This window comes from Apium graveolens, chromosome 8 (genome assembly GCF_009905375.1).
Source record: "Apium graveolens cultivar Ventura chromosome 8, ASM990537v1, whole genome shotgun sequence".
Classification (NCBI taxonomy): Eukaryota; Viridiplantae; Streptophyta; class Magnoliopsida; order Apiales; family Apiaceae; genus Apium; species Apium graveolens.
The window spans coordinates 248,533,524-248,605,612 of NC_133654.1; the positions used below are offsets into that span (position 1 = coordinate 248,533,524).

At 35.7% G+C, this 72,089-nt stretch overlaps 2 protein-coding genes across 5 annotated transcripts; both read right to left on the minus strand.

Moving 5' to 3' along the window:
- Positions 1–2,069: 2,069 nt before the first annotated feature.
- Positions 2,070–3,910, minus strand: LOC141676807 (cytochrome P450 CYP71D312-like). The gene is made up of 2 exons (XM_074482519.1): positions 2,946–3,910; positions 2,070–2,821 (listed from the first exon to the last, which is right to left on the minus strand). The coding sequence occupies exons 1-2, from the start codon at positions 3,849–3,851 to the stop codon at positions 2,198–2,200; spliced, it is 1,530 nt and encodes a 509-aa protein (XP_074338620.1). The 5' UTR covers positions 3,852–3,910; the 3' UTR covers positions 2,070–2,197.
- A 25,227-nt stretch (positions 3,911–29,137) lies between these two features.
- On the minus strand, positions 29,138–51,368 carry LOC141677181 (THO complex subunit 2). 4 transcript variants are annotated; one of them, XM_074482952.1, is made up of 33 exons: positions 51,042–51,368; positions 50,820–50,945; positions 49,470–49,511; positions 48,383–48,442; positions 48,219–48,281; positions 47,792–47,872; positions 46,307–46,378; positions 46,175–46,222; positions 45,946–46,014; positions 45,699–45,832; positions 44,631–44,706; positions 43,971–44,164; positions 43,136–43,216; positions 42,815–43,025; positions 42,176–42,418; positions 42,012–42,092; positions 41,815–41,934; positions 41,641–41,700; positions 40,869–40,996; positions 38,025–38,121; positions 37,812–37,940; positions 37,009–37,112; positions 36,600–36,780; positions 35,777–35,946; positions 35,029–35,635; positions 34,809–34,913; positions 33,620–33,775; positions 33,011–33,091; positions 32,583–32,891; positions 30,830–31,996; positions 30,251–30,280; positions 29,811–30,109; positions 29,138–29,520 (listed from the first exon to the last, which is right to left on the minus strand). In XM_074482952.1, the coding sequence occupies exons 1-33, from the start codon at positions 51,174–51,176 to the stop codon at positions 29,451–29,453; spliced, it is 5,529 nt and encodes a 1,842-aa protein (XP_074339053.1). In that variant the 5' UTR covers positions 51,177–51,368; the 3' UTR covers positions 29,138–29,450. The 4 variants fall into 4 exon arrangements, with proteins under 4 accessions (XP_074339053.1, XP_074339051.1, XP_074339055.1 ...); XM_074482950.1 differs by having other exon boundaries at positions 29,811–30,112; XM_074482954.1 differs by lacking the exon at positions 30,251–30,280.
- Positions 51,369–72,089: the final 20,721 nt, after the last annotated feature.

The window sequence follows — 72,089 nt, forward strand, 5'->3', positions numbered from 1 at the left end:
ACACACTATAGGGATTTCACCCGTGGCGAAGCCGGCTCTTCCTCATCTGCTCCAAGATAAAATCGAGTAATCCCCGACCGTATCTTCCTCTCGATTGTTCGAAATGTGCTCATAGAGATCCGTGCCAATCCTCAACAATTTGCTCATCAGCTCTCGCATGAAGATATAACCAAATTTGCACGGACCGCTCTCGAGGCCTCTTATCCATCCGCTAACCCGACTTTAAGGGCTCAATGGATTAGTCTTATCAGCAGTGAGATTATGCACATTGTCGGGACCTTGATCGAGGATATCCTTCAAAAGTAGTAAGCTCGTGTTCAAATGGTAAAATAGTTAATCTTGGTTTATTATTTTTTTGGTTGATACTTAATCTTGATTTTAATTGGTTCACATATTTTCCTAGGAAACGTAACAAGGTTTGGAGGCATAAAAGGATTATACCAATGATGACGAGGATATGGATGCAAATATGGATGAAGAGCTTGGCGAAGGCGGTGGCGAACGATGTGGCGATGACATGAGCGAAGATAATGGTGGATCATCCTAAGTTTCTTTGTCGAATTAGTCAAGCTTGGTGATTTTCTTGAACTTTCTTAAATATTAAACATTTGCGGTTGTTGATTAATGTCTATTTTTATCGAACTCCATGTTTAGCTTTGGTGGTGGTAATTTTACTTTGTACTGTCGGTTAATCCAGTTGTCTTGGATATGGTATTTGCATTGCATTTGGTTATGGATTTGAATGTAGCATGCATTTTATATAATTGTGTTTGGATGGATTTGATTGTAAATTGCATTTTGGTTTTTATACTGCTTTGGTTATAGTATATGGTTGGATTGTGATATTGATATAGGAAAAATTCTATTGGTTGTGTTTTGGTATATGAATGCTCAGGATCTGCAATTTGTCCAAAAAAACTCAGAAAACCGACCGCTAGAATACAACCGACCATTTCTACCATTTATATCCATAAACCGACCATCTTTATAAATAACCGACCGTTTTATTGTTTTGACTTCTAGAAAAACAATCACCTTCTTCACAGTGTGGTCGGTTATGTCATGGTCGGTTATGTATTTTCATTTTCCTTCTGCTAAAAAACCGATCATTTGGTAACCGACTATCACATAACCAACCGTAAAAGAAGATTTGACTGCGGTCGATTTTATCTTTGATCAACAAATTAAATCATAATCGATCATGGGTAGGTGGTCGGTTATGCTATTTTCTGCTGACATAGAATGCCCACATGGAGACATGTGTCTTGAAATTGGCTCACATCTCTGTGAATTTAAAATACAATAATCGGCCGTATAAATGGTCGGTTATAAGAATTAAACACGACCAATTTCATAACCAACCAAGCTTAAACCGACGACGCTCGACAGTCGGTTTTAAGGTTTATAACCGACCGTATTGGTTCATAACTGATCATTTCGGGCGGTCGGTTATAACCTGTTTTCCTGTAATGGTGTTTATATTGAATTCAAACATAAGTTTGTATAGCGAATAACATTGAATTGCTCTTTATGACATGAATTGGCACCAAAAGTACTTGCGAGTTGTCCCGGTGCAATTTTGAGAATGTTAGAAGTTGTCCAACATCGTTTATGGGAGGGGCAAATTGCTAGAATATAAGTAGTCAGATAACTCCATTAGTATGAGATCTTTTGGGAATGACCCAAAAACAAATTTGTGCGGGCACGGCCCAAAGCGGACAATATCATACTAATGTGGAGTTAGGCATGCTCAGCAAGCCCAACAAGGGGTATCAGGGTTATGGTTATAGCGGTCCTAGAACAATCTCATATGGGCTCCTGGTTGGGCCTAGGAAGCGGCAAATGGGTTATCTCATGATGGACTTAAGGAAAAGGCAGGTGGGCCTTCTGATAACTCCATTAGTATGAGATCTTTTGGGAGTGACTCAAAAACAAATTTGTGTGGATTCGGCCCAAAGCGGATAATGTCATACTAATATGGAGTTAGAAATGCTCATCAAGCACAACAAAGAATGAACATAAGATTTGAGCACGAAGAAGTAAGAATTTTTTAGGATACATGCCATATATTTCACCCTGAACAAATTCAAGTATGTATTCATAAGCAATGAAATTACAATTTTACCATTAAAAAATTATCAAGTTTCTCTTTTTTATGTATTAAAAACAAAATACGAAAAAGATAACTTGATCAATTTTAATCTTCTAGGGTAGAAATGTAAGAAGTGGCATTCAGAAACAAGCTGTTCTTCCGTTTAGTAGTGGCCCCAAAAGTTTCGTCCATGTCCAAATCTTGAGGCTTCATCCCATCAGGAAGTGTCCAGTCAAAGTGATACAACATCTGGGCAAGAGGAAGCTCCACACTAGCTATTCCAAATGATATTCCAGCACACATTCTCCGTCCAGCGCCAAACGGAATAAATTCGTAGTTAGCTCCCATGTAATTAACTGAACTTTCCTCGAATCTCTCCGGGATAAAACTGTTGGCATCAACCCAACATTCGGGATCTCTTCCGATAGCCCATGCATTTACCATGACTTTGGTTCCAACAGGAATAGTGTATCCATCAATTTCACATTCTTTTCTACACTCTCTAGGGAGTAGTAGTGGAACCGGTGGGTGTAAGCGTAGGGTTTCTTTGATCACTAGCTTTAGATAACTCAAACCCTGAATATCAGTTTCTGTTACACTTTTCTTTCCTTTCAGGGCTGTTCTCAATTCTTCTTGTGCCTTCTTCATTGCGCTAGGCTTTTTCATCAACTCCGACATCGCCCATTCTAGCACCGCTGAAGATGTATCAGTTCCCGCAGTGAACATATCCTGATAAGAGATATCAATAATTTATTAATGAGACAAGAAATCAAGATTAATTAGCGGCTTGATCTTTGAAGATTTAGCTCTATAATTTTTTTTCTGTAACTTTGCATTGAAATATATTACTTACCAAAACAATGCCTTGGATGTCATTGGCAGTAACCGGAAATTCAAGTTGCAGAGTTTCATTAACTCTCAGAAGAATGTCGACAAGATCTTCCTCCTCTGCTTCGAGTTTAGTTCCTTTCTCTTTTCTACTAGCCAACTTTTCCTTATGTTCATTAATGATGTAATCGAATATATGATCAAGCTCCCTTCGGACCTTTTGTAATGCAGGCTTCATTCCACTAAGAACTGGAAAAACTAGCATAGATGGAAACAAATCAGCCATGAAAAAACCTGCACCCCAATAGGCTATATTCTCGGTAGCTTCTATGAGTTCATGTTGATACTTGCATCTCTTTCCAATCGTAGACCTACAAGTTATCGAGTTCGCCAAATTAGAAACCTTTTTACTGATATTGACTGGTGATCCTGATGTTGATTGAATGGATTCAATAAGATCCCTTGCCTCCTCCTCTCGAATAGATCGGAAAGACCTAACTTTGTTAGCACTCAAGAGTTCCAAGGTACATATTTTTCGGAATTGTCTCCAGTGATCACCGTAGCGAGCCAAGACAATGTCTCTGCAATTGGACAAGATGATATTGCCAAGTAGTAGTGTAGGACGGTCAGAAAAACAAAGATCATGAGTTTTGAGAACTTCTTTAGCAACTCTCGGGTTCGATATTACGACAGCAGAGACCTCACCAAGCTGTAGGTGCATGAGAGGTCCATGAATTTCGGACAAATTGTAGAGACTGCGGTGAGGAAGTGCACCAGTCACTTGTAACAAGTTTCCTAAAATGGGGAGTTTAAATGGCCCTGGGGGAAGTTTTTTTGGGAGTTTGGATTTTCGGATTAGTGTTTTGAGTAAATTAAGAAGCATGAAAACAAAGATCATGAACATAAGTAAGGGCACCAACTGGAGAGCCATTGTATTTAGTTGCCGTTTTTGTTTGTGAATTTTGATGGATGATGAGATTTTGAAGTTGTGAGAGTTCAATTTATAGGCATTAGCTTAAGCACGGCAGGGCCCCAAAAATGTATAGCTAAACCAATTCCAACTACACTTTTTGGAGCAACTATATTTAGAATTAGGAAAACGCATGGTAGGTGTGTATCTGCCATGCTAGTGACGAGATGGTCAATAAAAGTACTCGCATAATCACGTTCTACTTTCATTAATCTGAACCGAGAGCTGTAATTTGAGTCGGCCGGTTTGCGAACTCGCCCTACTCCAACTCGTTTAATTGAGTTCGACTCGTCTTATTTTGTTAAACGAGTGAGTTCGGGCCGACATTCCGGCTAGTTTAATTAAACTAAATGAGCCGACTTAACTCGTAAAAATAAATGGCCCAAGTTCGGATAAAGATTTTTGGCTCGATCAAGCGCAAAGATTAAACGAGCTGACTCGCCCGGTAAACTCATTAAAACCGGCTTGATTAGCCGAGTCGGCTCGTCTACACTTGTGAAACTAAACAAGTCGAGTTCGGGAAAAAATTTAGACTCGATTAGTTAAATAAGTCGGCTCAGCTCGACTCGAACCGAATATTAAATAATTGATAATCCCTATATGGCATATCAGGTCATGTTGTGCAAGATTTTGGCAGCAATAGACCAGCGAATTTTTACAGTTGAATAAGACAGAATACACGCGCAATACCTATTTTCCAATGGCTCATGCATGTATCTTAATTATTCTATACTCGTGTGATGTAGTGGATTCTTTGGTGGCTGGCACTTCATTTTCTATTTATTTATAAATGTTTTTAAGTAAATTGAAATGCAAACTGTACCTGGATCTGCTCCTATACCTCCAACTACCATTTCCTATTTTGATTTGGATTTTCTGTTTGTAAACGAACATTACTCCTCCGTGGATTGATTGAGAGAATTCATGATTTCAATAAAATAACCTCTCTAATGTTTTTTCCCCTTCTTGTATACATGTATAAGATTATTTAACCTGAATATAATTTATAATAATCTAATAAATTCTATAGAAATTGATAGTTGTGGAGATTAAATAAAGCGCATTCATAGAAATTTCAAATAACTGTTTAGGGTTAAGCAACTTTTCGAGTATCATGAATATTAAAGCTTTCAAGAAAGCCGCACTTTCTTATTTTGTACCGCCAAATAACTTTATCAGTATAAAATTTCTGTAATTTTAGGTCTATAAAATTTTCGAATTTTTTTGAAAAACAATCTTTTTCTTATATCTCTTAATAATTACTAAAGAACCCGTTTTGGGAATTTATCTGTCACCTGAATTACTTAACTCATTTAATCTACATCTTAGAAGAAAGTAATAAAGTAATGCTAAAAGTACAAAAAATTAAATTTACAAAATATTATTATAAAATAACGTGACATACCTGATTTATGGTAATATTAGATGATTTAATTTTTAGGTTCCCTTCCCCAACCATTTTAGAGCTAACCAATCATTCCCCAACGAATTATAACAATCTAATATGTTTTATAAAATTTAATAGTTGTGGAGATTTAATAAAGCACATTCATAGAAATTTCAAATAATTGTAAATAGGGTTAAGCAACTTTTCCGAGTATAATGAATATTAACGCTTTCCGAAAATTTTAAAAGACAATCTATTTCTCATATCTCTTAATTAATAAGGCTATCTCCAACTATTTTGATCCAAAAATTTAAATTTGGATCACCCACTGATTCAAATACTGATCTAAATTTCTGACCAATTTCAACAGGATGATCCAAATTACTTTTACATATAATAATATATGCATATCATATTAAGTAATTTTATCTTAAATTTATCGTTTAATCATTATTAACAATTTATATAATATTTCATAAATTAATTAAATCAAAAAAAATTAATACACATAAAAATATTAAATTGTGCACTTAATTTACGAAAAACACATTCATTGCAATAATTAACATACAAAATATCATTTCATACCAATGAAATTATGTTTTCTCATTATTTTAAGTTTTATTTTAAAAATAAATTTTGTTAACTATTAATTATATTCTGTTATTAATTATATAATTAAAAAATTATAAATCAGTTTAAAATCTCATAAATTACAAAAAATAAATTTATTATTTTATATTAAACCAAATTTGGATCTGTGGAATCCTATTCAGTGATCCAAATTTTGATCATCATTTGGATTATTATTGTAAGAAAATTTATGATAATCTACCTCAAATTTGGATTTTTGATCACTATCACTACGAGAAAATAGGACAAAACCGACCGTCAAAAACGGTCGGTTAAGAGGTAAAACGGTCGGTCCGGTCGATTTTACCTTATTTTCTTGTAGTGTATTGAAGATGCGCTAAAAAATCACCTGAATTACTCAAGAACTCATTTTGTCTATATTTTACGAGAGACTTATATGCTAAAAGTAAAAAAAAAAATACATTTATAAAATATTATTACTAAATGACGTGGCGTAGGTGCATAGTATATGGATATTAGATAATTTAATTATTATTATTATTTGTGTGAACGTGGGAATCCATTTTTATTTATCAAATAAAAAATATTTATAAGTATTTTATAACCAATCCTAGTATTTTCGTGGTCCACGTTTCACATAAATGTGAGGATTCGATCACCCTTTTCATTAGCTAATGATGCGTTCATGCACACAAATTTCCCTCCCCTTTGGTTCCGCAAGTAAATTCAAGCCCACTAGTTAAGTCAAGTCAAGTTGCCTGAATTCTATAGTCGTAGTTTGACTCGTAGAATTTATATTCCTGACCTAAAAGTCCGTTTTTAAGTGGAATCTTTAACCATACGTATTATTCACGTGCATCACTGTTTGTTTTTTTAGCTTTAGTTGCTGGACTCTCTCTCAACTTCACTGTCACCCCTATCCCCCCATCTTTTTCTCTTTTCTGAAGTTAATTCTTTGATGTAGTAGGTGTTCAATATTGGCTATTCCACTTATATTGACTTTGTACATAAAACTAATTAAAATAATTATCAATATACCACATAATATCATCTTTACCAGATTTGCAGTGGAGGGATATACAATCATTAAGCCTGTTGTAATTTCATTGCACAAGTTGCATGTCTTACAAGTAACAGCAAGTTGATATCCTTTTTGAAAGCATATGATATGAACATGAAAGTTTTCTACTTTCGACCAATAGCATCGCGTTCAACTTTCAATGAAGACGTCTTGAGCCCCAACTGCGAGAATATGGTTGTTTTGTCAGTTGAAGATAAGAATTATATTTTAATATGATAGTATTCTGCTTCGCTGCATGGTGAATATGAAATGGACTGTATTTTGGTTGTAATAATACATATTTTACCTCTTAAAACAGATGAATGCGTGCGTCCAGTTTAAACCTGTTAAGATTTCGTTTTTAAAAGAACATTTAATTTATTTAATATTTAATCGAATAAATCTTAATGTTTTAAAAAGCGGATAAAATTTTACCTTTAATCCAATAAAAATATGACTCGATTATCACATTTATGCATAAAGTAATATTACATCTTGAATATATTAATTAAAATTTCGCAAACACAGGATAAATGAAAACATCATATGATTTTCTTCTCAATATTAACAGCGTCTATTACATCTTGTATCGTGAACTATCTATATCTTGTTGAAATATACTTTTTTGTGAAGATAATTTTTTTCTGATAATTAGGCTAGCTTAATTATATGACTCAAAATTACAAATGAGCATTAGTTCCAAGGGATCACGAAATTAGTAAGAATAGAATTTAGAACGGGGTAGGGCAAGATAATTTAATTGCATGTATTGTGAAATATCATAGCTAGTATTAATAAATATAAAGGAATTTTAAGAAGTAATTCAGTGATATTTCTCAAAAAAAAAAAGTAATTCAGTGATATGTTGCAGTTGTGAGAAATAGTTTCTATTATAATATATTTGAAAATTTAATGAGATATTGTAAAATGTGAGAATTAAACATATAGTTCCATCAAATGTATTTGAAAATTTTAATTGTATGTTTGTAGACCTGAATAACATGAACCACGATAATATATTTAAAATTGCGATTTCATATAACCTCTATTTATAAAAAAAAAAAATCAAATCTACAGATATGAATATCAAAACAAACAAAAAAGAACGAATTCAAAATATAGTACTGGATTGAAAATAAAAATATTTTTTCAAAAAAAGTGTAAAATAGTGAATGAGAGGGGACTTACTTTTTGGGTGGTGATAATAAAAATGAACTAATAGAGTTTAGGGTTTTCGGCCGTCGAGAGAGCACGTTCACAAAACATGGTTTTCGTGTTAAACACAGAACACATTGCGCTCTGTGTTTTTAGAAAAAACCATATATTGAAGTGGAACAAATTAACCAATATATATTCAGAAGCTACGAATATAATAATCTAATATTTAGCCATCAATCTCGCAGCCCTGAACTTATTCCCCAGAACGCCAAAGTGCCGGAGATATTGACTAGGCATGCCTACATAACTTTAAACGTGGAAAATAAGTTACCAAGGGAGATTAAAAATTAGTAAATTTATTCCAAAATTATTTGAAAAACCCTTTTTGGACCAGAATAGTAGATTAGAAGTGCTTCGATGTCGCTTTGTACTTGCTTTGCAAAGGCAAGAAAACTTTCGAGGTCCCGAACTAATTTTATATAACTTTTTTTGTTTTTGTTTTTATAAGTCACAAGAAATTTAATACGATAAAAGTTACATTTGTTGCACGTGAGTTTACAAAAATTGTATTGCATGTGTTCATATAAGGTTACACATTGTTTTTGGAAAAAAAAAGTGTAACTTTGATATTTTTTAAAAAACCACTTGATATAAGGTTACTCATTGTTTTTGCAAAAAAAAAGTGTAACTTTGATATTTTTGAAAAAACCACTTGATATCAGGTTACTCATTGTTTTTGAAAAAAAAAAGTGTAACTTTGATATTTTTGAAAAAAAAAAACACTTGAATTAATATAAAAAGAAGAAACTAAATACAAAATCGGCCCACAACTCTACCTGACCATCAAAGTGTTCTCCCGTAAAGATGATGAATAACACAGCTCAACAATCCATAAAGCTTTCAATCTCCTTCCTCGTTGTGTACAAGAAACCTAACCACCAACTCTTATTTTACTGCAGCCCGCCAAAAGAGACCTAAACTCTACGCATGTGCAAATTGTATGTGTATTTCTTGGAAGGGAACTGTATTTTCTCTATAAACTTGCCAATTAATGTTCCCTGAGTTTTTAAATTTTCACTTGACACAGGACTCATTGTTCCCATAGGAAAAAGATAATCAATATGGGCCCAGAGGCCATTTCAGGGTATTAGGTGGGGTTACATGTGTCCGTCCCCCTATTATTCAAAAAAATCCATTTGTCCTGTCAAAAAAAATTCTCGTTTTTTATAATTCTAAATTTGTGATTATATATTGATAAATTAATAAGTTATTTAAATTATATAAAAAATTATAATAATTGTTATTTAATAAAACAATAAGTGATCATAATTTATAATAGTCATTTATTAAAATAATTATTATAATTTACAAATTATATGTAATCTATATAATCTAGTTATTATAATTGTTTTAACACATCATTTCTAGTCAATTAAAACCTCTGGGAAAATATAAGGAGTCAAAAAGAAAACCTCTAGGAAAAAATAAGTGTAATTTGATAATTTATTTTAATTTTACTTGTGCAATTTTTTTCCTCCACAATTTATAACCCCATTTCTGAATTTCTAAAATCGCAGCTGTATGGGATGCACCATCATCCTAGCCCGCTTTTAGTTTTTTTATCTCTCTACATGTATGAAATATGGTCTTTTCTGTAGAGATTGATCGACTTAAATTTTATTTGAGCCTTGATATCACGTGCTTAATAATATGATTAAACCAAACCAAATATACTCGGCTCAAAGCCGGGCATGAGAAGAGTAAGAACCCCTGATTTAGTGCGCAATAAAATAGAGAGATTGTTTTCGTAAAAACCCCTTATTTAATGCGCAATAAAAAAATTGTGTATGAAAAAATCGGTGTTTGATATTTTACGTACCCTGTGCAAAATCAAAAAATGTGCCTCAATTAGAAAATTTTTAAGTAAATAAATAATAAAAATATTTAAAAATTGTATTTTTTAACATTATTTTATAAAACTAAAAATTTAAAAAAAAAAGAATAATACACGTATATAAATAGTAAACTTATTTAAATTTATATATGAACATCAATTAATTAATTAAATTTTTGAATTAAATTTTTTCAATAAACATATAACATTAAATATATATAATTTAAATTAAATTAATCACCTAAAAAGAATTATTGAAAAAGGTTATAGTGTACAAATTTTCTAAATGAAAATTATTGTTCGCCGTTGTATTTTATTATTAAAATCAATAGTGTAAATTGCTTACCAAAAAATTAATATTTCATAAATAATATCTTATAATTTTGCTCAATGTAACAATTTATAATTTTTTACCTTTATTATTTTTCGACTTTAAATGTACATCACTTTTATTGAAAAAAAATGCTTATTTTTAATTTTTTTAGACAAGGTATAATATACACATACATCTACAAATTTGCCCTTTAAAATTTGAGGGAACTGTTTAGTTAAACCACTCACACACCCTCGTGCACGGCCGTGCGTGTGACAAATATCAACATGAATTGTACAATACATAAAGATAGACTTCAAAATACACCTAATGATAAAAATAATATTGAAACAAGTATAAAATTGATCACATATACCTGAACCCATGACACTATTAGCAGAGTCTTACCTAAACTTGTCTGTATGTTTGGGTCAAACCAGCTTCAATGTTCGAAGCATTTTTGCGTGACGAAATCCTTGAATCTAGAACTTGTTCGATTGCATTTTTGCGGTCAGTTTTGTGCAATCCCAAAATACGCAACAATTGTATAAAAGGACTTTGAAAATGATACAAAAATCAAGAATCTATTTGAATGCCAAGTCAATTCCCTTTTTCGTTTCAACCACAATATATGCCACGTTACTTTTGCCGCATATTAGAAATTGATGTTGAAGGAGACAGTAAAGTGGTACGTGTATTAGCAAGTTGATTAAGAGGAAATTATATGTGTATAACACATATAATATCCCGTAATTTTTTTGAATTTGATTAATAAAAGAATAATAGAATAAAAAGGATTAAAATTAGATAAGGACTAGGATTTAAAATTGAATTAGACTAATGGGCCTAAAATTTGGATCAGATTCTAATACGGATAACTTGTAGGTTAAGATATAGGGTTTTGTATCGTTATAAATAGATTATATTCGTTTTCCTCGTTTTTAATATAAAATTCGTAGGGCTCTTCTCACCATAAATCAGCAGTCTTGTAAAATTCATAGAAAATTCATCGTAAGTCGGAATTCAGTGATCCTGAACTTTTCGGAAAGGTCTTTTCGTTCTGTACAACTTTCATGTTTCGGGTTTTTGAAGATAACATTGTATAGAGGGTGAAAAAGGCAATATTCATATCTGGTCAAGCTTTGAGGTGAGTACTTTTTGACTTATTTTTATTTTCGGAAAATTTTTATACTCTGATTTTCGAATTTCCTATAAGATATAAGAATTATGTTTCGAACTATATAAGAATAAGATACGAGAATCTTTTGAAACCCAGTCTCTACGTTTTCGAACCCGTTCGTAATTTACGCTATAATTTCGGAACTAGTCTTAGATTTCCTTATTAGGCGCACAAGTGTGCAACTTTAGATACCTATTAAGGACGCGTAATTATTGAACTTTAGATGCCGACCACTGGCAAAGTGTGGTATAAAGAATAAGAATAAGAATTAGATGTCGGCTACTGGTAAAGTGTGGTCGTAGATCAAGACTGTGGTATTTATAAGAATTATCGTTTCGTTCTGTTTTATTCTGTTCAGATCTGTTATAAAATCTGCTCTGTTCTGTTTTAAATTCTGAATTTTAAAATATAAAACTTTGGGTTGGATCTATTTTTAGAAATTATTTTACAAAATATTATTGTTTTGAGCAAAATCAATTTATTAAACCACCCATTGTTTTCCGGTTAAATAGTTAGTCAATTTGTACTTGCTGGGCTTTGTAGCTCATTCTTTTAATATTTCAGGTTTCGTTTAAGAATTCGAGTTGGATAGCATTGGAGTTCGATGACTTAGTATTGGAGTAGATTGACTATTGGACCACTTCCGTTAGTTGCGCATTCGTTTAATCACTTTTGTAATAGAATTTTAGATTAATAATTGTATTTTATTTGAGTTTTGCTTTAGAACTAATAGTCCGAAAGTGCGGGCTGTTACAACACAATGATAAGTTTGTGAGATGTGATTAACCACAAACAAGATTATAGATTGCAATTATCTATTTTCTTCCGATTCGTGACAATTTATCTGAACATTAAAATGACATAACCCTTCTCTTTTTTTTGTCAAGAAAATTGATGTTACTGTTATTTCTAGAGAACTAACAATGAGATTTACAGAAGGGGGGTTGAATGTAAATCTCAAAACTTTTTCAAGTTTTGAGCAGTTTATAAAGACTGTGTGTTCAAGATGAACAAGTGTGTGAATTGCTTTAAGCTGATACAGACAGATATATATTCAAACACAAATGTAAAGAACACAATAAACCTTTAAAAAATTTTCTGGTGGATTTGTTGTTCCACCAGAGATGGTATTTCAGAAATTCTGTGATCTAAGAATTTGATCACAGCTGCATCCTAGTAAAACTAGATAATTTTTCTCTCAAGATTTTTCTAAACAGCTCTGGAAAAATTCTTTTCTAATTACTAGCTACTACTTGGTTTATATATTACCAAGTTTACAAGTGAAGACAAGGATATATAAAATAATAAAGTAAGATCTCCACTTGTTTCTTCTCCAGTTCACTCCAGTACTTTGTTGACTTAATGTCTCTTTATACTAGAGTAGAACGGCTGCTTTTTCTGATGTTCCTGAAATTAGGCTGCCACATTTCAGTTATCTCTGTTCACCCACGTGCCTCTGTTTGTAGGTACAACTACCACTTATCAACGGTTAATCAACAGAACATCCGTTGAAGCTTTCATCCGTTGATGCACTCATCCGTTGAAGGATGTTATCCGTTGAAGCTTTAGAGACATCCGTTGAAGCTTAGCTTCTCATCCGTTGAAGGTCTTTAAGTCATCCGTTGATACCACTTCATTTATACAAAATTACAAGGCATGAAATATTTACAATTGGTCTTCCTATTTGCATATCTTCTAGTAGTCAACATGACTCATAGTTTCTCTCAACTTCTAAGAATTACATCTTAAATACAGAGACTGAAATATGCTACAACACTAGACTTATTTCTAAGTAAAGCTACACCATCAACGGATAGCCAAAGTGGTCTTATCCGTTGAGGCTACAGACACTGAATTTCTACTTAAGTGTTTTGTTAAACATATCATCAAACTAATGCATATATATTCCTAACAATCTCCCCCTATTTATGTCTATAAGAATTGTAGGCATAAATTCAGGGTTAACTTGATGATAACAAAACACTTAACAGATATATGAATTGAAACTAAGTAGAAATTTGAAAATGCTGCAAAAATGTATGTACTAGGAGGAAATTGAAGATTTACAGTATTTCCAAGGATACTCCTTTAGCCTGAGCAAATCATCTTTTTCTTCTTTGTTCCCTGGTTTTCTTTCCTAGCCCTTTGTCATTTTCCTCAATTTGGAGTTGGAGTTGTCTGAAGAATTCAGCTTCATCTTCAACACTGATATCCAACTTAGATTGCATTTCCTTGAGAGTTTCATTGCTGGCAATCTTGAGTTGGTCTTCAAGTCTGAAAAATCTTCTGACTCCTTTATCATCTCTAAATTCCATCAACCAATGAGGTGATTTGTGAATTGTAATTCCCCTTTCTTGAATGAGTAAAGTCCTGGGTAAAGCATTGGGCTCCCTCCAAGTTTTCCTTATATTGGCAATCTTGTTGAGAATTTCAGTCTTGGCAGTTCTGGTAAAGCCAGAATCCTTTTGTATAGCTGAAAAGACTCTAATCAAGGTAGAGTAGCCTTCATTCAGAATCCTGTGGAGAGGCCATGTTCTTTCCCCAGCTCCTTTGTATCTGAACACTAATCTCTCTGGTAGCTGTCTGTAAGCAGCTATTCCTCTTACATCCTCCAGCTCATCCAGATAGAGTTCAATGTCTGAAATTTCTTTTATGTCACAGATGTGAACATAATCATCTTTAGAAATGGATGGCTTAGGCTTAGGCTTTTGTTTTTGAGTGAATTTCTTAGAGGTTATGGGAGGTGTAGATTTGGGTTTTCTTTTCTGTTTCTTTGGTAGTGGAAGAGTGGTTAGAAAGGTAGGCAATTTGATGGTGTCTCAATCAATAGGTTCCTCTTTTGGAATGATTGGTTCACCATGGATGTTTATAGTGGGATTAGCAACAAGAGGTTCAGGTATGGAAGGTAGTGGTTTAGATATAGATTTGGTTACTTCAATATTATCTTCACTCCTTCTATGTGCCTTGGCCTTTCTTCTGTTTCCCTTCTGCCATTCCTCTCTTTCTTCCATACTCTCACCAAATATACTCCCAAAAACCTCATCTAGGTTTGCAATCTTGTCTTCACACCTGACTTCAATTCCTTTCTCTTCTTCAACTTGACTTGACTTTAGCTGTTGTTCAAGCTTTGCTTGTGCTCTTTTGTCAGCCTTTAGTTGCTTGACTTCTTCCTTCTTGGCTATTGAGAATTTGGGATGTCCTTGCATCACACATATGCTTTTTCCCTCTCTAGAGATAATAGCCCTATTTCTCCTTACAGCCTCATCCATGGTCTCTTTGAGATAAGCAATACTCCTACCTAAAAGCTTGTTCTCATCAGCTTTTGGAGGAGGAAAGTCCACTTCTTTTAAAGGATTCTTTGTAGAGTCCTTATTGGATCTTTTATTGGGCTTGAGAATTATAGCTTGTAGTTCTTTGGAAGAAGCTTCTCCATCCTTATGTCTCCCTACTGGCTTGAGCTCCATGTTGATTGGTTCAATCTTTGTGCTATATTTCACAGATGTTGATTTATCTTGTGCAGATGTTGATTTATCTTGTGTAGAGCCAAACAACAGTTGCAACCTTTCATCAATTCTCCTCCTTTGCTCTTTCACTTGAATTTCAGCTGCTGCTAGCTGAATCAAATCAATTCCATCAGGCTTTCCTTTGATTTGAATGATTGGAGAAGTAGTGATGGCAGGAACTAGCACTTTAGATATTTTGATTTTTGTAGATGGCTCTCCTTCCCCTTCCCTTTTACTCTCCCCCTTTTTGTTATCATCAAGGAGAGGGGTCAAGCCTTATGCTTTTGCCAGCTGCATTAGGAGACTGGTTTGAGATTGTTGGTTGTGAAGAATGGTGGCCACAGAATCTTCAATAACTTGAACTCTGTCTTCCAACTTGGCCAGCCTTTTCTCAGTAACTGATTCCTTTTTCAATCTCAAAACCAAGTCCTGCAAAGTACCATAGGGCATGACTGAATCCAATTTTTCAGAACTGTAGGATTTCAAGTCAGCAATATCCTTCCTGAGATCATCCATACTCAGATTCTGCTTTACTTGCTGCAACTTCATGAGATGCAGTGAGTCCGGGTGAGCTTGAAGGATAGCCTTGATACTTGCATGTGAAGTGTTCTGAATGGCCTGTTGAATAGTGTTGATTTGTTTGACTAAGGAGACATTGAATTCCCCTGATCTATACTCCTTTGTCAAAGCCCATTCAGGTAGATTTGGAATTGAACTAGGGCCTTCATCTCCCCCTAAGTTCATGCTTCCATCAAAAGAAACAGAGTCATCATCATCAGAATTTACTCCAAATTCCTCAGATGGCTCACCAGCTGTAGAAGGCATCTTGTTAATAGCAGCTTTATCCCTTTGAAGAGATTCTGTTGTGTGTACTAGATGTAGTGTCTTTTCTGCCTCCTCATTGCCCTGAGCAGCCAACATTTGATAGGCTGACACAGGATGAGTAAAAGTGTCAGCATCCAAGGAAATGTTATCAATTACAGCTTTGTAATGTTGCTGAAATTGTCTTTCCTTTTCAGCATCATCCACAATCATTGACTCACTAGCAATGGCTGGTTCCACCCTTATATCTACTGTACCTGCCTTTCTCTCTTTTTCTCTATTTTCTTGCATCAGGGGCTCCCCCTGGCTCACACAACTCACTCCCTCACCTTCACCTACTAAGGTGGTACTCCTCTCACTTACTTTTGCCATGCTGGAAGAAATAGCATGCATTTTTGAGCTCTCAATCTCTCCTTTTGCCTGGGAGCAACCCAGCCTCTCACTCAAATTTTCACTCCCTTCCCTCAATCCTAAGAGTGATTGCACAGTATTCATGTCTTCTACACTTGGAATTGATTCAGTTATGTGTGGAAAGACTATCAACGGATGTGGAATATCCGTTGAAGGTGAAACTGATGTTATCAACGGATAACTGCTGTTAAGCTTATCCGTTGAAGAGCAACCACTTGTCAACGGATGAGTGATATCCGTTGAAGAAGGAAAAGAAGTTGAAATTGAAAGTGATATAACTGTTGAATCTGTGTAGATTGATTTGAGATGTGGTGACACAGATCCTTCAATTATATCTGAAAGAATTTGCGGGTGATCCAACAAATCATCTAAGAGATGATGATCACCTGTATTTGAGTGGGGCTCCTCCCTGAGTTGTAAAGAGGGAGAATCAGGAATTGATGGGAATAACATATCCACATCCAGAGATGGTGATGAAGTGTTTGGTGATGGATGTGTGATTATTGTGAGAGAATGGGGCTGTGACTCCACATTTATTGGAGCCACATCAAACTGAGTTTGAGAAGGCATAGATACAGATGGATGTATCTGTGCAGTGTGTGCACCCTGTGTAGAAGATTGGGTTCTAGCCTTCTTTCTTCTAATAAAAGCTTTTGTTGGTGAGTGTTTGGCTTCAGTGTCCCTCCCTCGTTTGTTCTGTGTTCCTGGTTGGGAACTATTTTCAATAGTAACATCCTTTTGGGAGGATGCAACTAGGGATGTGCTAGATACCTTTTCAACCACCACAGCTTTTTGAGAAACTGTGGCTTGGCTAGCTTGGGAAGCACTTAACTCTCCTTCCTTATCCTGGGGGTTTCTTTGATGTTCACCCCTCCCCTCACCACTCACACCCTGTTCACTCCCCTCAGGGTTAATGGTTGGTGTTACAACTGTTGTCTTTTGAGAAACAACAGAGGTGGTTTTCTTTGTCTTTGATTTTGAAAGTTTAGTTTTGGTGACCTTGGTAGAAATCTGTTGGGGCATTGTCACAGATTTCATGGCCACACTAGAAGATAAAGAAATAGAGGGGTTGGAAGAAGTAGGAGTTGTAGAAGCAATTACCTCACCTACCTTAGGTGCATTCATGATTGGTAAATATACCAATGGCACACTGCTGTTGAGATCCATTCTCAATAAATCTGCAAGAACTCTTTTCTCTTGTGCCCAGCACTTGAGTTTATTATTCTCATTGATTATGACCAAACCTTCAGCAACATGGTTAGCCAATAACATAAAGAATCTAGCATAATAGATGTTATTAGGTCTATTAGCTTTGTTACCTAATCTAGTACCCAATTCTAGCATCACATAGTTGCTAAAGTTAAAATAACTATCAGAAACAAGCATATAGAGCATATTAACAAGAGATGAAGTTATGGCATCAAAATTACTAATTTTCCCAGAGAAAACCTTTATAAAGGCATCCCCAAGAAAACTCCATTCTTTCCTAAGGCCTTTTCTTCTAATACTCCCTAAACTAGCAGAGTTAAGAGAATAACCTATGGAATCTAACATGCTGGATACATCATTATCAGTGTGTGGTGTCATGGCATTGTTCTCAGGTAATTTAAAACATGCTTGTAAATCATCACAGTTAATACAGTGATTTTTACCTTTGAGAGTGAAGGAGATAGTCATATCTATGGAGTTGAACTCAGCAGTTGTCCAAATCTCCTCAACTACTTCACAGTAAATCGTTGGGGCTTCCAGCATTGCATAGCTAAGTTTACAGTTTTTGATGAAGTCCATCATTTTGTGATAGTCTGAATGGGCTTCATTCTTTTCTACCAAAGCTATGAAATTGTTCTTCTCATAGATGAACCCAGATTGAGACATAATTTTCACGACTGGTGCCATTGTTGTGAGTAGAAATTGCAGAGAATAACTTGAAGGTTTTGCAGAGAGAAAATGGTAAATGCTTGAAATTTTAAGAAAGCGTAAAGTAAAAATGAAAAATCAGAAGGGCTTATATGCTTTAAAAAAAAATTAGTAAAAGATTAATCAATAAGTATATGTTAGTGAATTTCAGCCGTTTAAGAATAAACTGTAAGTATTCTAACAACTACCTTTAAAACCAATACATAAAGATGTATGTATGAGTATCAACGGTTAAGAAATTAGAATCAACGGCTGTGAAACACCTGAATCGACTGATGTGACATTTCAACGGATAAGGCAAATTGTCATCCGTTGAAAGGTACTTCAGTTTTATCCGTTGACGGATAAAAATTCCAGAAATGTATTTGTCTTTCAACGGATAATGAATATCCGTTGATAGAGCAATTTTGACTTTCAACGGATAGGAAACATCCGTTGATGGAATAAACTTTGTTAAAAGTCAAATTTGTTCTAGCAACTAATATATTTCAGGCTTCAATTCAAATTGCAATAAGGACATGAATTTTAAGAGTAATTAAGCATACCTAGCTCACTTACTAATCTTGTGAATGTTGATTCATCAAGTGGCTTGGTAAATATGTCTGTAATTTGTTGTTCACTTGGAACAAAATGTAGTTCCACTGTACCATTCATGACATGCTCCCTAATGAAGTGGTACTTGATATCAATGTGCTTGGTTCTTGAGTGCTGTACAGGATTCTCTGTTATGGCTATGGCACTTGTGTTGTCACAAAAGATAGGAATTCTATCAACATGAAGTCCATAGTCAAGGAGTTGATTTCTCATCCATAACACTTGAGAGCAGCAACTTCCAGCAGCAATGTATTCAGCCTCAGCTGTAGAAGTAGAGACTGAATTTTGCTTTTTGCTAAACCATGATACAAGCTTGTTTCCCAGGAATTGGCAGGAGCCTGTTGTACTTTTCCTGTCTATTTTGCAACCTGCATAGTCTGCATCTGAATAACCAATTAGATCAAAGCCAGATTCTCTAGGATACCAAATACCTAAATTTGGTGTACCCTTGAGATATCTGAAAATCCTTTTGATAGCTATTAAGTGAGACTCCCTAGGATCAGCTTGAAATCTAGCACACAGACATGTAGCAAACATTATATCTGGTCTGCTAGCAGTTAAATATAAAAGTGAACCAACCATGCCTCTATAACTTGTAATGTCCACAGACCTTTCAGTCTTATTTAATTCAAGTTTGGTGGCAGTGGTCATGGGAGTTTTTGCAGATGAACATTCCATTAAGTCAAACTTCTTTAAAAGATCATGAATATATTTAGTTTGACTAATGAAAATTCCATTACTAACTTGTTTAATTTGTAAACCAAGAAAATAGGTTAGTTCTCCCATAAGGCTCATTTCATAATTACTTTGCATTAGCTTAGCAAACTTTTTACAAAGTTTATCATCTTTAGAACCAAATATTATGTCATCTACATAAATTTGAACAAGTATACTAGAGCCATTAACATTTCTAAAGAAGAGAGTTTTATCAACAGTACCTCTAGTGAAGTGATTCTCCAAAAGAAATTTTGATAAGGTTTCATACCAGGCTCTAGGTGCTTGCTTCAGTCCATAGAGTGCTTTCAACAGATAATACACATAGTCTGGAAAATTTGGATCTTCAAATCCTGGAGGTTGACTTACATAGACTTCTTCCTCTAATTTCCCATTTAGAAATGCACTCTTGACATCCATTTGATAGACTTTGAAATTGGCATGAGCTGCATAGGCTAGAAAAATTCTGATGGCTTCAAGTCTTGCAACAGGAGCATATGTCTCATCAAAACCTATTCCCTCTTGCTGAGAATAGCCTTTAGCAACCAATCTGGCTTTATTCCTTATGATAATGCCATTTTCATCCATCTTGTTTCTGAATACCCATTTTGTGTCAATAGGACTCTTGTTCTTTGGTTTGGGTACCAGCTTCCAAACTTGGTTTCTCTCAAATTGGTTTAGCTCTTCCTGCATAGCTAATATCCAATCTGGATCCAATAAGGCTTCTTCCACTTTCTTAGGTTCCTCCTGAGATAGAAAACTACTATACAGACATTCATCTTGAGTAGCTCTTCTTGTTTGCACTTTAGATGATGCATCACCAATGATCAGTTCAAAGGGATGATTCTTGGTCCATTTCCTTTGAAGTGGAAGATGTGCTCTAGATGAGGTGGCCTCAGTATTGTCATGATGTGAGACAGAGTGTTGACTAGTTGAAACTCCCCCTGAGTTGTTGGTCCTTTGCAGGGAACTTGGAGTTCTATCAACTGATGATGTAAATCGATTATCCGTTGATAAACTATGATCAACGGATGCTTCATTTAGTACTTCAACGGATGATACACCATGTCTTTCAACGGATATTGCATTGTCTCTATCAACGGATGCAGAATTCTGACTTTCAACGGATGCAGTATTTTGTGCATTATCCAAGGGCATGTTTTGAATCCCTTTTGAAGTGTTATCTCCATCAGTCTCCTCTTCACTATCATCACAATATATCTCAATGTTGTCAAATTTGAGTCTCTCATATTGTCCCTCATCTGTTAGTCCATCAATCTTTTTATCATCAAACACAACATGCACAGATTCCATAACAATGTTGGTTCTTAGATTGTAGACCCTATAAGATTTTCCAGCTGAATAACCAACAAATATCCCTTCATCAGCCTTTGCATCAAACTTTCCTTTATGGTCAGATTGATTCCTTAGTATAAAGCATTTACATCCAAAGACATGAAGAAAGTTTAGAGTTGGTTTTCTTCTCTTGAACAACTGATAAGGAGTCATGCCTTTAGCTTGATTGATCAAAGAGATATTTTGAGTGAAGCAGGCACAATTAACAGCTTCAGCCCAGAAATATGTTGGTAACTTTGATTCTTCAAGCATTGTTCTGGCAGCCTCAATTAAAGATCTGTTCTTTCTTTCAACTACCCCATTTTGCTGAGGTGTTCTTGGAGCTGAGAACTCATGCATGATTCCATTTTCTTCACAGAACAGCCTCATTGATAAATTCTTGAACTCAGTTCCATTGTCACTCCTGATATTCCTAACCTTCAGGTCAGGATGATTATTGACTTGCCTGATGTGATTGATAATGATTTCACTTGCTTCATTCTTTGATCCAAGAAAATAGACCCATGAAAACTTTGAGAAATCATCTACAATCACTAAGCAATATCTTTTTCTTGCAATTGACAATACATTGACTGGTCCAAACAAATCCATATGTAGCAGCTGTAATGGTTCATCAATTGTTGTTTCAAGCTTCTTTTTGAATGATGCTTTCCTTTGTTTGCCTTTCTGACAAGCATCACACAAACCATCCCTTGAGAATTCAACAAGAGGAATTCCTCTTACTAGGTCCTTTTTGACTAGATCATTCATTGTTTTGAAATTCAAATGGGATAGCTTCTTGTGCCATAGCCAACTCTCAACTGAACTTGCTTTGCTGAAGAGACAAGTAATAGATTCTGCATTTGCAGAGTTGAAGTCAGCTAAGTACACATTTCCTTTTCTAACTCCAGTTAGAACCACTTTGTTGTCTTTCTTACTAGTGACAACACAGGCTTCAGAATTGAAGGAAACTGTATTCCCTTTATCACATAGTTGACTGATGCTCAGTAAGTTATGTTTGAGACCATCAACTAATGCAACTTCATCAATGATGACATTCCTTGTTGAAATCAAGCCATATCCTATAGTAAACCCTTTGCTGTCATCTCCAAAGGTTATGCTAGGGCCAGCTCTTTCCTTAAACTCTGTGAGCAGGGAGAAATCTCCTGTCATGTGTCTTGAACAGCCACTGTCCAAGTACCATAGATTTCTTCTATTTCCCTGCACACCATAAAATCAATCAATTTGATTTTGGTACCCAAGTTTCCTTGGGTCCATTCTTGTTAGCCTTTCTCCTAGACTTCATTCCTCCTGCATCTCTAGACTTAGGTAACTTTGAGTCAACCTTGGTCTTGGATGTAGTTGGTTGAGGTGTAGGGTTAGTCACAGAATCATTTAGCACATTTGGAATATGATAAGGCATGGATTGTGCATACATGTTATTCCACATAGGCATATTGTATGGCATTTGAGGCATACTAAATGCAGCAAGATAAGGATTCTTAAAATATGGCATGTTTGCAAAATGTGCATAAGGATTCTGTTGAGACATAGTAGGCATAGCATGTAGAGATGATGCAGACATATTAGGCATGGAAGAGACTACTACAATGCACACAGCTTTTTCTAGGAGCATACCTATCAGGTGTGTAATTGTTATGTTTGTTAACACCTACCTTCCCATTTCTGTTAGATTTTCTTTTAGTTTCCTTTTTATCCTCAACCATCTTGAGCCTATTATTTAACTGTTCTAAGGTCATGTGCCCTATATTCACCTTACTGACATCTTTGGATGTGCTTGCTTCTTCTTTAACAAAGTTCTTGGAAGTTGAACCAAACTTTTTGTTGAGTTTCTTTAGATTTTCACTATTAGAAACATCTGCCTGTTTTAATTGAGGAACCTTCAACGGATGCTCATTTTCTTCCTTCAACGGATAACCTTCATCATCCGTTGATTCCACATCCGTTGACAGCCCATCAATTAATTCTAGTTTCTTTTTGTTTTTATCCCAGGCAGTTTCACAGAATGATTCAATTCCTTGGACCTTGGCAATTTGAGCACTAACATCCCTAGATGTTTTCCAGACTTTAATCACCTCTTGCTCTCTCTTTAATTGATTAGAAAGTATTTCTACTTTCTTAATAGATTCAGCTAGTTCATTCTCAACAGATATACAATGCAGCTTGGTTTTCTCTAGGTCAATCAACTTATCTTCTAACATAGCATTTCTATTACTTAAAAATAGATTGTTCTCTTTAATCCTACTATTTTCTTTAGCAAGAGATTTAAGAGACACACGCAAATGATACAATTCAGTAGACATGTCATTAAAAGCATCATCGCACTCTTCTTTAGTAAGTTGTGTTACATCAGTAGTGATTACCTGAGTTGTTACCTGATTGCTTGATGAACTAACTTCATTTTCCTCAGAATCAGCCATGAGAGCTAAGTTGACATACTCCACATCTTCATTCTCTTCCTCTCCATCAGCTGCCCAATCTTTTTCTTGAGTAATGAAAGCCCTTTCCTTTTGCTTGAGCAGATCAAAATATTTCTTCTTGTAATCTACTTGGTCAAATTTCTTCTTTTCAGAAGTTGGCTTTCTGCACTCACTTGCAAAGTGTCCACTTATACCACAATTGAAACACTTGAACTTTGATTTGTCCACCATGTTCTTATGAGGTTTAGTGGCTCTAGTGTTTTTCTTAAACTTCATCTTTGCAAATCTTCTGGATAGAAATGCAAGATGCTCATCAACACTATCAGAGTCATCTTGACTGGAGTTGTCTTCATTCTCAGCAACTTGCTCTTTTCCTTTGCTTGATTCCTGATATCTTGTACCATCTTTGGAGTTTGATGTAGATCTCACAGTTTCTTGTCTGCATTCCCTCTCATTTTCAGCTACCAATGCAACTGAACTTCCTTTCTTTCTCCCCTTCTCCAATACCTCATCCTGTTCCAACTCTAGTTCATAAGTCTTCAAGATTCCATATAATCTTTCAAGAGTGAAGACCTTATAATCCTGAGAGTTTCTTAAGGAGACAGTCATGGGTTTCCATTCCTTTGGCAAGGATCTTAAGAATTTAAGATTTGAATCCTTCACCTGGTACACTCTACCATACAGCTTCAATCCATTCAACAGCTTTTGGAATCTGTTAAATGTGTCATTTAAAGATTCATTTTCTTCAAAATGAAAATACTCATACTGTTGAATGAGAAGTTGCATCTTGTTCTCTTTTACTTGTTCTGTACCTTCACACAGCAGCTGAACTGTGTCCCAAACCTCTTTGGCAGTTGAGCAATTTATCACATTATCAAACATATCCTTGTCAAGACCATTAAACAAAATGTTCATAGCCTTCTTATCCTTGTGGACTTCTTCTGTGTCTTCCATTGTCCATTCTGCTCTAGGTTTTGGAATGGATTGACCAACAGCAATTGTGGCCGTAGCAACTGTGGCTACTTTGTGGGGAATGTAAGGACCATTCTCAATACAGTTTACATAACCTTCATCTTGGGAGAGTAGATGAAGGTGCATTTTCACCTTCCAGTGGTGATAACTGTCTCTGTCAAGAACTGGGATTTTTACTCCAATATCCTTCTTACTCATCTTTGTTAGATTCCAAGATCTTTAAACTCTTTGTTTGTCAAGAGCCTGCTCTGATACCAATTGTTATTTCTAGAGAACTAACAATGAGATTTACAGAAGGGGGTTGAATGTAAATCTCAAAACTTTTTCAAGTTTTGAGCAGTTTATAAAGACTGTGTGTTCAAGATGAACAAGTGTGTGAATTGCTTTAAGCTGATACAGAAAGATATATATTCAAACACAAATGTAAAGAACACAATAAACCTTTAAAAACTTTTCTGGTGGATTTGTTGTTCCACCAGAGATGGTATTTCAGAAATTCTGTGATCTAAGAATTTGATCACAGCTGCATCCTAGTACAAACTAGATAATTTTTCTCTCAAGATTTTTCTAAACAGCTCTGGAAAAATTCTTTTCTAATTACTAGCTACTACTTGGTTTATATATTACCAAGTTTACAAGTGAAGACAAGGATATATAAAATAATAAAGTAAGATCTCCACTTGTTTCTTCTCCAGTTCACTCCAGTACTTTGTTGACTTAATGTCTCTTTATACTAGAGTAGAACGGCTGCTTTTTCTGATGTTCCTGAAATTAGGCTGCCACATTTCAGTTATCTCTGTTCACCCACGTGCCTCTGTTTGTAGGTACAACTACCACTTATCAACGGTTAATCAACAGAACATCCGTTGAAGCTTTCATCCGTTGATGCACTCATCCGTTGAAGGATGTTATCCGTTGAAGCTTTAGAGACATCCGTTGAAGCTTAGCTTCTCATCCGTTGAAGGTCTTTAAGTCATCCGTTGATACCACTTCATTTATACAAAATTACAAGGCATGAAATATTTACAATTGGCCTTCCTATTTGCATATCTTCTAGTAGTCAACATGACTCATAGTTTCTCTCAACTTCTAAGAATTACATCTTAAATACAGAGACTGAAATATGCTACAACACTAGACTTATTTCTAAGTAAAGCTACACCATCAACGGATAGCCAAAGTGGTCTTATCCGTTGAGGCTACAGACACTGAATTTCTACTTAAGTGTTTTGTTAAACATATCATCAAACTAATGCATATATATTCCTAACAGTTACCCTTCGAATACAAAGGTACTTTACTTTTTCTTGGATCAAGAATATAAGGTTCTTCAAATAGATGGAAGAGTTGGAAATACTGCATTCAGTGTCATGATTAAGATATTTCGAATACAATTCATTTTATGCAAGGACTTAAGGCAAGTTGTAACTCTAATTCTCTAGTTTAGGTGTAAGTCTCATAGGCATAAGCAACCGAGGAGAAATTATTTTCCCCATTAAGAAGCCACGTAGATCATCGAGTATGGAAATTAATTCAATAATAGATAGACTATCAAAGGTGGTTTCCAGAAGACCAAAGCTAGTTCTTACATAAAGGGGAAAAGGGAATTGATGTGGAAACCCTGAACTTACATTGAAAAAAAAATGCAAAGTGACTAACCACCTAAACTACAGGCACACAATTTGCATAAAGCGAGTAAAATGCAAAGTGTACCTAAAACTACAGGTACCCTAAAATGCAAAGTGAATAAAATGCCTGTTTTTTCTTTGCAACACCCTGAAACTACAGGTACACACTTTGCATAAAGTGAGTAAAATGCAAAGTGTGTACCTGTAGTTTCAAGGTTCTACAATGTGTGTACCTCAAACTTAAAGAATGCAAAAAGTGTACCTACTGTTTGCAAAATTGTGCAAAGTGTGTATTGCCGTTAGTGGAGTGTTAACTCCGTAAGGACCAAAATGAAAATTAAAGAAACCTATTTGTAATTTGTCATATTTGAATACATATACTCGGATTATATCATTCCCAGCCCGATTTTTATAAACCCTAACTTTTAGAGCTCAGTTTCTTTTTACTCCTTTTTCCAATTGATGGTTGAAAATGTGATTGTAGTGAAACAGGAGCTCAACGCACTGCTAGGACTGAAAAGAATGCAGGAACAAGATTCATTGGTTGTGTTTATGGGAGAAATGGGTGTAACTACTTTCGATGGATTGATCCGCCGTTGTGCAGTCGTAATGTAGTTGACATTGGTGGTTTGTTAAGGCGAATTGAAGCTAACGAAGATGAAATTGAAAATTTGTGTTTGGTTTAAGAAGAGCAGATGATGAAGTCGAAGAAGAACAAGAATTACTTTAAATTTAGCTTCATTGTAATTTTAATGTGCTTGGTGTTTGTATACTTATGTGCTAGTGATTTAAGAGAAGAAATGTAGTTACTTGATTTAGTTATGTTTATTGTGGTTCATTGTGGTTAATGTAGTATTTGCTGGAGTAATGAATGAATGAAACTTGTTGTTTTGTAAATTCTTGATCTTGCCATTTTGTTGATCATCCTAGCATTTTGTTGTTAAGCAAACTTAGATAAAGCAAATACATAGATAAAGCAGTGATGACAATATAATCATCACTGATGATAACATAAGCAACATGACAAATTGTAAAAACTTAAGCAACATGATTTGCAAAGAAACACATAGAAGAACACCAAAAGTAAGAACATAAGTATCCCTTCATCTCCTCTTCCACAATGGCCCTCACTGCACCTGGTGGTTGTTAAATCTCTATACCCCCTTCACCAGCCTGGCAGTAACTAACCAAGGATAGGGCTGCCTGATTTTCTCCTTCACTGATATCCTCCAACTGGACATCATCCCAGTCTTCTTGCATGAGGTTGTTGATGAGCTCAAGCAAATAAGCCATTGGGTAATTGGGATTATTCTCCAAAACTAAAGCAACAGCATCAGCAGAATCACACTCAAGAGTCACAGATGTGATGTTATGCTCCCACGCATGCTTAAGACCATAGTAAATTCCCCACAGTTATGCATGCAGAGGCACAACAAGGTCTATCATCCCCCCACAACCAGAGACTCATTCACCACTGTTATCCCTTAACACACAACCTACAGATACTTTCATTGCAGACCTGTTGAAAATGTCCTTGACATTGATCTTGCAGTACTCATCAATTGGTTTGCTCCAATTTGCCATAACTTCTGTGTAGTGTATTTGTGTATTCAGATTTAAAGTATTTAGCACAAGAAGATGGTGTAATTTATAGCCATTACACTGGTGTTAGATATAAATGCACCATTGTTGTAACCACCTATTTTTAAAGCAAAACAGGTTACTAGGCTTGATTTTTTGACCAAGACCAAATCCAACCAATGCATGTCAATGTTGTAAACACCAAAGATTCCCACTATCAATTTAGAAGCTATAAGAATTAAATGCAATCTGAGTATAGTTAAATGAAAAAAAATTCTAATACAATTGCAAAAGTAATGACTTCTCATATATAATCAAAAGTGAAGTACATAAGTTTTTCCTTGTATCGAAACTGCCCCAAAATAAAACATTAAAAATTGCTTGAATTTTGAATCCAAAAAACAGTGCCTAAATTAAGGAGAACTTAATAGTTTCATAGCTTCTACATAACAAAATAACCTGATAAAATACTTTATAACTTCCATAATGGTTGCTTCACAATTGATGCCTTGTTTACATTTCTACTGCTTCAATTTGCTTCAGTCCAGTCATCTGTTTGCCCTCAAATTTACCTTGGCATGGCTGAATTCCTAGTGGTGCATTATCTAGGAATGCATGTTGACTTATAGGTGTGAAAATGTCACCTTGACTGTGTCATGTACTGGCAGTTTGGAGTGTGTCTGCAGTTGGGATAAATGGGACTTCAGTTGCACTATCATGAACATTAATCACATCAACAACTACTTCAACTGATTTCTTCTTTTTCTTAGGCATTGATTTCTTCTTTGGCATTGCTTTCTTCTTAGTTTTATCCCCTGTGCATTGGTATGATCTTCACCTCCCTCGACTGTTTTATCATGTTTCTACAATTACAAAAGGCAATATCAAAATTAGTACATTAAATTGTAAATTGTGATGTAAATGAAATACTCATAATCAAACTGGTACATTTGTTGGACATATCCTAACATCATGTTTTGTCTCTCCACAATAGCTACAAACAATAGTTGTGTGTTGTCTTTTTAGCTTAGTTCGTTCTGGTACCATGTTCCCTGGAACCACATCATTTTTTTTGTCTCTTTTTTTCTTTGGCCTACCTAGTTGAATTTTGATCTGAGGATGTAGTGGGCCAAGAAATGGCATCTTCTCCCAATACTGATCACTATTTATTGGTTCTAGGTGAATGCATATGTTTTTAAAAACATATCCTTCTCGTATGTCTTATGAATAGGTTTTTCCGTAAAACAGTTAGGTCATACTTTTTGCAAGCACGAGTCTTATTATCCAAGTCTACTACAATCTCAGGATTTGCAACCATTGAAAAGACAAGAAAGTCCCTTAGCTCCGTTAACAGCAACCTAACAGATGTACACATCTTGCATTACTTCTCCAACTGCAGACATCTTGCATTACTTCTCCAACTGCAGGCACACGCATTGCATTCTTTGAACCTGAGATACACACATTGCACCACCCTAAAAATCCAGGTACACACTTTGCACTTGGCAGATATAAAAGGTTGCAAAAAGGCCAAAGATCGTTTAAACTGATGTGTTGGGAGTTTTTGGGGTTACGTTGGTGAAATTTTGATGTGGTGTGTAGTTTGTTCGAGTATTATGGAGGTCTATTGTCGAGCAATTTTACAAGGCATAAACTTTTATGCTGTGGCCTTGTGCGCAGTGTATGCAAGCTTTTTCTTTTTGTCCAAGGGGCATTTGGCAAAAAGCTTTACCCTTTTCTTCATCGCAGTCAACTATGATGATTTAATAAAACAGAAAAAGGTCTAGTACAACGGTATACAACAAAACTAATCCTCTAATCAATTTACATGAAATAAATGCCTGTTCAACTAGTCTCTATTTTTTTGCTCAAATCTATTAGGGCTTTTCTTCCTAGAAACAATCTGCATCTCCACCTAATTTTTCTGTAGATTCACATAATAGGTGCAAAAGATCGGTACATCATGTAAAACAGAACTCCAAATTTACAATTTGCATGTTCTACAGGTAACCAGTGAAAACACAGGCCCCATACCCCGTCTCCGTAAAAATACATATTACTTGCGGTGCCTCCTCTTTTGCTCAACTCTTTGTCTCTTCTCATCATCCAACTCCCTGTCATACATTCTAAAGCGGGCGTGTCAAGGATATGCAAAATGAGCACCAACATGTTGATCAAGATATGAACTTAAGACACTACAGCTGACGCCTAGGACAAAATACTCACATTTTTAGTCTGAATTTCAATCTAACCAAACTTTGGTTCTACCCCAGAAGATATTGGAGATTTATCTAATATAGTAAAGAAGTGTACTTCAAAGAGACCAAAACTTCAGAGGAAATATTGATGAAATAGATTTAATTATGACACACCCCATCAATTAAAAATTAAAAATATAACAGTAATTTAAGGATACTGTTCTGCATCTCGACGGGTCATCTTGTTGATTGTTTCCTTGCCATGAACTCTCAGTCCCGGTTCCTCGACATAACCCGGGCGCTGAGGCATGGCTGCTTTCCGTTCTCGTTCTCTACCATCATAAGGCTGTGATAAATTTATAGTAAGAGGTGGCGGCCCTGGTGGAAGATATTCACCAGCTTCAGCTTGTGGATGCTCCCTTTTGAGTTTCCGTTTCTTAGATGCAACACTGGCATCCAAGTCCTCCTTTAAAAGGTATGCTTTCTCCCTCTCTCTTTCCCTTTCTCTCTCCTCCATCTGCTGCATGTAGTGTCAAGCGCATTAAAAAATATGAAATCATATTTAAGGACATCCTGTTACCAGGAATTCGTCAAGAATGTACTTAATCACAGTCCAACAAGATATTAAAAATGTGTTTATGTAAAGAGAATTACATACCACAAATCCGACGAGATATTCATTGTCAGCCTATCATAAAAATATATAGGTTAAAAGTAGAGAGCAGTTCATTGACTCGAACTACAATTTTCTACAAACCAACTTGAAACTTTGGCAATTTCTTCCTTTCTCAAAGCAGCTAAGCCAAGAACAAGGGTTTTGAGATTAGCCCCTTTTGTATTAGAAAATTTTGTCTCTTAACATAAATAATTATCACAAAACCATCAGCTCAAACTCTAAAGTTTAAAAAAACTCTAAACTAAATCCATATTCATACTACGTAATAATTCACTTCAGCACCATCACCTCAGCAAATATGTAATGCAAGACAACATCATAGTTAAGCATTGAAAACCTTAGAAAAATCTAGCACAAGAAACTGATTACACGTTATTTTAGAATGAATATTACTAAAGGAAACACAACATGCAAGTTAATCTACATTTCTGCATTTTTCAATCAGACGGTGTAATTTTTATGTATTTGACCGATTCACGTCATGTATGCTTTTATCCTCCGAATCACAACAGATCGATGAAGATAGAAAGTGAAGTCATCATATTATGCTGAAAAACATACCTTTAGTGGAAAGGCATCTCTTTCTTCCCGCTTCCTATCACGAAACTCATCTTCTCTTCGGCGTTTTACATCATCTTGCAATATTAGAGAATTCTCCTCAGATCGCCTGCGTTCCCTCTCCTCATGCCGAGGGGAGAGTCTTTGAGTGTGCCTGGCAGCACCTAACCTTCTATCACCATCATCATCTCTTCTGCCCGAGCTAACTGACTGGGGAACCATGTGTGCAGGTAAAGGTGGTGGTGGTGGCAAGCTTTGCCCATGAAACCGGTCATCAGCGTGAGATTTTTCTTGAGACGTGTCATTATATCTCGACTTAATTCTGTCATCTTTGATTCTATCATCCTTCGATTTTTCAGTAAGCCTATCAGAACCCCTATCGATACCTCTCTCCTGCAATTTGTCAACAGAACGCTCTCTTCCATATCTTTCAATTGACCTATCTCTTGATTTTTCCGATATGTTATCATCGCCTCGAGATTTTTCAGGTCGCTCGACTCTGTCCCTGTGGTCACGATCATACCTCTCACCAACTTTTTCTTTTGATCTGTCAACAGCCCTAATGCTCAGTTGTTCATCTGAACCTGGTCTGTCTATATCAGCAGGATTAGGTTTATCAGCTAATCGTTGATCAACTGACCTTTCTCGGTCAGGGAATCGGATGTCAGCCTCCAATTCTCTTAAATCAATATCCGCTTTCCTGCGTTTACTCAGTCTATCTAGTTCGTCAGCTTGATTTATTCTCTTATGAGGTTTATCAACAGATTTTAGAGTAGCAAATTCATGCCTCGGAGAATGGACTTGCCGAGAGGACTGTCTTTGTGAATCAGAGACTTCATTGCCATCCTCTCTTACAGATGAATGCCTCAAATCAAAAGATTTTCCAGCCCCACCTTCTGACTTCAGTTCACTGCTGTGGATATCTGAAGACCTCGTAATAGAGGCTGATCCTTTAGCTGAAGCTAAACCATTGCTACTGTGTGCTGTAGTAAGAGAAGCCGCCTGTCGCCCTTCAGATGGATCATGTGTTGGAAGATCTTTGTCAACAGTGGATGAAGTACCTATGGTTCTACCAATTGCTTTGCCAGATTTACCATCATCCTTGGTAAAATCCTGTCTTTGCTTAGAAAGGGATCCAGCAGCAACTGACCTTTTCAATGCGGCTCTTCCCTAACAGAAAATATAAGTTAATGTTGCTCCCTTGGCACCAAAGAACTAGAATCAATGGTTCTCATTTCTACTTACAAAGGTGAATCTTATCTGGAAAGATATCAATATTTAACAAGTATAAATAATATAGTCATAGAACAAAAGTGAAGAGAATGCACATCATAATTTCCAAACAAGTCACTTTAGAGCAAACTATAACAACTTGCAAACTCTAGCCAAGTTGTATTCAAAATCTGACACATACAAGTATTCACATTATCTGGGGCATAATTTGCTAATGTATGGGCTTACATGAAGTTTCTATTATAGTTTAACACACCCCATGTGTAGATAGCACTATAATAAGACAACAATAACTGTTAAAGATTTCTACATGCTGGACTGAATGATATTAAATCTTCAAATGCACCATGAGAGAGAGAGATTGGAACCAGTACTTAAGTGTGATTTTATAAAATCTCTAGCCCTTCGTATGTTGCAACACAACTTTAATAAATTAATGAGAAACCCTTGCTGCTTTACTTCCATTTCACATTACCTACTGGCTATTAAAGTTTGTCATCTCTGTACATAATTCAAGTGATACCTCAGATTCTGCAGACGTCTTCACAAAACCTCTCATGGTATTCTCCACTACTGTTTTATTTCCAGATTCATCTCCCTGCTTTTGGTTCTCTACTGATTTAGCTGCTACAGGTAACACAGTTTCCGTTCGTTCTGATTTCGCATCACCAGGTTTTGTTCTTCCTCCAGCAGGTTCATTCACAGCAATATTTACGCTAGAACCAATATGTGAAGGAGCTACGTTACCAGTCAAAGACTTTGGTGCAACAGGAGGTACGGGCTTTAATTCAAGATAACCCATACCGAATTCTTCTTCTGTAACCCATGATGACTGAAATATGGAACAGGTCAATAGATCTTTAAAAAAACTTATCAGTTCAACATGTGAAGACTAAAAAAGAATATAAGAGCTATCAATTTAACATAAAAATTTTAATTCATAAATCTTACCTTTCTTGCAGCCAAAGCTGCAGCAACACCTGTAGCCAACACCTTCAGATCTTCTCTTTCATCACTTTTTATTTTGGCGACCTACACAATGCCAATAAAAAGAAAGGTCAACATGACCCGGTAAACCCAACTATAAGCACCTTTGTCGTATTATAACTTTTTTCACTCTAACAACTGTTATAAGACTTCGTTTAAAATGAGTTGCAGATGTTAGACATCCAAAATAGGTATCCATATTTAGTACTATCCATCCCGTTTGTATCGGCAACAAATCCTTTTTTGTTTTCCCATAATTTTGTCCACTTCCTTTAATTATAGTATATTAAACGGTAATTGTGGGTATACTTTTAAAAATCAATATACATTTTTAGACTTTAAATTCTTTTAATATGATTGAAATGAAGTAGGATTTTGATTGGTGGACAATATAGATGAGGGAGTACTATATACTTATTCTGGAGATTCTAAATGTAATGATAAATGAACAGTAAGAAAATTGAAAAACCAATATCTTGTTTCAGTTTAGTTCTTAACAACTGTAACAATCAAAAGAAATTTGTGGCAACATTTCAAGATGGTGGGAGCATGTAGTACTAATTTAATTCTTACGCGTTTTTCAAGATTGATCCCACTCTTCCGGGTGACTGGAAATACAGCAGATATTTTAGTTAACAGTATTAAAGCATTCCGAATCTCCATGTACTCTGGCGACTCCAAGCATTGTATAAGTAATCTGGTAATCCTCTGACTCCATTTCCAGTGTACCTATCAGAACTCAGGGAATGTTATTAACACAAAAGTATCCTTAAATAAGCACGAATTTAGAATAACAAAAAACATGCTGCAGTAAAAAAAGGTCTTTCTGAAAGTGTCTATCTTAACACAAGGTGCTTTGACATGGAAGCAGAATACTGCGTCATCATTAAGTCATATGATACCATTGTACTCGGTTCACTCTATCTAAACCACACAACAAGGTGTTCAGATATGGAAGGGGAACACACACTGTGACATATCACTAGTAGTAGACGAGAAACAAAGGAAAAAGAATCCAACAATCCTCCTCACAGGTTACCTATATTGCACACGTGTCCTTACCAGATTATTGTCAAAATTGTTAAGTAACAGTGATCAATAGTCCTCAGGTAAAAGATAAAATACCGTCGTAATTAAAGCTTATGACCTGTGTTGGATCAAGCAAACATCTTCCAAGACATAAAAAGAGACTTCCGTAATTAAAGCTTATGCTCTGCCCTTGTTTTTATGGGCTCTTACCAGAGGTATTAAACGTGTGACCAAGGATAGGAAGTACACACAGGACCATCACGTCAAACATGGCCATCTTTCTAACATACATTGAACACTGAAATTATAAAGTTGTTTAAACTAAAGTATAATTAGCTAAATGGAAATCATTATTTGGTTTATTTTTCAGGTTTGGTATATGCGAGCTTTGGACACTCTGTCCTAATGTAATATTCTGTTTATTTATGTGGATGGAATGATGATTACTATGATTCTGTTGAGTAAATTTACTACACCATCGCATAGGAACCTGGGGGGTTCTGCCAAGGCAGTTGATGAAATTGGATTTTCAACAGAACACAAGTTCACAAACCTCCAGTATGCCACAACTTTATACAAATTCAGATTAAGTTTTTTATTCTACGTTTAGTTAAAATTTGATTTCAATGTGTAAATTACAAACATACATTAAACATCCCCCCCCCCCACCCCACACATGTCCAGATATGAGAAAAATCAGACAAAAAATAATACGTGACCAGAAACAATGTACCTTAATAAATTGGCCATATGTAACACGCTGGCTGTTTGGGTATCTATAATATACAGCAAAACCTGGCATATTCCCGCACTCACGTTCATATATCGATTCATTTTTCTGAAAAACACGACAATGGATATGAAAAAAATACTCCCAAAATCATCAATTTACCCAAAATAATTTCTTTCAAGTATGTCGATGAACCAAAGGGCCAAAGAAGACCATTATGTACCTTCCAAAGATACGCAGTCCTCAGTGTATCAGACAAAAACCTTCCAAGTCGACCCACTTCGTACTCGGTACAGCAACATATCATAGGTTGTAAAGTTTTGCATATAAGAACGTCTATGTGGTTAACAGTGTTAAAAAAAGGTGTCCCAAGGGAATGAAGAGTATTCACAAACATGGCACAGTAAACGGCATCAGGCATACTGAATGTACATCGTGGAAAGATACACCTCTGAAGGAATTCCATATTTATCTTCAGGGTATCAGGACAACTACTTAACCACTTATCTTTTTCATGACTAAGTCGTCTACGAACAGATGCAACATTTGATTCATGCTTCTGCAGTTCACTAGTCAATCGGTCTAAAGATTCTTGAATCCTTTCCTTGTCTTTCTTTCTCTTTGTGATTGCTGAGTTCGAATTATCAGAGAGTTCTTCCAACGCTTTAAGAGCAGAATGCAGCTTGCTTATTTCAGACTCATAACGGTTTCTAGGAACATAAAGATCATATAATGTAAGACCCCAGAAGGTGGCATACAGATCAGGAGAGAGACTATTCCAAGCTTTTGGAGGTAACATTGTTCTAGCAGTGTCCAGGAGAGCTGACCACCTGCAAATTACAATGGAAAGAAATCGACTTCAATGTGTAATCAGAAGTAAACAATCCCAAAAAAATGAACCTTATTTATGGTATACATCTGTTGGATAACTATACTGCCAGTCTGTATTAATATGATAAAAAGAGCATTACGTAATAGGTTTCCTCCCGCTGCCAAGATCAAGAACAAGTTGGCTTGATGGATTCGTAGCTGAATCTTTTTCAGCGCTTGCAATTTCATCACAATGTAAAGGCCAGAAGACTTCAGAACTACTCTGAGATTTGAACAGCCTCATCACGGGTCGATATATTAAAAATGCCACCTAATAACAGAAATCACAATCAAAAGCAAGGTCATGGAGCATGAAAGGAAGTCTGAAAGTTAAGAAATAATAGCGTCTTGCTATAGGGAATGTGTGCTGGTGTTAGAAATAAAAAGGGTATGCATCTGATCCAATAAATGTTGTTTAATACTCTTTATTAATGGCCAAAACCCCTTTCCAATGGTACCTCAATGTCCCGAATTTGGTGAAATCAAATCAGAACATTTTTCAATTATATATCATTGTACCAAATTTGGTCACCTCGAGAATTCTATTTGTTTTTTATTTTGCAACTTTAAATTATTTTCATTAATTTTAACATGCTTATTAAAAGCCGGAACCCCTTTCTGATGGTATCCCATTGCCAAATTTCATTATACCTAGAATTTAATTTGTCTTATGGTTTCTACTATAAATCATTTTTTTAATGTTAATTAGATAGGATATGTATTTCAATCGTATATACATTTGAACCTTCATGTTTTTTTACGTTCAGATACTCATATATTAATTTATTCATTTATATTAATCTTCAATAATAAATAATCTATATGATCATTTTCAAGATTGTAATCATCCAATCTTGGCTCATTTCATATAAACAAGAATAAGAAATGGAAGAAATAAAATAATCGATATTCAGATGCAAAAACCTCAGGATCAAGGTGATAGAGGTGTATAAGATCATCAAGAGTGGGAATCAATTGAGCATAAGCTGATGCTGGAGTAACTGCACTCGCTAAGAATTCAACATACTGCAGAAGGGTTCCATGGCATCTATCAAACTGCTCGCTCACCATCTTAATGTGAGGTGCATCTGCACTAATAACAACCCTGCAGGAGAAAAGACAACAACAGTTAGACATATTAAAAACACTCCTAGGACATTATGACACCATTTAATAACCCTTTAATTTGGCCGTAAAGATCCCACATCGCATAATTTAATTTATAACCCAATACCTGAAGGTGGACTTTTCATACAAAAAGATAGAGAAAACATCTACACTGTAAAATAATTTCCAAGTTCCTCACAAAAGAACAAAGGAGCATACAACTTACACAGAACGATGCTGGGCAATCAATAGTAGAAGGGGAACTGCCAACTTTGGTTCTTCTTTTGGAAACAAGGAATCCCTTAGCCTGTTTGTCGATTTAATTAACGCCTGCCCAGGGGTGAATACTTGTTAGCATCTCCAGACCTCAAAACAGTACCAAACTTAAAGAAACATATTTATAATACACACATGCACATTGATTATACATATATAATATATGTCTATGTACACACATCAAATTCATGGAGGTCATTAAAATAAACACGTTGTCGTTGCTGTGTCCCAATATGAAACGACCTATAGCAACTTCAAAATTTATCATCAAACATTAAGCAAGCAAGCTACATCACTTCTTTTCAAAACCAATACATCTTGCCCCAAACAGATGCAACAATTTTAGTTATTTATCTGTGCCACAAACTTTTATTCAACTACCTGACAGTATTTCTCTCACCGTCTCTAAGCATCATGGTGATGAATCTCAACTATCTTGGTGTCCCTTAAAATTGTAAGTGTCAATATAGTTCGAAGGGGTAAGCTTCACATATTTGCAGGTATAAAAAGACTCACCTCATGCAATATACATACACACACACAAACATATATATACTCAAGATACAGCTGTGAATATCGATAGGTCAATTAATATATATCACCAAGAAGCAAGAATCTCATTTATAGCAACATTAGGGAAAATTTCTCGCCCAGATTTTGTGTTTAATAAATATAACTTTTTCATAAAAACAAAAGTAGGAACACTTGTACACATATCAACAACTTTATAAAGATACAGGATTCGAGAAACACCTTATTATTTCGGGGTACCCCAAAAGAAGTCGCTTGATACCGCAAAGTCTCACTCCCTGCCATTGCATCAAGTTGCTCCTCTGTCATGTTCTCAGTGTACTGGACATTAGCCATTTGCTGGATGAGTTCCTAAAATGGCAATAAACATTAAATAAGTTATACACCAAGGTTATAAAGATGTCAGACGAACAGCATGCCCTTAACCTAAGATACCTGCAAGAGTACAAGTTCAATCCCATTTCCTTTTTTTAACTGATTCACGAGATACTGGAAAAGGCCACGCAATTCCATTGAAGGATATTTTTTACACCTACAAAAGGTTGGTAGCAGTCAGTTTGAAATTCTCCAGAGGGGCCTCTAATGAGTAAGTAAAAAACTTCACTTTTCTTTAGCAATGTAACAATTAACACAAAAGTCACAGAATCAAATAGACTAGGTAGAGCTGTCACTACATGGCAGTAATTGTTTACTAAAATATGATCAAAATTGTTCTGCATGGGATAGTAGATGAGCCGTATGCCTGTATCAATATAACAGGATTAAAAAAGAACATACACAAGTGTATGATATGTAGATGTTGGCACAATTTGACAAAATGAAGTTGTACGAATTTCCTTCAGATAAGACTAGGCAAGTAAAACTTAATATTCGTGGAAAAGAAACAACAAAAGGAACTCATAAGAAAATTTGTTAGGAACTATTAAGAAAATTTGTTAGCAGCATTTTCTTAAGGGCCCAACTTGCCTCTACAGCTCTACCTAGAAATTGAACAGGTGCCAGGAGTACAGCAAGAAACAGAATACATAAATTAGTAGCAGGGATGCATACAATTACTGTTAAGGACACTAGAAAGAGAGTGCATGAAAAATTGGGAATATTGTAGAATGGAAAACAAAATCATGAATTCAATGCGTTTTTCGGATCACGTAAAGCAAAGTGCAAATATTATGACACTGAGCTTTGTGAGCAACAACTCGTCATCACAAGGAACATCAAATTGTGAAAAATTGTGAAGGACTTCAAATTTAAGAAGAACGATAGAGGACCAAAGTTACATTCAGATTTGCTAATTAAATCACTCTTAATTTCTTTGGATATGTTTAGTCTTATACAAGACACATTATATCATACTAAACTAGTTTTGCTTAAGCAATATATATACATAACCTTTTATCGGGTCCAACAACAACAAAAAAGGTAAAGAATTCTGTAATGGTTTCATAGATTATATTACATGCAACAAGAGACAGCCACAACAATTACTTCATAGTTTCACAGACGAGAGTTTTTTCTATATTTCATACACGGAAGATTGAATGAAACATATAATTAGTTATGTAAATTCTTCAAAATACATAAAGTACAAGGTTCATTCAGATATTTATAAGACTTCACCAATTTATTGAATGATAGAGCCATCAGAGCACCAATGACAACTTCAGTGGATGACAGTCCAAAGAACGCCATTTGATTTTAACTTGAATCGCCACTTTTAAGAAAATTGAAATTTCATTTGAAATCAAGAACCATATGCCAGTAACACAAAGGCTGGTGTCGTAGAAGTACACACTGCTTGCCTTTATAACTGTCAGGTGCGGATATATTATCACAACATATGGACGTATTAAGAAACCATGGCCGGACAATAGGACTAATAATTTTAACACATCTTTGATCTCCCCTTGTCATGGATAAGAACTCTCCTATCATATCACGGTCTTTGGGGCTATTTGAGGGTAGTGTTATAAACAGCTGCCTCGGAGATGGTATGGGTCTAGGAAAATGTCCCAGTATAATCCATAAGAAGTAATATAAGAAGAAATGGCAATATCAGTGAATCCTCAGAAGAAAACCAACTCTCACAGGAACATGATAACAACCAAGCACCCCAACCACCGGCTTTCCAACAAATACTAACCTTCAAGAATGATCAATAAATTTAGCATCTTGTCACATGCACAACGATTAGAAGGGACAAAGCATACATAATGTGCACAAGCTCAATCTAATGGAGGCTGAAGATAATTCCTACTATTCCTAGAAACACACCTTGATATCCATCTTATCCACCTCAGAGTTTAAGCTTTGCTTCACTAAATAACATTGAAAAAAAAACTAATTTCTTCCCTCCATATAAAACCTCACACACCAGAAGCCGCCAGAATTCAATTGTTTCCCACATCTAATTTGCTCTATACTCTTTATTGTTTCCTAACTGCTTTTCACATAAACAGCATATTATGTTTACGGGAAAAAAATCCTCCATAGGACAGGAAACATGTCTACGGCTGCACTGTTTAGTATATTTTTCCTTCAATCCAAAAGGTTCCTTTAAAAGCCTTTTAATAAAGTACGAACATCAAGCTTCACCAGGGTCAGGGGATATCAATGGGAAGACACCTTTAGTCGAAGGTCTCCATGAAGGTTTCTTTCCCCCCCATTCCACAACACTCAATTTCATCACCGTTACAATAACATCAGTAGAGTATCACAGTATCACATAGATGACAGATAAGCAACCATCCAACAGGCTGGCAGCATAGATTTGATTTTGAAGTCATACACAAACAATAAACATAGCACTTCAAGGTCCACAAAATTCCCACCTCTGGTCACTCTGCAACCAAGAGTAATCTGCAGCCCAGACATCGTGTAAAGCATCCCCCGGTTCTAAATATTACAAGTAGCTATTTTAGACTTCTATACTAAGATGTCAAATGAGCTCTAGGAAATTATGTGCCAAATATGTTTTTTCATAGATAAAATGTATCAAACTTAGGAAGAACTCGAGAAAAGACGAAGAAATATATAAAAAAAACAGGCATATGGAAGGACCAACAAGATACCCTAAAAATGCAAACTTATGCAGAACTTCTTTAACAATTAAATTTGGACTCGAGTCTTAAATAAATACTGATAACCATGATTGAAGCAAAATACTGCAAACAATATTTTGGTAAGAACAATATTGAAAACAGGTAAACAGATTATATTGAAAAGTTACACATCCATAGAATAATCGGCAACATTTTTTCCAAAAAAAAAAGTAGCACTTACAAATGACCCCAAAATGAAGCCAATGATTGAAGCCAATCAGATAAATTAAGACCATCATCTTTTAGTTTCTCTCGTCCAACTAGTGCCAAGCGCTCAATCACAACATATTCAAGAATATCATACTCCAGCTGTGTCAAGAACACATATAGCATGTGAAATTAAAGCAACTATAACTGAAATCAGTGCAAAATGAAATTAATGGAAAAATGTACAAATATTGAGAAAAATAAAATCCATAAACAAAAATTACGGCAATTGCAGGTACCATACCCACTGACAATTTTCCATATGGTTCAATGAATTACATATTAAGTGCAATTAATTCACTAGAAATCCCCAAATTAGTCTTCACTTTCAAACAACTTACAATTGCACGTTACATTTGGTTCGCTCAGGCTTCTTAGATTACACAAAACATAAGTATATTCAGGTTGGTTTAAGTTGGTCCTACCATTTCGGTAAATAAGATGCTCCTTTAATCCCAGGGAACCCCTTTCTGTGATCAATCAAACATTTTTAACTGATTTATAGAAGATTTAAGTGATAACAGGACATCTCAAATTGTTAAGGACTAATGTAAAACTAGTTAGACATCTTGCAGATTAGTCATCCGGTCCACCAAGGGGGGTACAAGGTAATGTCCGTCATAGGGATGGTTATACAGGAAATAATATTTGGAATTAATACAGTCCAATAAAGAGAAACAATATTTATTTCAGACTCAGGCGCATTGTTAAGATACATTGTTATCTTAGCAAACCAATTAAACTACCTGCGTCAAGTATTTGAATGCATCTACAACTGGAGTAATCATGTCCCTGTAAGCTTCGATCTGTCACATTTATAAATCACCGTTATCAATGTCCATCCTATTATAAAAGTTAACCTATAACAACAGTATTTAAGAAAAATATAAATTTACATTATGGACCCTATTTCAAAGCACCTGATGAACGATGGTTCTTAAAACTGTCATTGGATTGGCATGAGCTAGTTTTGCAACCATTCGGCCTAGCTGCTTAAGATTTTCCTTTGCAAGCCGTTTCAAAATCCTTCTAGTATCCAACTGTGGAATACAATGGCCTGTGAATCGATCCTTGGCTAACAGCAACAACAATCTCACACTTGGAATTTATAATATACCTTTGCCGTCTGCTTTGCGGACAAAACCATTGGAGTACCCTCATCATCCTTTTCCCATTCACCATATAAGCGGTATCGTGCCTGAGTAATCAGTTTATCAAGGCTTGTATAAACTTATTTTACACATAATCAAAAAATAATAAACGACTTCTTGTAATGACAACCTCATACGGAAGAAGATTCAGCACTTCCCATATTTCTTGCCCTACGGCTGGATTTGCAGGTATCATCTGTAAAGAAGGAAGTAGACAACTTCCTAGAGCTTCCTCAATCCTTAACCTGGCGTCTCTTAAGTGCATGCGAGGAGCTTTATTCAATAAAGGAGCATTGTCCGATTTAAAGGCACCATCACCAGACTTGGAAAGCTCAAGAGCAGAGAGGTAATAACCCCTTAATACTCTACACACCTGTTTATCAATGAACCAGATAAACACCCAAGTACAGTTTATTTTTGAGCATGCAAGTAATATATTGATAATAATCAAAGTTGGTACGGAGCCTAATAAATTGGTTCCTCGCACTATAATATCTCGTACCACACTATTTCATGTAGTGTTTTACAGGTCAAAATGGCAACAATCAAGAAATTCAGCATTTGTTACTTAAATAATAATGTTCGGGAATCATGCACAACATTACAGATAGTGCGATCATCATTTATTTATCAATGAACCAGGTGCAATATTCTTGAGATATTTGAATCCTTAAATATGAGGATTCTTACGAAAAATAGATTCCCTATGAGAAATAAAACCTGAATCCTTACTTTTAGATACTGACACATGAAACCACCAAATAAGTACCTTTTGCAACAACAACGTATCACGATAAAGATAAGGTCCTGCTGAGGACAGCATCTCAAAAAGCTCCTTAGGGAGATCAATGAAATTTCGATGGACATTTGGAGCTGTTGTCTCCCCAAAATCAGCATCAGCTCTTGGTTGTAAACCAGCATGCTGATGTTGCACTTGATGGACAAGCTTATACGCCGAGGATATTGAATTATTAATAAGCCTGGATACATAAACTGAAGACATTAATATATAATAGTAGCAGATATATATTTCAATATCAGAAAGTAGGCAACTAGAAGAACATTATTTGCTTCAAGTCTTTACATTTACCTAAACAATCTGTTGCAAATTTGAATATGCTCCACTGGATTTAAAGGGGAGAGACGGTCAAATAGCATATGGGCATGACACCTGAAAAGTCAGAAAAGTATCACACACATAACAACCAACAAACAATAGGGAAAAAAACTTAAAATAATCTCATAATCTAGCTTAATGCGCCAATACTTCAGAATCCAATCATATATGACATGGCCTCAACTAGAATTTAGAATGTATAACGCACACGGTAACTAATAAGAATCAGTTCGCAAATTGACAGCTTTTCTTACAACTGATGCACACAATATATAATTGATTCATCCAACAAAATGTTATAGAAAGAGATGTAGTTGAAAATGTGAAGAATACAAAAAAAAAAATCAATACCATTTAAAACATGCAAGTATGAATGTCAAGTATGTGAGAATATAACAATAAAATCAATTGGCATCTTCAAGGTAGTACGACAACACAAAGACCACTAAGAATAAAACTTTGATGCCTTTAACAATGATGAAAAAAGGACCCCTTGAAAGTAAGGGTGCATCACTCGTCGATCACTCGTCGCCACTATGGCCAGCTGGCTAACGCACACTAATTGTAGGGAATAAAAGGAGGTAAAAGTCCTAATTCTGAAGACTGGACAGAACCGAACTGCTGGAACAGAAGAGTAAGTTGTAAAAGTTCACTAGAAGAGCTGTAAGCCATATCAAGATAACGTACTTAAATTAAAAAGCAATCATATTATTTGCAACCTAGAAGCTAAATTGTTCCTCTAGCAAGCGAATGTGCAGCCCAAAAGCCACACTGAAGGCAAACATCTATATTTTTATATCAGACTCACCAGTCATTCACCGAAAGAAATCCAGCAAGCAATCCCAACGTTTGACTATTCTCCAACTCTGAAGATCGTTCATCAACTGCCTCAGTTTCCATGTCTAAAGCAGCAAAAAGATCAACATTCACATCCCCTTGTTTCTCATCATCCATAAGATCCTTTCCTGTCGCAGCAAGATTTATTTTTCCAATTTTGTTGGCCTGCAGTGACAATGAGATGGCGCTTAAGCAAATGAAGACAAAGGAGAAAACATAAGTCGGGTAGGCCGCCATTACAATTATCAAAACCCATCAAGGAAAATATGCAACTTCTACGAATAAGCTAATTACCGTTCAGATGTAGACATTTTCCTAGCACAAAGTGCCAGATAGAAAATGCAACACATCCTACTTTGGATTAGGAGAAAAATACATTTTCTCAACACCACAAATGAAAGGTTATTTTAGCTATACCGAGACAATAATAGTGACATAACTAAAATGGCATATTAGTTTACAAATAAAAAAAACACAGAAGATAAAAGGTAGCAGAGAGCAAAAGAGCTTAAATGCTTTAACAGCAATAAAGACATAAATATATACTGAGGAAGTAAGATAAAAGTTGGAGAAAAAGAAATTATTAATATTCTTACAGGGGATTTCATCTAAGCAGCAAATAATTAAGTACCTCTTCTAATCGCTTAGCAATGAAAGCATTATAATGCTCGAATGCATCTTCATTCTTTGGAAGTAAATGTGCGTATCTGAAAGAAGACGAGGGATGTAGCATGTTTTGTCAAATACACAACTCAAACAATTAATAACTTGTTCTTACAGTAAGAATATTATGTGTTATTCATAAAAAATGGCTCAGCTTAAAGGTAAAGCTACCAATAGTATATTAGCAGCTAAAGATTATAAAGAGAGATTATGGGTCTGTTTGGTATTGTTGTTGCAGACAGCTACAACAGCTTTTTGCAGAAAACTGTCATATAGGTGTTTGGTAAATTCTAAAAACTGCTGTCTGAAAAAACGTTTTTGATCTAAAAGCTACTGTTAGCAAAAGCATGTCTTCCCATGCTTTTGAAAAAAGTTGTTTTCAGTTTTGCAGAAAGTAGCTATCAGTTTCACCATCAAACCTTCTCAAAAATATTATTTTTATATATTATATCTCAAAATATGCATAAATTAAAAAAATTACCAAACAGTCATCTAATTTTCCTGACAGCACTTTTTCTCACAACACAGCAGTTTTCAACAGCACTCCCAAACGGAGCCTATATTTCAACTTCAACTAATCTAACAAATGATCACTTGGAACTTTAAAAGTAAATTGTAGTTGAAAAATGAAGTGCTGATTTACAAATCTATTGAGAATAGTCACCTTTTCAGGGTATCTTAAATTTACATAATCATTGATTATAGGCCCTTCGATCCTAAATGTCATGATAACAAAATCTGGTGCCAATATTCAATAAATAAGTTATAATGATGACTTCAAGTATCCTAAATATATAACTTATAAATTTAGCAAAAAAAAAAATATATATATATATATATATAACTTATTCAACAAAACACCGCCATGCCAGTATTTCAGTTCTAATTAAAAACTTCAAAATTCACAAGACCTTAAATAGGTGCATCTTGTCAAGCACTCGAGTATCAAAAGTTAACGATCAATGGAAATGCGCCAACTAAAAGGAAACAGCAGAAAGTCGTCACTTAATCACACCATTGTACATCAAATACTCACATGCTATCGAGATCAATAAAGTCTTCTTTAACCAGAAGTGCTGTAAGCTGATAAAGTCCAAACGGTACAGTACTACTAACTTCCATCCGCTGATAATACTGAAACTTACACCCAAGTATCTGCGATGCATGGGACTGCAAAGACAGTTTCCAGAATCAGTAACAGAAATGTACCAATACAGCATTGTAACCATCCCTGCCAACTTAGGTAATAATCATGTTTCTAGATGCAAGTTGCGTATCACAACCTTGGGGAAAATTGGAATGAGGTCCAGGAACACCATATTATCAGGCTGTAGTTCGAAGCACTCCAAAACCTACAAAATCAAAACACCAGGTAAAATGAAGAAGGTGTTGTTCCAATACATCCCTTTAAGTCTTTTCAGAAAAATAACAATAGAAAAACTTTTTTAAAAATATGCCAAGCCTTGAAAATAGCAAATAAAATTAGAACAATAGTAAAGCGCACTAACTTACAATGTCAAAAACACGATTAGGATCCAGATCAAAATGTCCGATCAATGACTGTAAAACAAAAAAATTGTTATAATGGATACAGAATTAAGCAAAAAAAAAAGTATTGCATTGAAATAGCAACTTAAAAGAAACCTTGATTATTCCGACTGTTGCTGCAGATCCATTCTGAGATGAAGCCTCTGGTCTCCCACAAAGAAGGGTAATCTACGTTTTAAGTTAACATGATAAAATTTTTGAATCTCAGCCAGAGGAGAGAAAGTAAAAAACAATTTAGCCAGACATTGAGCAATTATAAAGAAGATCCTCAAGACAAGAACAAGTAAACGGAAGAATGAATACAGAGGTGCTTGCGAACATCCAGCCTTTTCAGTAACCCTAGATCTATATGATGCCTCTATCTTTAGTCCTCCTTCCTCAATCGCTTCTCCGCTTCAATATTCGTAAGTCATAGCATTGTCTCCACTAAGCCCCTTAAATTTTAAGTTCCAATTCCCGCTGATTTCTCTCTTGACTTTATTGATGTCTACTTTGCCATATTCGTACTTACAATATCGAAGTATAAGATCTTGTTACCGTTTGTTATGGGACATGGTCAGGTAAAGTGTCAAATGGATAAGTTTTTGTATGTTGTTGTGAATGGTTGTAAGTTCAGAATTCAAGCTATCGCAATGTATTTCAGAAATTTGTAGAAATTTAAAGGAGGAATTATTTATATTCAATTTACTAATTTTGGAATGTCAACTGAAGAAAACTTCAACGATTATAAAATTCCAAGAGAGTGAGAGTTATGTTGTGTGAACTCATGTGATGTAATTTAGGTCTGTTGTGTGTTATATTTCATGTTAACAACATAAATGTGTCTGTGTGTGCGTGCCTGGTGTGTCTATTTATCTCAACATCTCTGTTTCTAATCTTTTCCCGCTTTGTTCCATTCATAACGTGACTTTCAAGTATGGAATGTGGGTAAAACTTTGGTTTATTTCTAAACCGGACCAAACGAAACTCTTTAGTTCGGAACGGTTCGGTTTGGTTCAGTTTGGTTCGAAATATTAGAAGGTTCGGGTTTTGGTCTTTGGTTTGCTCACCCTGTCACCCATATCCCCAGTAGTCGTGCTTGGCTGCTCAGAAGCAAGTATATTGCCACTGCCACCCTCAGCATCCTAGTTAGTAACTACCTACTCCATATTACTGCCTATTCAGGTCAGAAAAGTAAATTACATTATCACTTGCAATCAAACTGGCTCAAAGCTTAGTTGCAAAGCATGCCAAGTTGTACTGAACCCACAAAAACTTGGGGAAACAACCTCTCTAACATATAACTTACAACTCGCAATTAGTGCTTAAATATATAATAACGTACACAATTTGTTTGAGATGACAATATAGATTATCATAAGGTCTCTCGCTTTCAAGGATGATCATTTTACTTCTAACAATGTGAGAAATCCCAAAAGCAGGCAAATAATCTTTCTAGAGAGCAAAAGCATGATGCTTATTGGTCAACTACACATAAAACCTTCGAGAAACTATGAGGTTTGATAGAGTGCACTAACGACAAACTGAATAAGTAGTGGAATGAACAATATTCATGTAGAATAAAGAGAAAAATGACCATACCAGCTTAGCATAACCTTCACTCTCTTCTCGTAGAAGGTTGAATTTGGTTTGTTGATACAGAAGTCGAGTGTTTACTCTCACCTAAAATTGAGAGCACAATAACAGAAGTTTTATTAGCCATGTAATTTATTTAATAATTTGAACATACAGCATTCCTCATATTGCAGGGGTCATTAAAGATAAAGAAAAAACATAGGCTTCCCATCATTCTATCAAAATTTGTATTGGCCAAAAAAACATCCAACATCACAAACCAGTTAGCACAACTCACACGTAGAGGCTTATCCTAAATCGTAAAATACTACTGAGAAGTGATGGAACATCTTGCGAACTTTTTTCACATAATGTAAGAGGAAGAAAATAACTAAAAGTAATAACTTGAATTAACAAAAACAATGTTAACTGTACAGTATTATGTAATCCTTACCTCTTTTGATTTTAAATCTGCAGCCTTTATCTTGATCATTTCGCATTCCCACAGAAATTCTTCCTATAAGATTTCAAGGAAAAACACAATGTCATTGTCTTCACATTATCAATTTTTTGTTATCTCATATAGTGAGGCAAAGTCAAAGTTCTAAATGTAACAACCTCACATCGCTCCTGAAAGAGCCTCAGAGGTACCAATGAACTTTCCACAAGCCACTTAGCCTAAACAGAAAACAAAATCAGATATGACAATAAGAGGATGTGTAAAAATGAACAGCAGGCAAAACACCAAAGCATCTGCTATAATATCGAGGGTGTGGGAAAAGATCCATAATCATTGTTCATTAGTTTTTGTGATATTGTAAGTTCATGAACTCCCTTTTCAAATCAGTACTCATAGACAAAAACTTCATTATAAGGAAAAATATACAATCGGGATAAAAAAACTACCAAAGCAGCAAATTTTTCATTTACATTCAGGCACAGAACAGCAGTAGCTTGCATGGCAAAGATGTCAGCATATTATATACCTGTGTGTGGGGGGGTGTGGGTGCACATGCACTGCTACATCAGAATAAGATCATTACAAAAACATAATAAAACTACAGTGTTCATTATATAATATCGGAGGCAAAGTATTATCCAAAAACTTAAACTTGATAAATATGCGTGGAAGAGCAAGGTCAAACTCCAGAACAAAGTTCTTTTCTAAAAGTAATATTTGTTTCATAAGAAAAAGGTTTCTGCATGAAACAATTTTGCAGCTGTCATCTTATGATGATATGTATATCAGTTTTTGTCCAAGTAAAAGTTCCAGGTAGTACTATCGATCCTAGCCTTTGAATCATTTTTTATCAGACCTTTGCAATTAACACAGAAATTTAGATTCTAAGGTGGTCTTTGTATTATTAAAAGGTGCATAAAACTATGATTTGTGAATGTAGATCACGGCCTTTAGTTACAATGAAAATTCAGTAATCTAATTTATTTTTTCTTTAAAATCAGGAATAGAGACTACCGACCCTCAGCAGTCAGCACCAAGTGGATATGTTCCTGATCAACAATAGATGTCCCAAAATAATACAATGGATAAAGTGTAGCATTTATAGACCTAACAACCATGTCTAGCACAAACACTGAGCAAAAATTAATGCATAATGGTTCACATAATTTATATACACGCTCACAATGACATGGAAATGTACAGATCTGGCTCAAAAAGAAAAAATATGTTCAACAAGGTACTTACAAGTTTAATAAGTCGGCTGCGATATTCTCCAGGCAATGTAAGCTGCAAAACATCAAATCCTCGCTATAAAATATACATAATGCCTAACCAAGACTTTTTCAAGTCTAAAACATCAAGTTGATATATCATTATATACTATATAATATAATACATAAAAAACAATATTAGCCTACTTATCTGTTGTATCACTTTTGTTGGTACAACTAAAGACCATTTACCAAATAACCTTAATGAAAAAAGAAATCGAAGTTCCCTCAAAGTTCATTTATTGTATTTTTATTCTTTTTGACCGGAATGCCTTATAAACAATATCTGATCTCAAAACAGTAGAATAGCCGTTTTTAAAATTAATTTTCATAAAAATATGTAAATCCAAATACGGGAAAAGCTGTGCTTCATTTTTATTAAGAGAGACAAATCCACACTATTATCAGGGTGATTTAAACCAGCCTAAATTATTGAAACCAATATCGCACACAACTACACAAGTGATGTAGAGCCAAGGAAAATCAAATTACTTGTAACTTGTAAACAATTCCATGTTTTAATTTAGGTACATGAGCATTTGTGTAATCTAGTTTTAAATATTCTAGAATTAAGATAATTTGTATTAGTTATCTACAAGTTCCAATAGATTGTAATAGTTATCTTCTCGGTATCTGGCCAATTGTTCTAAGAATATCTGTTCAAAATACTAGTCTTCTTCACTTTTTAATGAAGCCAATTTTCATTAATAGGTGAATTTTTTAAAATACATCTTCTTATTATGAGTGTTTGTAACGATTTTGTGCGCCTGTGCGTGACAGGCGAATATCCCTTCTTTCCATCCCATTTTCCCACCTTTTTTATTTTCCTACATGGGCAAAATGTTTGGATTTCATCATACCCTGCTAAAAATCCTCTACACAAACGAAGAATATTACACAATGCTACAACAGCAACAAAAAACATCGACAATTATGACCCCTAGCGGTCAGAAGAAACTGTACTATTTAGGTAAGCGCTTGTAGTTGCTCGTGATACAAATTGTTGGTTTATTCATTTATTTCGGCATGTGCAACTCACCACCATATTCTACAGGTACAATCCAGACAAAAATTCTTAATCCGGTTTCTAACTATTTAACACTATCCTACATAAATGGCATCACCAACAGTATCATAGCCAATCAACTAAATAAATCCATACTATATTCCCACACTACCACTCCCTCCTACTCAAGTTCGGCTTCACTAAACTTTGCTCAATTCCAATAACTACAACATTTCTCGAAACAAACAAATTATGTAAACCAACACTTTACTCCTAATTGCAACATAGTATAACATAGCCACAACAAAAACGACTCACATCCTGAGCCATTTGAGTAACAATATCCGCAAAATCCGACGCAACACCTTCATCATCCTCCCTATCGGAAAACTCAACCGAATCAATCGCCAATTTGCACCTCTGAAACGGCAAGTCACCGCGAACCTACACAAACACAAAACATCAAATCACGCCATAAATTCAACAAATTCATCGAATTCAACAAAAACAAGCACTCGAAACATCGAAACAATCGCATACCATAGACCAGCAAAGCTCGTAGAGAAATCTGACAATCGGAACCGATTGAGTCAACTTAAAGCTAGGGTTTCCAGTTTTCCATTCCTTTAAACAGTCTTCAGTTACATACACACACTCTACAGGAGGTAGAGACATGTTTGTGAGTGTTGTGTGTATAGGTTCTGAGTTGTGTGTATAGGTTAGGGTTTGAGTGATCTAATTTAGGGGTTTGGGCATGATTTTTACACACACAAACACGCACTTTTTTTTGGTTTTGTCGGTCTTTGTAGATGGTGGATAAATAGCTTTGTTGTAAAGCTGGTTCTACTTTGATGCTTGGGCCTTGTTTCGGGTTTTTCCCCTATGGGCTTTTAAAAGAAGTAATCATTTGGTAAATTGAAAAGGACTTGATATACCCACATTATACAAATTATTTTCAAATATAAGATCTTTTCAAAATTAAATTACAAATATAACATTTCTTAAGTTTTGTTTTCATATATATGATATGCAACTTTGCAAACTAGAATATAGTTTTGAACTAATTTTTGAAAAGGTCGAATTTAAAGTTAATTTAGTTGCTTATGTTATTTTAAAGTTGATTTTAATTGAAGCTGCAACATTATTAATCAATTGAATGCAATTATTTCAGTATTCAAAGAAACTTCATTGAAAACCAATCAAAAGATTATTTAAGTTGCAACCTATGATCGGCAGCTTTGCAACCTACGATACAACTTTTATCTCATTTTTTTTGTAAAGTTACTTTCAAATATGATCTACTTCTCCCATACATTTTATCAAATAGTTGCAACGCACAACTGTATTCAATTTTGTTTTCAACATATATAGTCATAATTCTAATTTCATACTTATAGAAAATCATGAATTATATAACTTCATCATATTTCAATCAATCATCAATCAATCTCTAATATAAACACCCACAAACAATCACGCACTTATAATTCATCATCTACTAATACTTATTGACGAAAGAATTTGGTAACAACAAAACTTGAGGTACGTCGTCGGATTCTAGATATATGACGGTGGTTATTCGCAGGAAAATTGAGTAAAGTGTAGTGTTTGTGTGTTTATTGGTGTCTAAGATTGATTAGGGTTGGTGGTGACTCATTTGCTCTCTTAACTTCCGACATTTGCCTATGTATCCTTATTTATAGGGAATCACGCCAACGTAGTTCTTTGCGAACAAGAAACCTAATGGGTTTAGATTTTTCATCCTGAACTCCAGTTAAAAACCTTCAAAGCATCCAAAAAAAATGTCCGAGGAAATTCTCTAAAGTCTATCTCCTTCCAAGTAAAATAATAGGGCACGCCCTGACTTCTCCATAAGTCAGGGTGCCCCTTATCTCAAGTTATGGAAGGCGCGCCCTTTTATTCTTAAAAAAGGGGTAGGCTCTGATTTGACTTGATTTTGGTAATTTACCCTAATCTATTATATATATAATAGAGCAAATATGGGGGTTAGGTGAGACAATTTATTCCAATTTACCAATTTACCCTCAATAATAAATACAAATAATTGTCAAATTTAATACCATATATTAATTACACTTAGGTCATTATTACTCCTTATTAATAAATATAAATAATTTCCATATTTAATAACATATATTAATTACACCTAACTCATTACTATTATTAATTTTATATATGTTACAATTTATAATTGAATATTAACAACCTATAATTAGATATCTAAAATTTTATAATATTTGCATGTATATATAGTAAATTCTTATTTCTTTGAAAACTTTATATAAAATAAATTTATTTTCAGTAAATAAATTTAATATGTTAGCTAATCTGAAAATGACAATATTAGTGTATCAAGTATTAAACCCAAGAAATATAATAGATATTCTCTTTGTATATGAATAAAATAGTGGGTTATGAGAGGGTGTATAATAAAGTTGAGATTCTTATTATATGGCCAAATCGAATATAAAATAAGTCCGGTTTGAAGATTTTGAATATATATAATAAAATATTAAAATATCAAGTTCATTACGGTTACATTAATATTTTACAATAGTAAGGTGAATCATTTTTCGTACATTAACCAATTTAAAGTTTTTCCAGAGATATAAGTAAAAGAGTTATAAGATTACTGCAGTGTTATAGAAATCGACAATTTTACCGATAAATTGCTTGGAGGGCAACCAAACAATATTATAAAGCAAAATCGGAGCATACAACATTTTTTGCCATTTTCGATCCAAATCGGCAATTTTCCGGTCAAAATTTGACGAATCAAACACATGATTTGAGGCTATGAAGAGAAGAAAAGGAAGAAGAAATATACTCAACATCGAGTTGGTGAAGAATGACGATTTTAAATGAAGAAATCAGACGGTTGCCGAATAGATACTGAAAAGATAAGGGAAGAAGAAGAGAGATGCGTAAAGATGATTAAGACTCTTATTATTTTAATAAATAATGCACACAAAATAATGTTATAACTTAGTATGGATGTACAAATGCAATTTTACACATATCAAATATAATTATTTTACTTATATATTTTAAAAAGAATATAAAAATATGTTCGACATTATTTCAATTTAGCATTTCGATAAATACTCGATTTTTTACGGTAGTTCAACCGATGTAGTCCATTTTTCAATTTCCATAACCATTGATTACTGACCTATCTATTAATATATTTATCATAAAAAATGGTGTATATTGAAAAATGTATTTATATTATCAATTGTACAATATTATATTTAATATGTCGGCTTTCATATCCAATCATTACATTTTCTAATATGGAAAGTAAGAATTAGCCCATATTCATTGTATTTTGTATCACTAATTGTACCATGTAAACAAATATAGTAACTCTTTAATTAACTTCCCAATATTTCATTCATTGTAATTATTTTCATGAGATATGTGTGTTGTCATTTGTATAATATTTTAATCGTATATTTCGATTTTATTGCCGCATATTCAATTCATTTTGAGAAAAAACACGTTAAGTACGACATCGATCTCAATTCCATAAAGAGAGATATTTAGTTAATCGATCCATCATGAAACAACATGAATATATCGTCGATAATTACAATCAAAATAACATCAATTCACGCATTAGAGAACATGCTCGTGCATTGCACGGGCTATAGAGCTAGTTTCATCTAATTGGCCACACTTTAATAACTCGAATATATCTTATACCGAATTTTGGCTGTAACAATACTCATAAAATATAGATTAGTTATGTGTGTGTGTGTGTTATTTTAAGTATAATATTAGAAATATGACTATATACAAATTTTGCCTATAGCAATACTCATAAAATATAGATTAGTTATGGGTATGTGTTATTTTAAGACCATATAAGTGAAAATGGATTTGTAAGAACTATAAATTGTAAATAGTATTAAAAACACGTAAAGAAGGGAATTTCCCTATAAAATTATATGAAAGTGAGGGTGCTATAAAGACGTCAGATAACATGTAAATAAATACTTTTTATATGTTTTATTTTGGTAATTTTACTATTTTGCATATTTGATAGGGCAAATGATAGGGATAAATAAATCATGATTACGTAGTTAATGTTGCATTAATTACATATGAATTGGGCTGCAAAACCCAATAAGAAGATGTATGATATTCAGACCAAAAAGGTTAACACGTCGATCAGGCCTGATGGAACAAAGAAGGCCCAAAACCTGATTATTAATTAATTTCGTAATTAATTAATAAGGGAGAAAAACATCTATTAAGATAAGTCCTAGTGGGGATATAAATCCTTGTAGATTGACCTCCAAGGAACCTCATAGGATAAGGAATCAGTTTCCTACTTCCTAGGACTTCCAAGTCCATTCTAATTCAAAGACTTGACCACCAAGTCTCCTATACCAAGTCCAATTCAAGGACTTCTAACATCTATATAAGGGGCCTCACTCCACAGATCAGAACTACGTTTTTTGACTTGATCCTTGGCAATCAGCAAGGTACGTAGGCATCTTGTTAAGGCAGATTGAGTCACGAAACACAAGAGCAGTCAAATCGAGACTCGAAGCTCACGTTCGTTAGTAATAAATACAACAATTATACATCTTAGTTTTTGATCCATAACATTTGGCGCCGTCTGTGGGAAAGCACAACAACAACCATGGCAAGAACACGGAGAACAATTAGAGCTCTGGAGGAAGGAACACCATCGGGGACAACTCATGTGATTTCATCAACCGTGGAGATACCTCCTCATTCAACTTATGAACCTACCCAAGGGGAAGCCCGGACAGGGGCAATTCAACCTCAGCCACAAGGGACGATTCCCCCGGCTATTCAAGGTACGAATCCCCAAGTTCAACAACTACATGCACCTGTGAACTCTCGACCCATTGGGTACGAGTATTCAACTGTTGTGACAACTAACCCCCCTTATGGGATGCCCCTTCACCCTGAGGTGGGAGGAAGTGGACATGTTGGACGGAGTGAAGCACGAGGGCGATCGTCCCCTTATATATGAGACCCTGAGGATCAGGAGTTTTCTGGTCCTTACACTGAGAGAGACTCTGAATCTTCGGATGATGAAGTAGCCCCAAGAAGAAGACGTGCTGGCAAAGAACCGATGGCTGATGGAAGCCAACGTCCTCAAAGCACCCAAGGGATAAACCCCCAAGAAGTGCAGGAAAGGATCCGGGCTCATGAGGCTGAGACGTGACTTGGAGGCGCACCAGACTACCAGACCCCCACTACCTCCCAGGAGAAATCCTCCTCCTGTCATAGACCTGGATGGTCCAGTACGGAGAAGGGCTGTTGTCCCAAGGGCTGATCCAAGCAATCTTCTTCCCCTTGGAGATCCTGATGATCCTACTCCGCCCTTCAATGAAGAAATAATGGATGCCCATATCTCAAAGAAGTTCAAGATGCCAACTATCAAAGCTTATGATGGCACAGGAGATCCCGCTAATCATGTTAGGACATTCTCTAATGCACTGCTGCTGCAGCCCGTGAATGAGGCTATTAAGTGTCAGGCCTTCCCTCAAACCCTGTCGGGTATGGCTCAAAGGTGGTATAGTCGCTTGCCCCCAAACTCTATTGGGTCGTTTAGAGAATTAAGTCAGGCTTTTATTAAGCAATTCATCAGCGGGAGAGTTCACGAGAAAAGTTCAGCATCTCTTATGAGCATTGTGCAGGGAACAAAGGAATTCTTGAGAGACTACCTGAATCATTTCACAAAGGAGGCTTTAAAAGTCCCAGACCTTGATGATAAGGTAGCCATGATAGCACTGCAGCAAGGAACTAGAGATGAGTTTTTTAAGATGTCCTTGGTCAAACGTCCCCCTGAAAGCATGTTGCAGCTCCAGGATAGGGCAGGGAAGTATATCAAGGTCGAAAAAGCATGAGGAAGACCGTAGTGAGTAATGAGCCCACTGGAGGCAAGAAGCGGAAAACTGATCTGGAGTATATCGCTAAGGACAAGTATCCTAGAACCGAGCAAAACCCTGATTCAAACCCCAAGAAGGGAGGACCTGGGCAAAAGTTTACTGAATACGCTAAGCTGAATGCTCCTAGAAGCCAGATCCTGATGGAAATCGAAAAAGATCGAGATATTCGTTGGCTTAAGCCCTTGAAGGCTGATCCTGCCAAACTAGATAAGAGCAAGTATTGCAGATTTCACAAAGATGTTGGTCATGACATCGATGAGTGTAGACAGCTGAAAGATGAAATAGAGTTCCTCATTCGAAAAGGAAGATTGAACAAATACACTGGAGAAGGAGGGGATAGGAATAACAATGGAAGGAAGAACTTTGAAGATCGTAGGAGGGACCAAGAAGATCAGGGGCAGAATCCCCAGCCTAGAGGACCGGTTATAAACACAATTTATGGAGGGCCACGACCTCGAGGGCCTGTGATAAACACAATCTTTGGAGGACCAGCCGCTGCTGGATTATCCAGAAACTCCAGAAAAGCATATACTAGAGAGGTTATGCATATTGTTGGAGAAGCCCCGAAGAGGGCCAGGACAGAAGTAACAATGGCTTTTGTTGATTCTGACCTAGAGGGTGTGAAATTTCCTCATGACGACCCGCTGGTCATAACACCGATAATAGGAAATAGCCTGGTCAAGAGGGTCCTTGTGGATAATGGTGCTTCAGTGGATATCTTGCTCCATGACGCCTTTCTAAGGATGGGATATAACGACTCCCAATTGACTCCAACCGATATGCCGATATATGGATTTGCGGGAGTAGAATGTCCTGTGGAAGGGATAATCAAGTTGCCTACCACCATAGGTCAGGAACCAAGGCAAGCAACGCAGATGTTGGACTTTGTGGTGGTAAAGGCTAGTTCAACTTATAATGCTATCATGGGAATAACAGGGATACATGCCTTCAAGGCAGTCCCTTCTTCCTACCATTCAGTTATGAAGTTTCCCACCCGGAATGGGATTGGAGAAGAGAGAGGAGATCAAAAAATGGCTAGAAGCTGTTATGTAGCCTCCTTGAGGGCAGATGGAGTTGGGGGGCAGGTTCTTCCTATTGAAGATATGAATATCCGAGAGAATGATAAGAAAAGGGGAAAGCCAGCAGAAGACTTGGTTTCGATTTCTTTAGCCCCCGAGAATCCTGAGAGGATGACTTTTATTGGAGCCACACTTGAGGAGCCCCTTAGAGGGAAGTTGGTGAGATTTTTGCAAGAAAATAGTGATGTGTTCGTATGGTCAGCAGCTGATATGCCAGGCATAGACCCGGAGCTTATTACTCACAAGTTAAACGTGGACCCAAACCGGAAGACAGTGAAATAAAAGAAAAGAAACTTTGCCCCGGAAAGACAAAAAGCTATAAAACAGGAAGTAAAAAGCTCTTAGAGGCTGGTTTCATTGAGGAGGTTCAATTTCCAGAATGGTTAGCAAACCCTGTAATGGTGAAGAAGACCAATGGAAAGTGGAGGATGTGTATAGACTTCACTGATCTGAATGATGCATGCCCTAAAGACTGTTTTCTGTTGCCATGAATTGATACTTTGATTGATGCCACTGCTGGGCATGAGATGCTGAGCTTTATGGATGGATTTAGCGGATACAATCAAATTAAGATGCACAAGGATGACATTCCAAAGGTATCATTCATCACTGACTTTGGTGTTTATTGTTATCTTGTTATGGCATTTGGTCTTAAGAATGCAGGAGCCACCTATCAAAGGTTGGTAAATAAAATTTTTAAGATCTTATTGGTAAGACTATGGAAGTCTATGTTGATGACACGTTAGTCAAGAGTCTAGTCAAGATCCTGAGGTACCACAAGATGATGTTAAATCCTACAAAGTGTGCTTTCGGAGTAGGATTTGGAAAATTTTTGGGATTGATGGTCTCCAAGAGAGGGATTGAGGCTAACCCCGATAAAATAAAGGCAATCCTGGACATGGAACCACCAAAAATTGTCAAGGATGTTCAGAAGCTCACAGGAAGGGTTGTTGCGCTGGGACGATTCATCTCCAAGTCAGGAGATAATGTTTGTCATTCTTCAAGTCACTAAAGAACATTAAGGACTTTGTATGAAATGAGGAAAACCAGAAAGCATTCGAAGAATTAAAGAAATATATTGCCCAGGCCCCGTTGTTGGCCAAGCCAGCTTTGAATGAAGTTTTATTCTTGTACTTAGCCATTTCAGAAAGTGCCTTGAGCGCTGTATTGGTTAAGGAGGAACTGAAAGTCCAGAAACCCGTATACTATGTCAGCAAAATTCTGCATGGTGCTGAGTTGAATTATTCAACTATTGAGAAATTTGCTCTAGCCTTGGTGATGGCTTCAAGAAAGTTACGTCCCTACTTTCAGGCTCATCAAATTGAGGTGCTAACAAATCAGCCCCTGAGAAATATCATTCATAGTCCCAAGGCTAGTGGGAGGTTGATCAAGTGGGCAATAGAGCTGGGAGAGTTTGACATTAAGTACAAGCCACGGACGGCAATAAAAACCCAGGCATTAGCTGACTTCGTGGTGGAATACCATAGCCAACCAAGAAGTCGGGGGGCAGGAAGATACCATACCTCAAGACAAGGAAGTTGATAATGGGAACAAAGAGAAGGCTGATAAGGAGAAAGAATATTGGGTTCTCTATTTTGATGGAGCATCAAAAACAAACTCAAGTGGAGCAGGATTGGTTTTACAAAGCCCTGATGGGTTCTTGATTGAGTATGCCATGAAATTAGACTTCCCAACCACAAACAATGAGGCAGAATATGAAGCCCTGATAGCTGGCCTCGGCCTAGCAGGGACACTTAGAGTCAAAAACTTAAAAGTCCGTGGAGACTCGAAGCTGGTCATATCCCAAGTGAAGGGAGAATTCGAGGCAAGGGTTAGCCCTGGACTTAATTGATGAAGTCCGAGATGAGGCACAAGCGAAGATAGTGGAATATCAGAAAAAAGCTTCATTCTACTACAACCTAAGGGTTAAAAAAAGGTTCTTCAAACAAGGTGACCTAGTCTTGAGGAAGACAGAAGCTTCTGGTGTAGGACAGAAAGGGAAGCTTGCCCCGAATTGGTAAGGGCCATACAAAGTCAAGAGTGTTCAAGGTAGAGGAACCTACAAGCTGGAGACTATGGATGGTTTTGAAGTCTTGAGAACTTGGCATGCACAAAACCTGAAGGTTTACTATGTGTAGGGAAACTGAATACGATTCTCACTTGTCAAGATGACAAGTAGGTTGAAAAGAACCTTGAAGCTTTGCTTGCTTAGGATTTATATGTTCTAGTTTTATTTTGAGATTTATTAAAACTCGTGTAAGGGATGAATCCCAAACAATTTATGAAAATTCATAAAGTTTTCGAAATATGTTTGAATCTATATGGCAAGGCAAGTAAAACCAAATGCATGAAATGCAAGCATAAAATCCGATAAATAAAGTAGATCAAATAAATATTATAAGAGTTTGATAAATAAAGTCTCGAAAATAAGATGAAGTAAACAAGCCACGCAGGGCTAGAAAAGCTCTAAGGAGCTGAGGTGCCCTCGGCATCCATATCGTCATCCTCACCGCGCTCGCTAGATGTCTCTGTCATCTCGGAGGAGGAGGAAGAGCTGTCATCCTCGGCAGGTCTGGAAGAAGACTCAGGATGAGGAATAAGCGGGTCCTGAGGGACGTGATCCGAGACAACTACTCGAGTACGAAACCTCTGTAGCAAAGCCTCGTCATCAGGGCATACATAGTTCGCCGGGTTAATGTCAGGACAAGCCTCGTTCACGGTCCCAAGGGCCGTGTCTCAACCAGTCCTAAAAAAACCCGGGGAAGACTGAGTCATCCCTAATCCTCATGGACTGGGCAAACTCCTCCGAGTCCAGGTAGTTATCTATAGCTTTATCCTTCTCTGCCCGAAGTACCACCAACTCGGCATTAGATTCTCTGAGTTCCTCCTCCTTGTGCTTGAACTTATTCTCTAGAGCAGCATACTTCTTCTGCTGCCTCCTGAGAGCATTGTCGGCCTTGTCAGAAGCCCGCTTCCACGACTCGGCTTGCCTCACAGCGCCTTGGAAATAGGCGTTAGACTGAAATAAAACAATTAACGAAGTGTAAGGCAGGAAAATGCTACAAGTAAGAAAGATAAAAAAAAGAGAAGGGAGGCATACCGAAGCCAGAGACTGAGCTCCCATGAGCTTTATCCTCTCAAGATCAGGGGTGGCCACTACATCAGTAAAATCCTTGGGAGTCACACTATGGTAGGACCAATCCCAAGCATACTTCGTGGATCCAACCACGGTATCTCCTCGGCGGAATCCCCAGAGAGGCTGGAAGGCGCCTGTAGCAGCAGTAGGGGCAGCAGTAGTAATAGGAGCACTGTGGCCCTCAGCTGAAGCCTCCCCCATGGGCTCCTTGTGCTTTCTCAAGAAGATAGGCTCTGTGGCCTTTCCTCGAGTGTCCATGCCCGTAAGGCGAGCTTTCTTCATTCTAGCAGTTTCCTCAACAAGGGGCACGTTTTCCTCATTGATCTCCTTGGTAGCTGTAAGACAAGACAAAAAACAAAATAAGTGGTGTCAATAATGCATGAAATGAAATAAAATTGAGAAGGGAAGAAAAATACCCTGTTGAGAAATAGAGGATAGTCCCACATGAATGAGGGAGAATTCCTCTAAGAGAGTCCAGCTGACAGTAGTGTCGTCATCCCGAGTTAGCTCATTATAAATATTAGTTTCCTCGGGAGTTAAGTGAATGGATTTGAGGCTACCATCACTAACCTTCCCGAAGGAAGATCTGAATAGTGTGCCCCAGTCACCATTCTCCCAACGTAACCCAACGAAACTATTCCTCCAGTTTTGGTTATTATCAGGAATGGAGGCGCCGTTAAAGATATGCTTACATTTAGGTCTTTGTTTGACGTAGACCCAACCACAATTACCAGAAGCGCTATTGTAACATTGAAAAACCTTCCTAAAAACAGCTACAGAAAGGGGAAAACCTTCCCTAAGGCAGCAAACCATAAAATATAAAATGTTTCTCCAAGCGTTTGGAGGAAGCTAACATGGGTTGATTTGTAAATCGGCTAAAAGATGAGGAATGAAGGGATGAAAAGGGAACCTAAGCCCAGTATCAAGGGCATCTGTATAGATAAAGAGAGTGTCGGGTTTTCAGTGGCAAGTACGGTCACCACCAGAAACTGGAACTAATCTAAGAGGAGGAAGAACGTTATAACGTGCATTTAATTTATCGAAATCAATGTTGTGCCAAGTGTTACAATGATTAAAAGAATCGAGATGAGCAGTAGAGGGATATTCATCCCCCTAGTGTTAATCATATCGATTAAAGACATATATGAAGAACGGATCTCGATATCCTTACCTCGTTTTGAAGCCGAGGCTATCTTGGCCGCCCTCTCGGAATTCTTGTCAGCCATTAGTAAAGCTGGAAAAAACCTGAAACCTTGAAAGGAGGGAGGCTGGAAAACTAAGGGAGGAAAGTTGAGAGAGGAGGAGGTTAGAATGTTTGAGAAAGGATGTGTGAAATGAAGAGTGGAGAGTGTGAATGAAAGCACACTCCTCCCACCTTTATATAGGAGAAGAAAGGGGAAATTGGGCCTAGAAAAGCCCATTTGGGCCCAACTTCAGGAACATTCTGGAATACTCTACCAAGTATTTGAAAGAATTTTAGTGCATATTTGAGAAATTTCTGGAAGAATCCAGAAACATTTGGAAAAATTCCATAAAAAACCTCAAAATTCCAGAAGATTCTGGAAATTTGATTTAGAAAAGGGGACCAGCCCAAGAATTATTGGGCCTATGGAAAAGCCCAGTTCTGAAAAAAGCCCAATTAAGAATAAGCCTGAGCAAAAGGCCCGGGATGGAAGAATATAAACTAGCCCAGGCTCAAAGCTCAGAAAAACGGGGCAAAAATTGGGTGGGAAAAATAAAATCAAGGCCCAAAATAAAAGCCCAGCTTGAGGCCCAAATGTTAGCACAAATTAAGTTGAAAGCCCAGAACTAGGGGCCCAATTAAAAGGCCTGTAGAAGATAGGCCCAATAAGAAATAAGCCCAGGTTTAAGGGCCCAGATAATTGAAATTAAAGGCCCAGGGATAAGGCCCACTATATTTAAATAGGGTTAAATCTAGAGATGCACAAAAAGTCCGGGCCCGAAAATCTGGCCCGGCCCGATCCGGTCAAAGCCCGGCCCGGTCCTGGCCCGGGCTTCGGGCCTCGACGGGCCCTATATTTTTAGGCAAAGCCCGGCCCGGCCCGGTTAAAAGCCCGGGCTTCGGCCCGGCCCGGCCCGATTAAAAGCCCGAAAAAGCCCGGTTATAATTTGATTATTCTAATATATTTTCTTATATATTTATAAATTCACATTTACTATACATATAAATAATACTTTAAACACATATATATTTACATATTTGTGATTAATAATATTATTTATATACTTCGTTGCATAAATAATGAAAGAAGATATAATAAGTATACTATATATATTTGGATATCATTGTCATGAATATTTGGATAGCATTGTTATCATAACAATGATATCATTGTTATCATTGTTATCATAACAATGATAAAATATATCATATAAACATGTTTATTTTTTTCCGAACTTAAATGTTTTCAACGAAGTAATATTTTCCTAAAATATTCCATGTAAACTAATACATTTTTACGATGATCTAGTTGCTAACACATGTATTCTTCGGAATCTCTAATAATACTAGATCCGATTTAAATTAGAAAAAAGTCCGGCCCGATCCGATCCGGCCCGAAAAAAAGCCCGGTTAGGCCCACCTCGAGGGCCCAAACGGGCTTTAAAATTTCCGGAAAGCCCGGCCCGGCCCGGTTAAAGTCAAAGCCCGAAAAGCCCGGCCCGGTCAAAGCCCGGGCTTTTTAAGGCCCGGTCGAGGCCCGGCCCGGTGGGCCTTTTGTGCATCTCTAGTTAAATCAGGCCCATGAGCCAAAGCCCAGTTGAAAAAATAGGCCCAAAGATCAACCCAACAAATTCAGCCCAGGTTTAAGGGCCCAAATCCAAGCATTTGCAAAAAGGGAAAATAATAATAAATATACTCCTGACCAAGTTCGATCATGACTTGCATTATATTCCTGGTCGAATGGCCTGAGGTCGAAACCCTGTCGATCAGGGGTTAAAAAACGGCCTTAATTCGACCAGAATCAAGACCAATTCGACCAGAAAATATGAAGAATTCCTGGTCGAAATCCTCGAGCTCGAATTCTCGTCGACCTTGGCAACCAAAAGGAGTTAATTCGGTCAAAAATAGGGCTCCTCACCGAAAATTCTGATCGAAATTGAAATTTTCTACTCTAAAATTTTCTGCTCGAAAATAAATAAATAAATAAATAATAAGGGAGAAAATCCTGGCCAAAATTTGACCAGGATTCCTGATCGAATGTGCCCTCCTCGAAATACCGTCGACCAGGGCTGAATGAAGGATAATTCGACCAGGATCCTGGTCGAATGGGATTTCTGGTCGAAATCTGTAACAAAAAAAAAGAAAAAGAAAAAAGGAAAAAGGGGGAAGAAAAAAAGAAAAATTCCTGGAAAATTACAGAAATTAAGGAAATTCCTTAAAATATTTTCTGAAAAATGTTAATATTTTCAGAAATAAGGAATAAATCCAGAAAATTAAGGATAAATCCCAGAATTAAGGGAAAAATCCAGAAAATTAAGGATAAATCCCAGAATTAAGGGAAAAATCCAGAAAATTAAGGAAAATCCCAAAATTAAGGGAAAAATTCCTGGAAATTAAGAAAAAATCCCAGAAATTAAGGGAAAAATTTCTGGAAATTAAGGAAAAATCCCAGAATTTAGGGAAAAATTCTTGAAAATTAAGATAATTCCTGAATAAAAGGAATAAAAGAAAATCGTTGTAAATATGTAGGTCGCTCCACACTTAACACAAAAATGACACCCTGAAAGGGAACGAAAGAACTTAAATTCTGCGAAACCTAGTCACTGTTTCCCAAAAGTTGGGGGGCAAATGATAGGGCAAATGATAGGGATAAATAAATCATGATTACGTAGTTAATGTTGCATTAATTACATATGAATTGGGCTGCAAAGCCCAATAAGAAGATGTATGATATTCAGACCAAAAAGGTTAACACGTCGATCAGGCCTGATGGACCAGATTAGGCCTGATGGAACAAAGAAGGCCCAAAACCCTGATTATTAATTAATTTCATAATTAATTAATAAGGGAGAAAACAACTATTAAGATAAGTCCTAGTGGGGATATAAATCCTTGTAGATTGACCTCCAAGGAAGATCATAGGATAAGGAATCAGTTTCCTACTTTCTAGGACTTCCAAGTCCATTCTAATTCAAAGACTTGACCACCAAGTCTCCTATACCAAGTCCAATTCAAGGACTTCTAACATCTATATAAGGGGCATCACCCCACATATCAGAACTACGTTTTTTGACTTGATCATTGACAATCAGCAAGGTACGTAGGCATCTTGTTAAGGCAGATTGAGTCACGAAACACAAGAGCAGTCAAATCGAGCCTCGAAGCTCACGTTCCTTAGTAATAAATACAACAATTATACATCTTAGGTTTTGATCCATAACAATATTATTGTTCTATTTTATATTTCGTAAATGTTTTCATTTATATTGATGTTGATGTTAATTATATCGAGTAATTTTATTTTGCTCTCATTACTATCGTTCTAAATTATTTTAAGTTAAAAATCATACTAAATACAATAACTTTTGTGTGTGACAGTTAATTATACTTAATACATAAATTTTTGTGTATGATGAAATATTTATTTTTAATAAAGTACTAACAATATATTCACGACAACAGAATACTTGTATTTTAGACACATTTTAATGAGTTATTAGGCCAACTATTGTTAACTATAAAATTTATATATATTAAGAAAAAGATATAAAAAAATCCCTAAGATTCAGTTCAGAGAGATTAAATGAGGTTATATATTTTTCTAGTGAAAATTGTATATGGTATATTTGTAAATATAAGTAACTTCTTGTAATTACAATTATGTCGTCATATATTCGTATGGAAAATCTACTTAACCTCGGAGAATTACATGAGGTTGACCTCAAGAGCATGAAACTTATTAGAAAATATAAATAAATAACATAATTTCTAAAAATATGAGATATGGTCCCGTATGGCCTAATTGTAAGATAAATTACAAAAATAATATCACTACTAAACATTTGCTCATACATATCGATTTATGGCCGATGTCTGTGTTTTTTTATATATGTCTTTGTGGATGATGTTAAAAAACAACATTTTTTACATAGGTTTTTGAATTTAGTTTTTAGTGTATGTTTAATTTTAGTTTGTGAGTTTGTTGATTTGGGGGGAACCAAAATTTGTTCAAAGGGAGCCAAATATTTGGTGAATGGGGGAACAAACATAACTTAAAACATAAAGAGGGAAAAGGACGGGTTGGGCACGAGTTTTAATTTTTTTAAATTACATTAGACATCGGTTATATTATAAAGTGATAATGAATATTGATAGACATCGGTTTTACTTGGGACGATGTTTATAGTATTATTTGACATCGGTAGTATAATTAACTAATATCTAATGGGTGGTGTTTATTAAAAGATTTTTAGTAGTGAATTAAAAAATAAGACCCTAAATAGCATAAGGGGTCTGTTTGGCTAACAGCTTATAAGCTGATTATCGACTTATAAGCCCGTAAGTACTTATCGACGAGCGTCTGTCGACCCAACTTATAAGTCGAATAAATAACTTATAAGTTGATAAGTGGAATATTGGTAACGACGTATTTTTTATCAACTTATTTTGATTTATTCATTTTTTTAACTTTTGTTTTAAAATATATGTTTGTAAATAGTTTTCTAATTTAAAACTCACGAGTTAAGATGATTATATTTAAAAATTATTTATTTTAATTTATTTAAGTAATAAAATTTATAACTTATAAATAAAATTATCCAAACACTTATATATAACTTATAAGTATTTATTTACTTATCACTTATAAGTGAATTATTTATTTTAAGTCATAAATTACTTATTTTTAAATTTCCCAAACGGGCACAAGATAACGAGCTATTAAGTTAGGTTTTTGACTTTATTTGATAAGCATTCACGGGTCAATCCCTTAACTTGAACATGTTAACTTGTAGATTGGGTGTTTGAAATATGTGTCCATTTCTTCATTTTATAATATAAAAACATGAATTAGTTATAAGCATGTTGCATGAATAAAGTGTAAAAAATGAGATGTGAGAGTAAAACCACGTGTTAGGACCTCAAGAAAATCATGATTAATGAGATAAAATGTATTATAAACTTACGTTATTAGAAAATGCACATTGAAGATATGTTTTCATTCTTTGATTAAAAAATAATAATAAATAAAATATGTGACATAAATTAATAGACAGTGTAAACACTACACAACGAAGCGTTTGCTATTAATGTTTCATTAATTTGCGTTTTATTGTGCCGCAATTTACCATAATTTTAATTTGCACTATTTAGGTCATTATTTCTAAGAATTTTATCATAATAAACCAACTCAAAAAAAATCTCTAGATGAGACTTTTTCTCCTGTTGCAAGACTTGAGGCCATCAGAATTTTTCTGGTCTATGCTGCTCACATGAAATTCAAGGTGTTCTGTTAGATATATTTGATAATGTCATGGCTAATATGATTTATGTTTAGTTTTCAGATCTTACTTAAACATGATAAATCAGTACTTAAGGATATCAGTACTTATATTATCAGGAGATAATCATCAAAAGATGGATATCAGAACTTAAGTACTGAAGGATATTCAGATAAGGACAGCAGCTGATTAAAGGAAAGAAGATCGAGATAAACATAAGAAGAGATATGCATGAAGAAGGAATTCTATGAAGAATAGAATACTTGGAAGAAAAGATATCTGATTGATATATTTTAGGAAGCAGAATTATATTCCATATCAATTAGCGATTATCTTGTAACTGTTTAGTATATAAACACAGACATAGGGTTTACACTAAAAGTGTTATTATATTTGAGAAGTTTATTCATTGTAACCCTAGCAGCTCTCGTGATATTTGTTCATCACTGAGAGGTAACAGTTCCATATTGTAACAGAGTTTATTATTTCAATAAAGTTTGTTTTCTGTTACTTGAGTTATTAAAGTTCGATTTGATTGTAATATACACTGTATTCACCCCCTCTACAGTGTGTGTGACCTAACACGTGGTATCAGAGCCTGTCTGTTAACACACAAACAGTTTAAGATCCAAACACAATCATGTCTGATACAGAAACTCCAACTAAGCCCACCAAAACTGAAGAACCTCCAAAGACACAAATTCAAAGTCGGTATGAGACCATCAGAGTTCCCATATTGAGACCATCTGAATATGCCATATGGAAGGTGAGGATGACCATGTTTCTGGAAGCTACAGATCCAGAATATCTTGATAGAATCAAGGAAGGACCTCATAAACCAACCAAGCTCGCTGTTGCAGTTGCAGGTGAAGCAGCAAAGACTGTACCAAAGGAGAAGAGTGATTACACTGCTGAAGATATCGCATCAATTGCTAAGGATGCTAAGGTACGACGCTTACTGCATAGTTCCATTGATAATGTAATGTAAAACAGGGTAATAAACTGCAAGACTGCAAAGGAGATATGGGATGCTCTGGAAACAAGGTATCAGGGAACTGATACAATTAAGAAGAACAGGAAGACAATACTCACTCAAGAGTATGAACACTTTGACTCAAAGGCTAATGAGTCATTGACTGATTTGTATGATAGATTTGTCAAACTCTTGAATGATCTGTCACTGGTTGATAAAGAGTATGATCTTGAAGATTCAAACCTTAAATTCCTGTTAGCTCTTCCTGAATGCTGGGATTTGAAGGCGACAACAATAAGAGACAACTACAATCTTGATGAAACAACTCTTGATGAAATTTATGGAATGCTCAAGACTCATGAACTTGAGATGGAACAAAGAAGCAAGAGAAAAGGTGGAAAGTCAAGGACAGTTGCTCTTAAGGCTGAAGAAGAATCCCCCAAGGCAGCTACCTCAAGGAAAGACAAGGGTAAAGCTCTCTTCATAAAGTCTGATACTGAGTCATCAAATTCTGAAAGTGATGATGACTCAGAATCTGAAAGCTTGCCTGAGACGGATGCTGATGAGGAGATGATGAAGCTGTGTGCTCTTATGGTGAAAGGGATCACAAAGATTGCATACAGGAAGTTCAGGAAGGGAAAGAAGTTTTCCAGGAAATGCACAAGTTCTGATAAGAAGAATTTCAGAAGATCTGAGAGCAGAGGAGGAAAGTCTGACAGAGGAGATTATACAAATGTCAAATGCTACAACTGTGGTGAAAAAGGCCACATATCTCCTTATTGCAAGAAAGTGAAAAGTGACAAAGGCAAGGTTCTTGTCACAAAGAAGAAAAGCTGGACAGACACCTCAGATTCTGAAAGTGAGGAGAATTATGCCTTGATGGCAAATACTGATAAGGCAAGTGCTGAAAGCAGTTCTGAAGCTGCTGAATCAAAAGTACCTCAAACTACTTATGCCTTTCATACTGATGATATTAATGAGTTGAGAAGATATCTTAAAACCATGTTTGTTAGTTATAGAGATCAAACTTTAACATGTGAAAGATTAACTTCTGAAAATCTTGCTTTTAAGAAAAGAAATGATTTCTTAGAAAAGGAGTTAGTTATGTTCCATCAAACTCAGAAAGATAGAGATGATGTTTTTTATGTTAGGGATGAAGTGCTAAAAATGAATGAATCTCTAAAAACTGAGTTAGAAAAGGAAAAAGAAGTTATCAGGTTTTGGACTAACTCTGGCAGAATAATTCAAAATTTTCTAAGTAGTGAAAACTGGAAAGAGGGCTTAGGTTATGGAGAGGAGAAGAATGATAAAGGAACTGTAGAAATTAAGCCTGTTGTTGTTAAGCAAAAGCCAAAGTTAAAACCTGTTAAGTTTGTAGCTGTAAAATCTGATAATGAGAAATCAGAAGTTAAAAAGGAATTAACTTCTGACAAACTAAAACAGGAAAAGACAGCTGAAGTAAACATAGGCTTAATGACTGAGAAGCAGCTTAAGCATAAGCTGAAAGATGTTAAGAATGCAAACAAGGTAAAATCACCTAGGAAAAATAGGAATGGAAAGGAAGGTGTAAATAAAAGCAATGATTATAAGCCTGTTCCTAAAGCTCCTAGGAAAACGTGTCATAACTGTGGAAGTTCTAACCATCTGGCTTCTTTTTGCAGGAAGAATAAGAACATAAACTCCTTACCTTCAAAGTCAGGATTTAAGAGTCAGTCTGTTAGACATAAGCCACAAAATCCTTGTTTTCATTGTGGTAGTTTATGGCATTTCATTTATACTTGTAAGAAATATCATAGTTTGTACTATGATTATTATCAAATAAAACCTTCTTTAAAGAAAGTTTCCATTGTTCCTTCTAGTGTAAGTTCTGATTCAAAGTCTGATAGTGTAAATTCTGATAAGAAAAATGTTAACGTAAACTCTGATGTTAAATTCGCTGCAAATGTTAACAAACTTAATAAGGCCAAAGGATCCAAGCAAGTATGGGTCCTTAAAACTAATCATTAGTGGTCTTTGTGATTGCAGGGCAACATAAAAAACATCCTAGTTCTGGACAGTGGATGTTCAGGACATATGACTGGAAATAAAGCCCTGTTATCAGACTTTGTGGAGAAAGCTGGCCCAAGTGTTTCTTATAGAGATGGCAACATTGGAAAAACATTGGGATATGGCAATATCAATCTTGGGAATGTCATCATTAAAGAAGTAGCTCTGGTCTCAGGACTTAAACACAATCTGCTAAGTATAAGTCAAATCTGTGACAGAGGTTATCATGTTGATTTCTTTGAAGAATACTGTGAAGTTGTAAGTAAATCTAAAGGCAAAGTTGTTCTGAAAGGATACAGGCGTGGTAACATTTATGAAGCTAAGCTTTCAACAAGTACTAATGGTTCTGCAATCTGTTTGATAAGTAGAGCATCAATTGAAGAAAGCTGTAATTGGCACAAGAAACTCTCTCATTTAAATTTCAACAATATAAATGAGTTGGTCAAGAAAGATCTTGTGAGAGGACTGCCAAAGTCAGTATTTGCTCCTGATGGCCTTTGTGATTCTTGTCAGAAAGCTAAACAAAGAAAATCCTCATTCAAAAGCAAGACTGAATCATCAATTCTTGAGCCTTATCACCTACTACATGTTGATCTATTTGGTCCAACAAATGTCATGTCTATTGCAAAGAAGAAATATGCTTTGGTTATAGTGGATGAGTTCACCAGATATACATGGGTGTATTTCTTGCACACAAAAAGTGAAACTGCATCTATCTTGATTGATCATGTCAGGCAACTGGATAAATTGGTCAAAAACTCAGTAAAGATAATAAGGAGTGATAATGGCACTGAGTTCAAGAATTTCATAATGGAAGAGTTCTGCAAAAACCATGGAATCAAGCAGGAATTCTCTGCTCCTGGAACTCCACAACAAAATGGAGTTGTTGAAAGGAAGAATAGAACTCTCATTGAAGATGCACGTACAATGCTTGAAGAAGCAAAGCTTCCAACCTATTTCCGGGCTGAAGCTGTGCAGACTGCTTGTTTTACTCAAAATGCAACACTCATTAACAAGCAAGGAAAGACACCATATGAGATGGTGAAGAAAAAGAAGCCAAATCTGAAGTATTTTCATGTATTTGGATGCAAGTGTTTTGTTCTTAAGACTTATCCTGAACAGCTATCTAAATTTGATCTAAAAGCTGATGAAGGAATCTTTGTTTGATATCCATTTTCCACAAAAGCCTTCAGAGTCTATAACTTGAGAACAAGAGTGGTCATGGAATCTATCAATGTCTCTTTTGATGATAAGAAGATTACTAGACTTGAAGATTTTATTGATCATGATCAGCTGAGATTTGAAAATGAAGACTCAAATTCTGATACTGAAAATCTTGACAATATAAGTCCTGATACTGCAAACTCTGATGGATTAAACTCTGATGTTATTGAAATTGTGGTGACTACGCCAAAGGAAGATGCACCTATGCAGGGGGAGCATACTCAAGATATTACCACATCTCAAGAAGCATCAGAACATACATCTGGCTCTTCAAGTTCTGATTCGTCAAGTTCTGATAAGCCAAGTTCTGATAGTACTGAAAATCTAAATTCTGAAGAATCCAACTCAAAGAGCATAGTTTTAGGGGGAGGATCAGAAAATGAAAATGAAGACAGCATGGATCATGAGGGAGCATCCAGTTCTAGAGAGAACCTTCCATCTGCAAGGAAGTGGACTAAATCACATACACCTGATTTGATAATTGGAAATCCTGTTGCAGGTGTCAGAACTAGAACAGGTACTTCAAATGAATGTCTTTACAATTCTTTTTTTTCTCAGACTGAGCCAAAGAAAGTGGAAGAAGCTCTTCAAGATGCTGATTGGGTGCAAGCAATGCAGGAAGAGTTAAATGAATTTGAAAGAAACAAAGTCTGGACCCTAGTACCAAGACCAAAGAACAGATGTGTTATTGGTACTAAATGGGTATTCAGAAAC

Excerpts from the sequence above, each read along its gene's own strand:
- LOC141676807 (XM_074482519.1), bottom strand. The coding sequence starts at position 3,851 with ATGGCTCTCCAGTTGGTGCCCTTACTTATGTTCATGATCTTTGTTTTC. Across the intron at positions 2,822-2,945 it reads ACATCCAAGGCATTGTTTTG|GATATGTTCACTGCGGGAAC; the intron begins GTAAGTAATATA and ends ATCTCTTATCAG.
- LOC141677181 (XM_074482950.1), bottom strand. The coding sequence starts at position 51,176 with ATGTCTCTACCTCCTGTAGAGTGTGTGTATGTAACTGAAGACTGTTTA. Across the intron at positions 30,281-30,829 it reads GAGATGCCTTTCCACTAAAG|GCTGACAATGAATATCTCGT; the intron begins GTATGTTTTTCA and ends TTTTTATGATAG. Across the intron at positions 29,521-29,810 it reads ACCCGTCGAGATGCAGAACA|AATGTATGACAGGGAGTTGG; the intron begins GTATCCTTAAAT and ends CGCCCGCTTTAG.